Source organism: Sceloporus occidentalis, unplaced genomic scaffold, assembly GCF_023333645.1.
Source record: "Sceloporus occidentalis isolate IW3139 unplaced genomic scaffold, rSceOcc1.0.p SCAF_7, whole genome shotgun sequence".
In the NCBI taxonomy this organism is placed as follows: Eukaryota; Metazoa; Chordata; class Lepidosauria; order Squamata; family Phrynosomatidae; genus Sceloporus; species Sceloporus occidentalis.
In genome coordinates, this window is record NW_028316987.1 from 94015647 (window position 1) to 94087735 (window position 72089).

At 44.1% G+C, this 72089-nt stretch overlaps 1 protein-coding gene across 1 annotated transcript; it reads left to right on the top strand.

Annotated features, from left to right (window-relative positions):
* The first annotated feature begins 11309 nt into the window (after positions 1–11309).
* Positions 11310–58548, top strand: LOC149310133 (protein Wnt-9a). Its single transcript, XM_089531480.1, has 4 exons — positions 11310–11429; positions 47602–47861; positions 49159–49421; positions 56478–58548. Exons 1-4 carry the CDS (start codon positions 11335–11337, stop codon positions 56949–56951), a joined length of 1092 nt encoding a protein of 363 aa, XP_089387606.1. The 5' UTR covers positions 11310–11334; the 3' UTR covers positions 56952–58548.
* The last annotated feature ends 13541 nt before the right edge of the window (positions 58549–72089 follow it).

The window sequence follows — 72089 nt, forward strand, 5'->3', positions numbered from 1 at the left end:
CTACTGATTTCAAGGGATATACTCTAAGTGTGACAAGTCCTGGATCTGATCCATGGTCTCATGTGTTGAATATAATCCATGTTACTCAAGTCCCATTAACCAATGGATCTACCCTACGTATGGCAGTGCTTGAATCCGACCATTGTTGTATGGGCCAAACACATGTGTCCAGATTGATAAGAGTCAGTCATTCTAAAAGGAGTGGTTGACATGTCCTAGTGAGCCCTCTAATTTTTAAGAATATGTATTAAAAGGGGGGAGGCATGGTCTTCTTTCTTTGCTTAAAAAGGGAAACTCAGCGCATCAGCATTCCTGCTCTGCTAGGCCTGAGCCGTACTGATTTCCAGATGTTTTTGGTGTGCCAGCTGTAGGTCACCCGCAGGCTAAGTCAACTTCAACTCAGTAGTGACCTGCGATAAACTGGTAAAGTAAACAACCCAAGGTGGGAAGAACGTGTCCATTTATTGATTCAGTTGGGTTTTTTTGGTTAGACTGTCCCATTCCCCCAAGGCATATCAAGGGGTGCATATCAAGCCGCTGAGAGAAAATAAATATCAAATCCCCAATATTAAACCTTCCAAAGTCAAGATGTAATTGCAGCATGAGACTTTTCCCATCTAAGATCACCAAATTTCTTGAAAGAAAATACACACAAGCAAAGTAAGGATCAGTTGGCAGCAATGCTTATGCAATCACAGGAATGCAAAACTGGAAGGGATCCCTCAGGATCATCCAGTCTAGCCCACTGCTTCTTTTTAAAAGTTTGAAAAAGTTTATTTGATATTATAACTTCAGCCTTGATTCCCTCTCACCCCCTGAGACTGGTACACAAAATTACTTTTTCATTAAGTTACATAGTCGTAATACAGAAATAAAAGATATCAGCAGTGTGTCCTTACACATGTCATGGCTCCTTTCATAGAATCATAGAGTTGGAAGAGACCACAAGGGCCATCCAGTCCATTCTATGGAATCCAGGGATGTGTAGTTTGGTGGAGCACCACAGTTCTGACAGAGAAGACTAAATAGCTCACCCAAACTACATATCCCAAAATCCCACAGCATTGAGCCATGGCAGTTAAACTGGTATCAAACTGCATTAATTCTCCAAGGTAGATGCAGCCCTAAAAGGCAGATGCAGCCATAGTCAGCTAAAAGGATATGAACAACTTTGGAAGTCCAACATTATCTCTCCTCTCCCATATGTTCAATAAAACAATTCCAAATTACACAAAAAAGGTGTTTGCTTTCTTTCCTTTAGCTATTTGAAATTTGTAAATTATTTTTTCCGTCAAGGTAGTTGCCATACTGTACTATGTCAAGTCTTCACCATCAATTCCCTTTAAAACTTTCCAACACTGAGCAATGACCAATCTGGCAGTTACGAATAAATAACCAATTACGAGTCTGTGAAATGCTTTTGTGTTATCTCTATGTAAGAAAAGAAAAAAAGCACAGGAGAGCAAGTTCTGGAGTTTTTGGGAGCCTATCCCTCAACATTTCTACATTTCAACATTTCACAGATGAAAACCGGAACAGGTGTGGAGAAGTCACATCAGAGTGTAGCCAAGAAGGCCAAAGGTATTACGGAAGAAGAAAATTCAGGGTAGGAGAGGCTGCAGAGAGAAGAGAAAGATTTTGTCCTTCCTTCTTCCTTCCAGCTGAGATAATTTAGTGCAAATTACTTTTGTATCTTGAATTCAGTTTGCAGCTATTCCATGAAGCTGGGGATGAAAGGGGAAAGTGGGAGGAGAAGAAAGAAACTGGGACATTTTAAAAGCAGCTGAAAAAGTGGGACAGCACAGGTTTAATAGGGACAGTTTGTGGGCATGGGCCAGTGTAAATGACTGCCCCACTGCCATGTGGACTCTGGTGAGGAAGGGCAAGATATTGTAATCCTAGTTAGAAATTAGGGTTGCCATTGTTACAGCTGAGTTCTGCAGCTGTGCCTTTTAACCAGAAGTTTCTGCATGGCAGGGGGTTGGACTGGATGGCCCTTGTGCTCTCTTCCAACTTTATGATTCTATGATTCCAGGGACAGCCATTAAAAATGATTCAGTTTAGCTGCAGGATGCACCAAGTCTTTCTTGCATGTTTTCTGTATGTGAAGTTGCTCTTAAAAGCATAGGAGCAGGCTGGGCCAAGGAAATTCTAATCAGTTGGCAACCTCAGTGGCATCACTAGCCAGGGGTGTGTGTGTGTGTGTGTGTGTGTGTGTGTATGAGAGAGAGAGAGAGAGAGAGAGAGAGAGAGAGAGAGAGAGAGACAACTACACTGGGTGCATCATAAGAGGTGATACCCACATCCCCAGAGGAGAGAAAGGAGTTAGCACTGAGGAGAAGTGGGCACTCACCCTCACCTGCCTGTAAATAACATTAGTACAAAATCATTACTAAGGATTTGGTGTGGTGTGGAGGAGGTCAGTTGCGGGGTGACACCATGAATTTACCACACCGGGTGCCGTCAAACCTAGGAACGCCACTGGGCAACCTGAGGAGGATATGAATAAAATATTACAATGGGCCCTCCCCATTTGCTGGGGCTAAGGGTGCGGGGCCCTCATGAAAGTGGAACAAATGCAAATGAAAAACCCACTTTTTTAAACCAGAGAGAACACCTCTTTAGGAATTTCTAGATCCTCCCGAGCAACTCTGTGGTCAACATCCAGCAGAAGCTGGCTATAATATTGCGACAGAGAAGCCACAAATGCCTGGAGAAGAGTTTTTCTTAGGAATCTCTAGGTTTTCCAGTGTGACTCTATGGTCATCCTCTGGCGGAGTCATGCTGGAGGAAGTAGAGATTCCTAGAGAGCACATACAGTGGGCCCTTGGGATCTGCTGGAGTTTGTTCCAGGATCCACCCATGGATACCAAAATCCATGGATGTTCAAATCTCATTAAATATAATGGCATGGCGCCCCTTATATAAAATTGCAAAGTCAAGGTTTGCTTTTAGGAACTTATACTTTTCTTGGGAAATGAAGAAAATAAAAGGGGACAAGGAAATGGAATGGGGTTTCCTGGGAAAGGACATGGCCTGCTGGATGGAATTACGAACTCCATGCTGCAACAAATTTTGTAGCAGACATTGTTTATCAAATTATCTATGCACCTGTTTTGGTCTTTCAGATTATATCTACACTGTAGAATTAATGCAGTTTGGCACCTCTTTAACTGCCATGGTTCCATACTATGGAATTCTGGGGTTTGTAGTTTTGTGAACTATTTAGCCTCCTCTGACAGAGACCTCTAGTGCCACAACAAACTACAAATCCCAGGATTCCACAGAATGGGGCCATGACAGTTAAAAGCAGTGTCACACTGCCTTAATTTTGCAGTGCAGCAGCAGCCTCAGTCTTAATAACACAGGGTCAGTAAAATTGCAATTGTATACACATTTACCTGGAGGTAAGGTCCATTGGGAGAGAGCCAGCATGGCATAGTGGTTTGAGTGTAGGACTATGACTCTGGAGACTAGGGTCTGATTTCTCTCAGCCATGCAACCCATTGGGTGACCTTGGGCAGGTCACACTCTCTCAGCCTCAGGGTAAGGCAATGACAAACCTCTTCTGAAGAAGCTTGCCATGAAATCCCATGATAGGTTTGCTTTAGGGTCACCATGGGACAGAAATGACTTGAAGGCATGCAACAACAACAAAAGCGCCATTGGAAGCAATGGGTGTTTTTTTCTGAGTAGACCAAAACTAGACAACTTTCTCCCTTCTCTCTTCCAGGATCAGGAGTACTTTCACTGATGGAAAGAGCAAATTTACCTTGTCATCTCCCAACCTGTGTCTGGAAGAGGGTTAAACTCCCCTGAACCTTGTGGGTGAATGATTAACCATGAAAGCAATAGCTTGCTGACCCATTGACCAAAGAGGATGGCTTTTTGTTGCCAAAATCGACACGGTTTGGATAGAAAAGACGCCCTGCGTAGAAACCTGCTGGGAGGACAAGGCATGACTCCTGGGCAGCCAAAATATAACTATCACAAAGGATTGTTTTAAAAGTATGGAAGGTAAGGCATAACAATAATAATGTATTTCTGCTGGATGGCAATATTCCTGACAGCGGTTGGTCTGGGATGGCTTCAGAAACTTTCCAGACTTGGTAGTGGGAGGCAATGCTGGGAGGGAGGAGAGTTACCAAAGGAGTATAAAGCAAGTAAGATGCTAAGATCTCTTTTGCATTGCATAGCTATGGACTGGATGATTAAATGGCGCTATGCATTGCATGATTTTGCATGGTTAATGGCACTATGATGCCATTTTAACTGTCCTGGCTCCATCCTTTGTAACCTTGGGATTTATAGTTTTGCAAGGTTTGTAGAATTCTCTGACAGGGATTTCTAGGGCCTCCTCAAAATACATATCCTAGGATTCCATAGGATTAAGGTGACCCTATCATTTTAGTTGATTTTTTAGTACGAATCGTTTAAATGTAATTGTGATTTAATTGTTATTTGAAGGGGAGGGTAGAATTTGGGACTATCATATACTGTTATTTTATTATGTATTGGACTGTTTTACTGTAAGCTGCCTCGGTCTTAGTCAGAAGATGTGGGATATAAATAAAATATGATGATGGTGATGATGATGATGATGGAATTTTCCTGGCCAGATTTGTTCAGAGGAGGTTTGCCATTGGCATTCTCTGAGGCTGAGAGATGCCCAAAGTCACCCAGTGAGTTTCATGGCCGAGCCGGGAATTGAACCCTGGTCTTCAGTGTCATAGTCCAACACCCAAACTGCAACACTCCATTCAGCATTTTGGACATACTGAAGTTTCCAAACAGGTTGGTTTTTTTGTAATCGCCAAAGATGGGGGAAAGTGTGTGTAGGATTTTCCACGTCATCTGCTAAAATATTTCAGCTGGACTTGGGTGACTGCAGGGCACCATTTGCTGCCATTTGTCAGGCTGTAAAATCTCCTGGACTTCTTTCCCTGCAGATTAAAAATCAATTATGTTAAGGAAAAATTCAGGTAGGGCCCCCTTTCCCTGACATGTTAGATTTCTATAAGCAAGGGATTTGGGGAGAATTCTCCCATAAAAATAACACCTTCTCTCTTCTATTCATACCTGAAATGATATAAAATGATAACACAGCCAATGTAAACAGGCCCAAATTCTGGTTTGTGACGTATGCTCTAATAGAGGACACATAAGTCCTCTGATGGAGAACTTATGCTCTGATGGAGAACAGCAGGTCCAAATTCTGTGTGCTTTATGCTCTGACATTACAGTACTTCCTTTTCCCTAGTTGGCAAGAACAGAAAACAACAATCCCAGAGCAATCATTTTGGAGCTAAAAATAAAGTGATAACGTCTAATGTTTTATCATAGAATCATAGAGTTGGAAAAGACCACAAGGGCCATCCAATCCAACCCCCTGCCATGCAGGAAATCCAAATCAAAGCATCCCTGACAGATGGCCATCCAGCCTCTGTTTAAAGACCTCTAAGGAAGGAGACTCCACCACACTCTGAGGAAGGAGTGTGTTCCACTGTCGAACAGCCCTTACTCTCAGGAGGTTCCTCCTAATGTTGAGCTGGAATCTCTTTTCCTGCAGCTTGGATCCATTGTTCCTTGTCCTGATCTCTGGAGCAGCAGAAAACAAGCTTGCTCCTTCCTCAATATGACATCCCTTCAAATATTTAAATAGGCTATCATATCACCTCTTAACCTTCTCTTCTCCAGGCTAAACATCCCCAGCTCCCTAAGTCGTTCCTCATAGGACATGGTTTCCAGACCCTTCACCATTTTAGTTGCCCTCCTTTGGACACACTCCAGTTTCTCAATATCCTTTTTAAATTGTGGTGCCCAGAACTGGACACATTCCAAGTGGGGCTTGACCAAAGCAGAATATCCATCCATCCATCCATCCATCCATCCATCCATCCATCGCAGATCTTGGAAAATCCTTGACATTGTTTGATCGGTGGCCTGGACAATGGAGCTGCAAAAATACTTTTTGCTCTCTTTGATTTGAGCTACATGAGTCCTTTCTCTAACTCTTAGCCAGGAGGATTTAAGGGAAATATAGTCTTTCTGCGCCCTTGAGCCAAATTCCCTGGATCATGCGAGCGGATCCACCAGCAGGTGAGGAGGCCAAGAAATGGTCTCCATCGTTCTGTCTTACCTCTAGGCAAGTCAGAATGGAAATAGGCACAACTGGTAACATCCCTTGTAAAAAGAAGAGAGCGTGGTTGCAGTCCTGAAGGTCACAATCTCCTTGTGCTTAGAAAAGAAACCATGGTGAGCATCTGGTTGATGTCTTGCACCTGCATGAGGCTGCATCCACACTGTAGGTATAACCTGGTTTGACACCACTTTAACTGACACGGCTCAGTGCTGTGGAATTCTTGGTACTCTGTGAAAGGGGTGCTAGAGGTTTCCAAGAGGGACAATTCATCTTAAAAAAGCCCAGAAAAGGGCAGTTTGGGAGGAAGGAGTGTATCCACACTGCAGAAATAATGCAGTTTGACATCACTTTAACTGCCATGGATGAATGCTATGGAATTCTGGGATTTGCACTTTTGTGAGACATTTAGCTTTCTGTGTCAGAGAACGCCGGTACCCCAACGAACTACAAATCCCAAGATTCCACAGCATTGAACCATGGCAGTTAAAGCAGTGTTAAACTGCTTTATTTTTGCAGTGTGGCAGCAGCCTTAAGGGGGCAAATGTCCACACAAACAGCCTCAGGGGCCAGATATGCCCACCCCTACCTTGTACCCATGCTCTGAAAAGACTGTATGCCTCCCACACCCCAAAGCAGCATCAGTGGGATTCTTAACACATTCCACAAAAGCCCAACAGCTTGATGCACTTTTTTGCCTTCTCTTGAACGAATGAGATTCAGATCTGGAGTAGAAAATAATAATAGTAATATCTACTATGAACCACCACCGCCGAGTGGAGCAAAGGGATTCCTGAGATTCCAAAGGAACAATGAATAGTCGAAGCGTGCCACAAACCTCTCAGTGTGGCATGTGGAGGCCAGCGTCACACTTTCCTTTTGCCTAATTTGATGGTGGTTGGGACTGGATGTCCCTCGCTGGCATGGACTGGGCAAGTGTGTTGGGGGAGATATAGGTCCTGAATGCACCAGTGGAAGTTCAGTCTCTAGCTTTCATGTAAAACTGGCCTGTGCCAGTGCAATGCCCGATGAAGGTCAGTTCCACAAAAGTGAACCAGTCGGAGCAGGTCGGCAGATTCCATCTGAAGAGAAACTGGGCTGAAAGAAATACCTATGGCTGAACAATGAAGGTATTTGCATTGAAGCAGAATCATTGCTTGGAAGAATCGTTCAGCCAAACTGGTCACCTGCCCACTCAAAGGCTGTATTGGCTGCAGAATTAATGCAGGCTGACACCGCTTTAACTGCCATGGCTCAATGCTATGGGATTTGTAGTTTGGCGAGAGATTTAGCCTTCTCTGTCAGACAGGTCTCTGGGTGGCAAAAGGCAGGCATCCTAAAGGCACTAGATCCCATCTGATCTTGGAAGATAAGCAGGATCAGCCCTGGTTAGTCTTTGGATGGGAGACCTCCAATGAATCCCAGGTGCTGTAGGTTCTATTTCAGAAGAAGGAACTGGCAAAACCACCTCTGAATATTCATTACATAGGAAAACTCTATGAAATTCCTCAGGTCGCCATAAGTTGACAGGCTACTTGAAGGCACACATATATACATACATGCAGGAGGAGAGATTTATGGATACCATGGATTGCCAAAAAGGCCAAATGAAGCCTGAGCTCTCACTTCCATCTTAAATTAATTCCCAGTATTTTGGGAAAAATGCAGCTCTGTGATCCCCCATTATCCTATTTCCCCCTCTAAAGTGACTTTGAACATCCAGCCTGATGAAGACGCTTGTGAGTTTCAAAAGCTTGCATCAGCTGAGGCTATTGCACTTTGGGTACAGCATGAAATGACACAAATAATAGGAAAAGATAGTAATGTTTGGTTAAGTGGAAGGCACCAGGAAAAGAAGAAGTCTTCATTATATGCAGGTTGACTCAATCAAAGCAGCCATGGCTGGCCTGAATTTGCAAGACAGTGGAAGTCCTGGGCTCATGAGTTGCCATTCCTATGTTGAGTGATCACAAGGCTGAGGTCTCTTCAGGGGCTATCTAAAGGGACTTTTAAGGAATTATAGGACCCAAACAGACAGGCCAAAATAAAGCTGCTTTGGGTCACTTTGGAAGTATGCTGTTTAAATGACCCAGGCATCTTAAGAGTCCAGAAGCTGCACCAAAGCTGTGCTCCAGTCCTTAGCACTGGAGCATGGCTTTAGTGAGGCTTCTGGCCTCTTAGGACACATGCATCTTTTAAGCAGCATAAATCCAAAGTGACACAGAGCAGTTTTATTTTGGCCTGTCTGCATGGGCACATAGAATCCTAAAACTGGGAGAGACCACAAGGGCCATCCAGTCCACTCCACTGCCATGCAGGAACTCTCAATCAAAGGGTTTGAAGGAGCTATTTGCAAAAGCCTTTGAATGCCTACCCAGTGCATCTATTCCTCTTTGTCCTCTGTTCTGATTGACATTTTCTTAGCAGCATCAGCACTGGGTGGCTGGTTAAGGACGACTGGAGAAATACAAATGTCACTGTTGTGTTGCGGAAGCATGCCTGGACCAAACAGTACAATAAAATAGTTTTTTTGTGGGTTTTTGGGGCTATGTGGCCATGTCCTAGAAGAGTTTATTCCTGACGTTTCACCAGCATCTGTGGCTGGCATCTTCAGAAAATCTGTGGACGCGTATGAGTAAGGAACCGTACCAATAACCTGTATAAACACCAAGCATAGATAGCTTAGGAAGGATGGAATCAATGGTATTATAGGAAGGGAATTAAACAGATTTTTATTGTATTTTTTTGTTTAGTTTGTTTTATGTTTTCTTTTGTGTTTGGTTTATGTTTTGTTTTATGTTATAATAAAATAAAATTTAATTTTTTTTAAAGAAGATGATTCCAAATGGTGATTCTTGCAAGGCTTACCTGACTGTTTTCATTTCACATGTAGGTATTGTCAATTCTGAGCAAAAAGTTGGCTGGAACACATTCACCTGTGCTTGTGTGCTTGTGTGTCTGTGTGTGGTGGATGGGTAGGAGACTATCCTTCTTTTTGTTGTTGTGTGCCTTCAACTCATTTCTGACCTACAGCAGCCCTAAGGGAACCCTATCACAGAGTTTTCTGGGGCCGAGAAAGTGTGACTCACCCAAGGTTACCCAGTGGGTTTCCATGGCCAAGTGGAGAATCGAATCCTGATCTCCAGAGTCATTGTCCAACACACAAACCTGTCATCATTGTGTGCCGTTTGGCTTATGGTGACTGTAAGGGATCCCTATCATAGGGTTTTCTGGGGCCGAGAGAGTGTGACTCACCCGAGGTCACACAATGAATTTCTATGGCTGAGTGTCCTAGTCCAGAGTCCTAGTCCAATGCTCAAACCACTACACCATGCTTCTTCCTTTCCTGTTATTCCTGCCTCTGATCCCAATATTTCTGTTAAAGAAGTAGCACCCAGGATCACATCGACTTCATCCACGCTGCAGCATTAAAGCAGTTTGACACCACATTCACTGCCATGGCTCCAACTTTTGGAATCATGAAAGTTGTAGTTTTGGCGAGTTGTTCAGACTGGTCTGTCAGAGAGCTCTGGTGCTTCCCCAAACTACAAATCCCAGGATTCTGTAGGACAGAGTCACAGTAGTAAAAGTGGTGTACAGACTCTGGTTTATTTCTGCAGTCTGGATACACCTTGGATACATATTTGTGCATAACAATCACCTCTGTATCAAAACTCCCAAGTCTTGATTGTCTATGTATCCAAACTCTCTACTGAGTAACAATCCATGTAACTCAACTCCACATCTTAACAGTCCATGTAGCCAAACCATCTACAGAGTAACAATTCATGTATCTAAATTCTCCATCCTAATGATCCAGGCATGGATCCTGTTGAAAAAGTAACACTCCATGTGTCTAAACTCCATCTTTTAATGGTCCATGCAACCATCCTCTCTACAGAGTGATGGTCCATGTAACTAAAAACTCCACCTCTTAGCAATCCATGTATGAAAAGTTTCTATAAAGTAACGCTCCATGTAACTAAACTCCTCCACTTAACAGTCCACGCATACATACTCTTTACAGAGTAATGCTCCATGTAACTAAACTTCTCTCAATGGTCTATGCATGCATCCCCTGCTCCATGAATCTAAACCCCATGAATCCAAACACTCTACAGAATAACTTTCCATGTAACTAAATTCCACCTGTTAATGGTGCATGTCTCCAAACTCTCTGGAAGTCATGATCCATGCATCTCCACTCCACCTTTCAGTGGCCCATGCATGCATACTCTCTACCAAGGAACCATCCATGTATCTGAAGCCCACATCTTCATGGTCCAAGAATCCAAACACTTTACAGAGTAATGCTCCATGTAACTAAAATCACATGGCTCCTCTGTACAAAGTAAAACCCCATGCATCTAAACTCCACTCTTTAGTGGTCCATGCATGCATCCTCTCTACAGAGTAACGACCAATAGAACCCTAACTCTAACCCTAACTCCATGTCTTCACAGTCCATATATCCTTACACTGTACAAAGTAATAATCCCTGTAACTAAACCCACCTTTTAACGGTCCAGGTAAGCATCCTCTCTGCAGCGTAATGCTCCATTGTAACTAAAGCCCACCTCTTAATGGTCCATGTCTCCCAAGGCTCGACCAGGTAATGGTCCTCGTCACTAAGAATCCCCCTCTGAATGGTCCAGGCATCCATCCTCTCTACAAAGCAACACTCCATGTAACTAAACTCCACCTTTTAACAGTCCATGGAAGTACTTTCTCTACAGAGTAACACTCCATGTAACGAAGAACTCACCTTCGTCTTAATAACTCTCCATGTTTCCCAACTCTCTACCCAGTGAATGTAACTAAATACACGCCACCTCTTTCCAGAGTAATGCTCCATGTACCTCAGCTCCACCTGTGAATGGTCCATGTCTCCCAACTCTCTGCAAAGTAACGCTCCGTGCCTCTCAACTCCTTCCTTGGAGCCTTTGCAAAGCCTCCTCTCCAGCCCGAAATTCTTTCCTTTCCTCGGAGAGGGAGGGAGGGAAGGAGGGAGGGAGGGAGGGGGCGTGGCCTCTCCGCCTCGCCCCGCCCCGCCTCTGGAATCCCAGTCCCAGTCCCCGCCCCCTGCCCCGCCCCCTGGCCCCTGGTCTATAAAAGGCGGCGCCGGGGCGGCGGGGCGGCTGTTGGGGCTTCGGCGGGGGAAGGAGCGCGATGGTCAGCCCTGGCGCCGGAGCAAGATGCTGGATGGACACCGCCTGGGGCTGCGCCGCTGGCTCCCCGCCGCTCTCCTCCTCGGCCTCTTCCTCGCCGGACCCGCCGCTGCCTACTTCGGGTAAGAGGAGAAGGAGCAGGGCGGCCGCACGGGAAGAGTTGTCGCGGGTTGGAACCGCTTCAACTCTGGAGGGATGGGACGTCTCCCTTTTGTTTTGGGAGGGGATTAAACTTGGCACTGAAAAGGAGCAGCCTTGGCACTACAGATCCCGAACGGAGAAGGGAGTGCTAAGTCCCTCTTCGAGCTACAAATCCCTAGAGAGGATCTAAGGATCCTCAAAGCGGTCCTCTTCTCCCTCTCCCCGTCCTTAGTGTGTGCTACAGAGCCCCAGTGAACGGCTCTAAGTCCCCTCCCCAAGCTATAAATCCCGGGCTCCAATGGAGGGGCCAGGTCCGGAGGGCTCTTGGAGCGAGGTCCTCAAAGCGATCCTCCTCTCCCCCGTCCTTAGTGCACTACAGCTCCCTAACGGGGCTCTGCCCACCTGCTCCAAATCCCATGGACATTCCATCCCGTGGGTGTGCTTTCGGAGCCAGAGCCTTAACGCGGCCCTTCTCTTCTCCCCCTCCGTCCTTAGTGTGCGACTGTTAGAGGTTTCTAGGTCCATCCCCGAACTACAGATCTCGGGCTTGTATGGATAGGGGAGGGTCTGCAAACGACCCTCTGCCCTTCGGTGCGGCGCTATAGCTTAAGAGCTTTAAGTCTCTCGCCAAAACTACAAATCCCAGGTTGGGAGGGAGAGGATTGTTTGTAGACGCCTGCGAACGCTTTCGGAGCGAGATACTTAAAGCCATCCTCCTTTCCCTCGTCCTTAGTGCGCTCCAACTCCCTTAAGTTCCTCCCCAAACTGCAAATCCCATCTTCGGATGGAGAGACCAGCCCGAATGGGTGTCTACTTGGGCGCTTGGGGCGAGGTCCTGAAAGCCATCTTCCTCCTCTCACGGTCCTTTAGTGCACTACATCTCCCGAGCGGAGGAGTCTGAGTCCCTTCCCAAACTACAGATCCTAGTTTTGCGTGGAGAGTCCAATTCGTAGGCACCTTAAAGCCATTCTCTTCCCCACCCACCCCAGTCTCCCACCCCAAACTATAGATCCCAGGCTTGGAGAGCCCAGCTCGGGTGTCCCTCTGTGCGCTTTGGCAGCCAGATCCTTAAAGCCACCCCCCTTCCCCAAACCTATTAGTTGCCCTACAACAACTCCCTATCAGAGTATTCAAATTCCCCCTCCAAACTACAGATCCCTAGCTGGGATGGATCCTGAGGAATCCAGTCCCTGGGGGTGCCTAAATGGGTTTTCAGATAGAGAGCCTTAAAGCCATCCTCTCCCCTCCTCCGACCTTAGTGCACTACAGTTCCCTTGTGGAGGAGTATAAATCTCTATCCAAACTACAAATCCTAGGCTCAGAGGGAGCATGGAGAAGCCAGGCTGGTTGGGTCCCTTTCCTTTCCTTCTCATCCCTTTTGCCTGAGCTTGAGGAGCGGAAAGTTGCTGGGGTTTTGGACTGCAATGCCCAGAATCCCCCAGCCAGCGCATTTGCGCTGGCTGGGGGATTCTGGGCATTGCAGTCCAAAAACCCACCAACTTTCCGCCCCAGTGCTGTCTCTCCTTCCCTCCATCCTACTGTCTTCTTCCTTTATCCTGGCCAGGTCTTGTGCCTGAATTGGGAAAAACCGCCTAGCATCCCAATTGAGAGGAGGAGAAAAAAAGCCAGATATAAGTAATAATAATAATAATAATGGTAATAATAATGTGAAGGGGGTCTCTGGGTTTTCCTCCCCTCAAAGCTCAGATGGTTTGGGAAGGTGGAACCACACCAGATTTCATTTTGTTACTATGAAAGGGGAAAAAAGGGAAACAGACATGCATTATCGATAATAATAATAATAATAATAATAATAGAGGGTCTGCTTCGGCTTGTACAGGAATGCCTTCAGTGGCATCCTAAGGTTTCTCATTATGGGATAAATCTGGGATTATTCATCTATCTATCTATCTATTTGTGGTCTCTTCCAACTCTATGATTGTGTATATACTAATACTAATACTAATACTAATACTACTACTAATAATAATAATACCCATTGTATATAATAGGACTTTAACATCCACAGATTTTGTTATATACACATTCATATATGTGTGTGTATCTATGGATACCAAAATCCATGGATGCTCAAGTAATAATAATAATATTGTTCCATTGTATATAATGGGACTTGAGTGTCCATCGATTTGGGTATCCATACAGAATACACACACACACACACATATATGTATGTGTATATAACAAAATCTATGGATGTTCATGTCCCATTGTATACAATGGGGTATTACTACTACTTTGGGACCTTGGTATCCACTGGTGTTTGGTTCCAGTACCCCGTCTGGATACCAAAATCCATGGATGCTCAAAATACAATGGGGTAGTAAAATGGCAAAAATCAACATTTGCTATTTGAAATGGATATTGTTTTTGAAAATGTGGCTGGTTGAATCTGTGGATAAAAAATCCGTGGATACGGAGGGGAGACTATATGCAAAAAGCAGGTGCTACAGTTCCCTAGCGGAAGATAGAAAGTCCTTCCCCAAACTACAAATCCCTGGCTTCCAGGGTGGTTAAAGTGGGACTACATTGCTCTAATTCTGCAGTGTAGATGCACAGGCCTTGGTTGTCTTTCTATTCCTGTGTCCTCCATATATTGAAAAGAAGGGTTTCCTCGCTATCCTGAATCCCTTCTCCAAATGTTTTTTCTGTATCCCTTTTTTTATTTGCCCACCTGTTGTTGTTGTTCGCCTGCAAGTTGTTTTCAACTTATGACAACCCTAAAGAAGGACCTGTCATAGGTTTTTCTTGCCAAGTTTCTTTGGTGGTTTTTTTGCCATGGCCATCCTCGGAGGCTGAGAGAGCGTGACTTGACCAAGGTGGGTTTCCGTGACCAAAATTGGACTCAAACCCTGGTCTCGAGTCATAGTAGTCCAAAGTTCAAAGCACTACGCCACACTGGCTCTCACCCCCCTCCAAAATAACCCCCAAACCCTTTGCAAAATCTTCTCCCACTGTATTCAGGACCATTTACTACCAAGAGCAACATTTCCTTTTCCCCCTACTCTTGGTTATTTGGGATCAGGGCCATGTGTTGCGCACTGCCTCATTTCGCATCTCTTCCATTTCCTTTCTGTGCTGCTTTTCTGGCAGAAATCCTGCCGGAGTGTAAGAGCAAGGCTTGAGTAAGAATTGGATTATTTATTCATTATTTTATTGTGCGCATAAAAACAATGCCAGTTGTATATAAACATGCATACAAGCGCATCAACCATTCCCTTTGAGCACTGAGGTGTGGGAGGCTATAGGAAAGAGGTAAAACTTACAGAAAAGAATTGGAAGAGAAGAAGCGTCATGATGAAGAAGAAGGAAGGATAGGGATTGGAGAAGGTATAAGGAAAGTCGATGAATGGTTTTGGATGATATGGAGAGAAAATGTGAAGATTGATGATAGGAAGGCGATGGAGATTGAATTGGATTGCTTTTATAAGGACTGGGGGAAGGGGTATCGAAGGCACCAGAGCTGGGGAAATGTAACTTTTGGGACTACCAGAACACACGAGGAACTATGGCTATAGGTGGCAGGAACCTTACATGACTATTGTCATGTAAGAAAGCAGAGGAGGGGGAAAGGTTATCCCTCAAGACTGCAACTCCTAGAATCCCCAGCCAGTGTGATCATTGATGGTGGGAAGCATCAAGTGACTATTGCTGTGGGAAGATATATTTTGACCGGTTGATCTTGGGTGAGTCACACACTCTCAGCCTCAGGGGAAGAGCCATTGCAACCCTCCCCTGGACTAATCTTGCCAAGGTACCTATTGATAGGGTTGCCATAAGTTGGAAATGACATGAAGGCGCACAACACACACACAAGGCCCATCCAAAGCAAATTATATGGGAATTTCTACCTTTCCTTGTCGCAGTTGTCCGTTGCCTGATGCAGTTGCTGCCAATAAATAAATAAATTTTGTGCATCACTCCTTTGAGAAGGATTAGCAAAAAATCTTTCATGCTTGGTTCCTCTTCTCAGTTGCGATCCTTGAAGGAGTTGATTTAAAGAACTTCTATCTTTACATGAATGCTCTTAAGTGATTTCCAAACTTTGGTTCTCCAGAGGTTTTGGACTTCAGCTCCCAGAATTCCTGACTGTTGGTCAAGCTGGCTAAGGCTTTGGGGAGTTGAAGTCCAAAACACTTGCAGAACCAAAGTTTAGTAAGCACTGCTCTAGATCAGCGATTCCCAAACTGTGATCCTCCAGGTGTTTTGGACTTCAACTCCCAGAAGCCTCAGCCAGTCAGGAATTCTGGGATCTAGAAGTTCAAAACGTCTGGAAGATCAAAGATTGGGAGCTACTGCAGGTTTAGAGACATTGATTTCCACCTCCAGTTTTGGACTTCAACTCCCAGAAGCCCCAGCCAGCCATCAGGAGTTCTGGGACCTGAAGTCCAAAACATCTGAGGAGCAAAGGTTTGGGAAACACTGCTCTAGAAAGTGATGTGTGATGTTGATTCTGGGGATGCTGGGAATTGGAGTCCATCATTAGGGGTTTGGAGAGGGAAGAGCCTGACCTCTGGTAGGAAACTCTGTACTGTCAGAATAGTAAGGGACATTCTATGACATTCAGTCTTTCAGAGCTCAGGAAAGTTATTTTGTGTAACAGGTGACTCTGATGACTAATCATGCAAAAAAGTAACTTTTGCAAGCTCTACATCCTTTCCCTGGGTGTCAAACCAGGCTGGTCTCCATTTGGTTGGCCTTTTCTTCCAGATTAACAGAGTTTCAGGGCTGGTTCATCTTTTCCCTCTCTCTGCATGTTGGAAGTCTTTCTTGGCCTGCATTGCATTTCTTTGGTGGAAGCTTTGGCTAGAGATAGAAATTCTTCGATCGCCAATTTCTTTGGTAGAAGCTTTGGCTAGTGATAGAAATTCTTCAGTAGCCAATTTCTTTGGCAGAAGCTTTGGCTAGTGATAGAAATTCTTCAGTAGCCAATTTCTTTGGCAGAAGCTTTGGCTAGTGATAGAAATTCTTCAGTAGCCAATTTCTTTGGCAGAAGCTTTGGCTAGTGATAGAAATTCTTCAGTAGCCAATTTCTTTGGCAGAAGCTTTGGCTAGAGTGCGTCTTTGTTGTGCCCATCTTAATACTGTCCGTCTATTTTAATTCCTTTCCTATTTCTCTGAAACTCACCTCCCCAGATCCTGGGGTCAAGGCTTGTGGCTCCCTCTTCTTGGCTTTCAGTCTGCCCCATTTAATTTTTCTTTGGAAAGAAATGGGTGGCTAGTGCAATTGATTATTGGCTCACTAAAGAAATGGCAAGAGGTGGGTTGTTCCTATTTGTAGGATGGATAGTTGGGGTTTGAGCCAACAGCATACCAGTTTGTGGCTCTAGAGGACTGTGCTAGTCTGACAGTATGGCATGACTGTGAAACAAATTGAGTAGCCCAGTCTGGGATTTGAGAGCCAACTAGGTTTCTGAAGCTTTGGAGTGCTCCTGCTTTGCAGGTGAGTTGCCTGTCTTGTCTATTCTTGGGCCAGTGTTAGCGTTTCAAGAGCTTGGGAGGCAATGGTCTTTCTGGACTACAAGTCCAGCATAGCTGTTGGGTGGATTTTGGGACTTGTAGTCCAAAGCATCCACCCTTGCTAGTGGCCTGGACTTTTCCTTCATCATCGCCATCTATGTGACATCAATTGTGAAACCCCAGGTGAATGGTAAGCTCAGTTGAAGTTGAGGAAGGCTCTGTACCCCTGGTCCAGGGTTGCACTAGATATCCCTTGGGATCCCTTCCAACTTTGGGATGCTGTGATGGAGATGCTGAGTGCCTGTTCTTTAAAAAGCAGCTTAGGCTATTTCGGCTGGCAGCCTAGGCAGCTGAGAGCCAATTTTCCCTGAACCTGACACCTGCCGATCCAGCAAGTGAGCCTTTTTCAAAGATGATGGATGTTGTAGTCCCAATGCTGCATTGGAGGAGGATGCATTGGAGGAGGAGGACTGGTTAGATCTGGCACCTTCTTTTTTCCTGTGTGGACTTTTCTTTGGGAACTCCACTCCTTCCAAAGGTTTCTGGAGATGTCTTGCGAATGTTTTTGGTGCATTCCTGGATCGTGGGCCTTTGAAGCAATGGCTTCTGATGGAAGTCTCTGAGCATTGGCATTTGGTGGGCTGGAAATCAAAGCAAACGGTAAGATCAGGCTTCCCCCTTCCTCCTTTTTCTGCCTGTATTTCATAAGACTCTGCATGGCTCCTGCCTTTTTAAAAGAGGAAAAAGAAAAAGGATTAGAAACCTTTCTGGAAAAAAAAAAAAAGCTTTCCCCCTTTCCTGATCAGATAGGGCTGATGTGGGCTTGCTCTGGTTTTTGCCATTTCCTGTCTGGAAAGGCAGCCTGGGTGTGCCACTGTCTTGGGTCAAGAGGAATCTTGCCTTCCCTCTGGTTCAAAGAGGATAAAATCAACCACAGCTTGGGGGGGGGGGAGGGGAGGAACTCTTCTTGGATTGCAAGTCCCAGCATCCCCTGGCAAGTGTTCTTGGAGTCCAAAATGACTGGCTGGGGCGGCCTGGGAGTTGGTTGTCCAAAGCTGGCTGGGGATTCTGGGAGCTGGAGTCCAAGTGACTAGTTTGCAGCAGTCTGGGACTTGTGGTCCAAAGCTGGCTGGGGATTCTGAAGCTGAAGTCCAAAATGACTGGTCTGCAGTGGTCTGAGAGTTGTGGTCTTAAGCCGGTTGAGGATTCTGGGATCTGGAGTCCAGTGCATGGCTGAAGGTTATGGGAGTTGTAGTCCAAAACCCTAGTTGCCTGGAAGATTCTTGGACACCTTATCCAACACAAGTGGCTGACTTGGAAGCTGTGGGCCAAAGCTGGTTGGGGATTCTGAAACCTGCAGTCTAGAAACCAACCGTGGATGAGATGGTGGGAACTGTAGTCCAAAACTCCACTTTACAGGGAGCTTCTGGAAGCTGGAGTCCCCAAAAGGAACTGTCCTGCATTCTGGATTTGGTGCATGGATGTGTGTGGAGGTGAACTGGTTCAAACTGGTTTGTCTTCCGTTCTTGGGTTTTGAATTTTGCATGATGATTTTCTTCTGTTTTTGAATGCTACTTTATGACTGTTAGCTCCGGACTTACTGATCTCACCTCCCTGGAGTAAGGGGGAAAATGGGTTTCTGGCTGCTCTTCCCTTGTCAAAACTTCCTAGTTGGTTTTTGGAGGGGGAGGGGAGGAGATGCTGGGTGCCCTTCTTCTTCTCGCCAGCAGAGGGCTCCATCAACCTGCAAATTAAGAGTTAAAAAGCAGAAGGAAAGCGAGCCCAGCCCTGGGCTGTTAAGACTGGCTGCAGGTGTATCCTGTTCTATAAGAAAATAAAACAGTTTCATGGGAAAGTTTCTCTTGCGCTCTCCCTGCCACACTTCTGTTCGTTCCTATTTATTTTGTTTCTCTCTGGGAGGATCCATTCTCTGTAGGAGTTGGAATTGGAGGCAAGGTGCCAACCTCCACCCTAAAATACCATCACGAGATGGTGTTTCTTTCAAGGGAGACCATCGTAATAAATAGGGGGAAGGAGCCGTCTTCTGCTTCTCTCTCATCAGCTTCTTGAGGTCATCTGCTTGAATCGTTTCCCTGGCTTCAGCCTTGTTTTGAAACCCCATTTTTATAGCATTTGAAAAGCCAACAACATCCCTGCACAGAATGCACACTGCTCTTGGAGAATCTTACATTCCTAGAATCGTAAAATTTGGAAGGATCTGCAAGAATCATCTGTTCCTATGCACAGTTTCACTGAAAAATGACCATCCAACCTCTAAAGACTTCCAAAGATTGAGACTCCTCCATTCCCTGTGGAAGTCTATTCTACCATTGAATATTTCTTGCAGTCCATAAGTTCTTCCTACTGTTCAGGTGGAACCCCTTCTCTTGTAATGTGAATTCATTGGTTTGTATTCTAGTCTCTGGGGCAGCAGAGGAACAATCCAGCTCCATCTTCTACATGACATCCCTTCAGATACTGAAAGATAACTATCACATCCCTTTTCCTTCTTCTCTTCTGCAGGCCAAACATACCCAACTACTTATATTGTACCTTCTAAAGCTTGGTTTCCAGATATTGATCCTCTTGGTCACCCTTCTCTGGACATGCTCCAGCTTTTCAGTATCCTTCCTGAGAGATGGCAGTGGAAGGCAGTGCAGTGCAGTGGTGCACAGATCATTTGTACCATGTGCAAGGAAACATCTGTATGCAAGATGCAGCAGATGAAGGAGTAAGTTGTCTCATGTAGGTGATCTGAATAGGGCAGTTCCATGAGGTATGTGGCCCTCCAGAGGTTGTTTGATGACAACTCTCAGAAGTGATGGATGCTGAGAGTGGCATTCCACCAACATCTGGAGGGCCAGACGTTGCCTAACCTGATGTAGTGACTGTCATCCATGAAATCATCTCATGCCTACAGTTGTTGGGAGGCTCTTAACTTGGTGAAATGCATCCAACGCTATTGCACTGTTTGCTATTTGGGCCAAATGCCTCTTGCACAAGTAACATGCACATGGGGGCAAATCCAGTGTAGTGCAGTGGAGATCTTAGGTGTGGCCTTGCAACCTTATGGTGAAGGCTTTTGTTACTGTACATTAGCCAAAGAGCTGTGATGGTTGCCAGTGAGGGCCATTTTGTAGAATTATAAGGTTGGAAAATGATACTACCTTGACCCCACTTGAACTTCCATGACTGCATCCTATGGAATCCTTTGAGCCGTAGTCTTGGAAGGCATCTTGAAGTCTCTGTCAGAGAACTCCAGTGCCTTCCCAAACTACAAATCCCAGGATTCCATAGGCTGTAGTTGGAACAATTAACATGGAATCAAAGTGCTGTCATGGGTTAGTGCAAATGGGCCCCAAGCATCATCTGCTTCAGCCCCTTGTCCCAGTGCAGGCATCCTACAACTAAAGCAACCTTGCAGAGGAGGCAACCTCCAGAGTCTTAAGTTCTGCAGTGAAGAAGATTCCATTAACCTTTGAGGCAGTCTGTTCCACTGTCAAACTACTCTTACTATCAGCAAATTCTTCATACTGTTTAGTCAAAATCTCTTTTCTAGAATTCATTAGCTTGAGTCTTAGCTTTGGGAGCAGAAGAGAACAAATATGCTTTGTCTTAGTGGTGTCAGACCTTCAGAGACTGGAAGATGGCTGTCTTGTCACTTCTTAGCCTTTTCTTCTCTAGGCTGGCCATACCCAGCTGTCTCAAGTTTTCCTCACAGGGCTTGGCTTTCAGACACTCCAAATAACTCTATGCTGTTCTACTTTTTCAGCAAATGACATGGCAATGATGGAGGCCTGTTATTTATTTCTTGTCTTTATGATGATGGCTATGGAGTTAAGACCAGATTTTGAAAAAGAAATAACCTTTTTGGACTAAAACTCCAGAAGCAGCCACTGATCATAATGGCCAGAGGTCATGGGAACTGTAATGCTAAAAAAAGGTATCTTTTCCAAGTTCTGGTTAGGTCAAGATGAGGGAATGAGGCCAGCCCTAGCTGGCACAATCCCTAGACCAGTGGTTCCCAGCTTTTGGTCTTCGTTATTTTTGGACATCGGATCCCAGAAGTCCCAGCCAGCTTGGCCAACAGTCAGGAGTTATGGGTGTTAAAGTCCAAAACATCTGAAGGACCAAAGGTTGGGAACCACTGCCCTAGATTAAGCCATAAGATCCATGGGTGGAAAGTGGGGATGGTAGAAGGAGCTGGAAGAGATGGTTGAAGGAAAGGCATAGGAAAGCAGTCTGACAAGAGTGTTGACAAGGGCAGGACATCTTTGGTGGCGAGAGGGAAGTAAGTTTGTGAATCAAGGCCTGTATAAAACCCCTCTAGCAGAACAGCTTTTGATTGCAGTTCAAGTTTGGGGCAGATGGCCTGCTGTGTGATGGGGATGTGCCCAAATGTTGGAGGAAAGCTTGGCATCTGTGCCTGTGTAGGGTCAGCAAAGTACCTTTCAGCAGCGATGCTGTCTCTTGGAAGATATTTTGCTCAGAAATTGGGGAAATCTGAACTGAGAAGCTCCTCTCTTCTTCTCCCAATCCATTCTGGCTGCAGCTGCTTTCTCTTCTTTGGAAAATCCTCAGTGAAGATGTCCCTTGAAACCTGATGGCCACAAAGTGTGTGGAAGGATGGTGCAGCCAAACATCTGCAGCTGTCACCACTAATGTTAGAGTTCCCAGGGCTAACACCTGGGGAAAGCTCTCCAATGTGAATTCACTTCAAAGCCTTTGATCGCATCACAAAGTGAGCCAAGGAATAATTTCCAAGTGTCAAGCTGATTGCTAGTTCGTAGAAGACATGTTTCCATCTCAGCATTGGTAGCAGTTTTGGTGTTGTCCCATAGTCCAATAAACAAAGGTCTCATTCATGTGGCCCTCCAAATGTGATTGACCAACATTTCCCCACTAGTTCAATGTTTATATGAAGCTGCTGGTCATGAGGACCTTGGGGCTTGGATGTCTTTTGGGTGGCCAGAGTGAAAACTGGAGAGGGCTCCTGTACTTTTAATTGTTGTGTAGAAGGTGGAATTTTGGCAAGGGTTGCTTGTCCGACAACTAGGTCACAAGCAACAACTGCTGGAATTGCCTCTTCTACGCAGACTTTAAAGATTCAGGGGTCCAATTCAGCTTTCAGTCTGGCAGTCTTAAAAGAATTTCACTGGCTTCCAGTATGCTTTTTCTTTAAGATCCATGTGGTGTAGATGATACTGAAAACCCTGGACAGCTTGGGGACTCTACTTGAAGGAGCATCTCTCCCTCTGTACCTTTTTTCTGAGGATTCAGGTTTGCTGGAGTGATCTTCCTCTCATCCCAACAAAAGGAATTGGACTACAACTTCAGAAGCATCCACTCAGTCTGGCCAGTGATCATAACAGTGGGGCGTTCTGGTTACTGTAGTACTAAAGTATCCTTTCCAAATTCTGGTTGGTTCAGGATGAGGAAATGAGGAACCCTTTGCCGGTTTGCAACTCCTGCCAACCTTGGCTGGCATACTTTCAAGATCAGTGATTCCCAAAATTTGGTCCTCCTAGTATTTTGGACTAGAGCTTCCTTGCAGAGAATTGTAAGACCCTCCCCAACCTACAAATCCCAGGTTTCAGTAGGATAGGATCAAACTACTGTAAAGGTGAAGTGCAGATACTGTCTATGGGCTCAGAGGATTGGGAGTACAGCAACTGCAGGATTTGCTAGCACCACCTGCTACGCTTTCCCTCTTGGCTTGCAATAGCCGCAGCTGTTGCAGTCTTCTTAACCCAAGTCTCAGCAGTACACATGTTTCTGCTAAGCTTCTGTTGGCTTCCATAGGCTTTATGTTCCCTTTTAGGCTGGGTTGAGGAGCTAAATGCCCTCTCTGTCTAGTTCTGAGCTCTAAAGAATGTGCTGTAGACTGGCCTGATTTCTCTCCTGTAGATGCTACTACATCTGTCTTAAAACAAGAGTTTGGTGCCCCTCTGTTGTTGGTGAAGCTGTATCTGGATTATATTGGAGTGGTTGAACGTTCTTCAATACCAACAAGCTTTTTCAAGAAATTCCTTAATACCCATAACTAAAAGCCATTTCTCAATGCCAAAAATATGCCTTTACAATCTGTATGATGGGGAGAAAGGAGGAAGTTCTCTGATTTGTTGGAAGTGCTTAGATGATGTCCTCCTATAAGGGCAGAATTGGGTTGGACTAGATGACCCTTGGGATCTCTTCCAGCTCTATGATTCTCTGAAGCTTTGACTTTCCAGAGGTTGTGACCATCAAGTCCCAGAAGCTATAGAGAGCAAGACAGATGGCAAGGGCTATGAAGAGTGCCATCCCTAAGATTTGTTAGGCAGAGAATGGATTCACAGCTATCCTGATGGGCAGATAACAACCACTCCTTGTTCTAACCTTGGTTTCCTCCTGAGCTGCTAGCATTTTGTTTGGCAGGAGGTCATGTGCTGAAGAGCATTGCCATGCAAGCTCCCATCTGTAGCATGAAGTGGTTTAGCTCATAGAGGAGACACTGCGGAGAAGCCAAGGCAGCATGTGAAGGTGAAGGGACATAGTGATGGTTGGAGACACCCATGTTAGTGTGGTAAGGAATCTAGTCTAAAATGCTAAGGAGCTGTCCATATGGCTAAGCACACTTTCGGGCTAAATTTCATCAACTTGGGTATCTCTCTCACAGTTCAGGCTAAGACATGGGATGGACTTGCCAGGCGCCAGTAAACACAGGATGGAAGTGAAACACTTCAAAGCCTCATGGGGTTCTGCAGCAAGACTAATAGCTATGGGTACAGAAGTGGTTGGCACTTAGTGAAGGTCTAATTCATGGGGTGTAGTGGTTTGAGCATTGGACTATGATTCTAAAGGTTGTGGTTCAAATCCCCACTTGGCCATGGAATAGCTACAGCAATTCAATATTGTCCGGTGTGACCAGTTGTAGCTGTCCAGGTTTGGGGTGGGAATTTATTCCTCCAAATGTTAGGTACCTAGTTTGCATAACTGGATGAGCCTAGCTGAACCAAAACTCCTTGGTGCTGAGATGTTGGTCCTTAGCAAAGTGCAAGTCTCAATCTGTTCTGCTGGGTAACTTGTTATAGCAAAACCTCAGTTCCTACAGACCCATGGGCAGCCAGAAAGCTTTTGCTACCTGTTGGTCTTGCTTTGTTTCTCTCAACCCCAAGAACACCAATGGCTCATGAAATAAATACAGTTTCCTTTTGAACCTTGTGTTTATATGTACGTAAGTTACCTGGCAACTTATGGCAACCCCATGAATTTTATAAGGTTGAACCTTACTGTTGAGCAAAGGGAATTGTTCCTTGGAGACTGTTAATCTCTATAGTGTCCTTCTTGAGGATGACCACACTGTGCTGTTACATTAGTTTTTGACAACTTTTGCTGTCATGGTTGCATCCTATGGAATCCTGGAATTGCAATTTATTTAAGTCTCCATTAGAGTTGCTAGATCTTAGCTGAATTTCTAGTTTGCATGGGTCATCTCTCAGAAGGAGACAAGGGTGCAAATTTTCCAGTTTTGAGTGGCTTGGCTCCAGGCAAGTGGAAAAGGCTATGCCCAGATCTCCAGTTTTAGCTATTAAAGCACCAGTTTGTGAAAGTTAATAGATTTCTTGCTGCAACTTGCAGACTCTCTAAAGCACTGTTTCCCAAATTTTGGTCCTCCAGATGTTTTGGACTTCAGGTCCCATAATTCCTGATTGTTGGTCCAACAGGCTAGGGTTTCTGGGATCTGAAGTCTGAAACACTGGCAGGACCAAAGTTTAGGAAATACTGTTCTAGAGGGTTTCTGTATTGACTATTTTAGCTTGCTCCTTCCTTCCCAATTGATGTGATGCCATGGCATAGCCTCCACTTTGCACCCACTTTCTAGCTGGAAGCAAGTAGGCTACATTAAATGTTCCTTACTCATCTCCCTAAGTAAGTGCAAAGGAATGATCCCTTCATTTCACCTTCATCTGGGAACAGCACCTTTAGGCAAGATTTCTGATTTAATTTCCAAACTGCTGTAACTGTGTAGATCCACTCCTGGGAGATGATAGGGACAGGGCATGACACCATTCTGTTGACTGAATATGCTGCTGCTATTTTCATTATTATTTTATTTATTTATATCCTGCCTTCTTCCTGGTACAGGGACTCAAAGCGGCTAGCAAATTGGCATTTGTGTCATAATGGGTGTCTGCTGCAAGCCAAGCCTCCTGGCAGTTCCGCTGAATTCCAATAAATGGGATTTCCTTGCTTTGCATCATCGAACAGCGGCCCTTAACCTGTGTGTTCTGGGCATCTGTGAGTGATCGCACTTGACAGAAGTCACTCGGTAGAAGTTTGCCTTGAGCCTCTCTTGCTGCATTCAGTGGGCGGCTGGAAGAATGGAGACAGCTGGGCTTAATCTCTCTTCTCTCCTCAATCCAGCCCAAAGGTTTGCTTTTATTTCAAGTGAGGAATTCCTGGACTTTCCAAATGTGTGGCCTGTCTAGGATCTGGAGTGCAGGGCTTGAAATCTTTCATGGTTGCCTGTTAATGAGATGGTGTCAGTCGGAAGCTATGTTGCTTGTCTGGTTCCTTGGTTAGGTTGTCTGGAGTGGGCTGGTTGAGTAAGCTGGGTCAGGGGCTCAGAGTAATTATTATTATTATTATTATTATTATTAGCCATGATATTTACACCCTACTTCTCCACCCAAAGTGTGATGCAAGGCAGCTTTCAAATTAAAACAGATACAACATACAGTCAGCCCTCCTTATCCACGGATTCACTCATCCATGGCTTGAAAATATTCCAAAAAAGTATACATTCCAAATAGCAAGCCTTGTTTTTTTTTTATATATATAACAGACACCATTTTACTATGCCATTGTATTTAATGGGACTTGAGCATCCACAGATTTTGTTATCCATGGGGGTCCTGGAACCAAACCCAAGCGGATAACAAGGACCCACTGTAGTTAAAACATGCAAAAATATCCTTTCTAGCACTTCACAGTTGAAAAGTCGGACCATAGCCCTCCCGTTTTCTCAGCTTGGCAGATTAATCCTCTGTCCTGTTTTTTCAGCTTCTTTTTAAACATCTTAAAACATTTCAATATTTCTCTCTTCCTCCCACTTCCCTCATTTGTCTTCAGCTTGCTTCGTTGTTGCAGACTCAGAGTGCAAAAGTAGCTTGCACTCTGTTATTTTACCCAGGAGAAAGTGGAGAGGAAGGGCAGACTTTTCTCCTTCCCAGGGAAGTTCAAGACAGCAACAAACAATTGCAGACTCTCCAAGTTTATGCGTACTTCCTCAGTACCATTTGCCATTTTGATAGCGCTGTGGTCACAAGGGTCCTGGTTTTCATCTGTGAAATGTTGATATGTATGTGGGACCTGTGTGGCCAAGGAACATCAACACTGTGGTCCAGATGATCAGTGAGGAAGAGCTTAAAATTCCCCACACTGAAAATTCCCCCTTGGCTATGCTAGTAGGGAGATTATGGGACTTTTAATCTCATCCCCAGGTTTCCAACGAGAGATGTTCAATGGTTTCTTCATTAAAACCCAAGCCAGCCATATTACTATGGCAAGTTAGTCATGCTGTTAGCTGGCCAACTCTTGGCAAAGTCCTTTGAACCGCAGTTATGTTGTACGCAGTAATTTGCCCAGTTATTATGCTTGGCTTCTTTTGTGCTTCCTGGCTTTTGTGGAGCAAGGACCCACTATATTTGTGGAGCTGCCTCGACTCTTCCAGGCTTGTTCCAAATCGGTGTGTTTCGGATTTGGAGAAGAGCATAGTTTTGGCAGATACGATGATGGACTCAGGAGAGGTTTTTAGCTAGTTCAGGTGATGATTCTGTCTTTGCAAAACGCATGGGATTGACTTGCTCTGTACCTTGTAGTAGCTGTATGCCTTCAAGTCATATCAAACCTTGAGGGTATTCTGACTGCAAATCACAACTTAAGATATTCTGCCTGCAAAGCACATCTTGAGAGCATTATGCCTACAAAGCACAGCTCAGTTTTGCATAAAGTTTACATGCCATCTTATCTTAGGCAAGAGCCTGGTATTGCTGCTCCCTGGGCACCTGATAACCTTAGGCATTTGCCACATTCTGCCTAAAAGTGAGAGTAGCCTTGGACCTAAGAAACTGGGAGAGCTACAATCTTGGGGCAAATGAACCATTTGCATTTGCCAAGCCATCTCTTGCTTATGATTGATTTAGCCATGGTGTTCTGCTTTCGAACAACAAGCTGGATCTAGGACAGTCGATGTTCAGAAAAAATCACTCTGGGAAAATCCCTTCTGATCAAGAGCCCAAGCTTCCTGGTTGACTTGTTGACAGAATTTGGTGCAAGATAAAAGTACCTTGGAGTTGGCAGGTGCCACCTGTCTGCTGGCCTATTGGACTCTCTGGCATCAGAGTGGATGGGGCATCTTGGCAGAGGGTTGCCAGGTAGAGTTGTCCAGGTATGGTCGTTTAGAGGGTGGGAACATGAGAAACATGTTGTCAATGCACTGGAATCACCATCCATACGGCTCATACAAGGAGATGGAAGAAGGTGAATGATTAACTTCTTCCGGACACTGCTGATAGCAGGGAATTGGAAAAGGGGGGCAACACCACCTCTCTCTTTGGGTTTCCTCCCTTGTCTTTTGGGAAGCCATTTCTGTTTAATAATGGAAAGGCTTGTGCTCTATCTCTCTGTGCTGAAGGCTTCCTCTTAGCCTCCCTTGTTGCAGGTAATTGAATTGGCCAGAGGCGGCGGCGGCGGATAGCGGAGGGTCTGGAATTCAGAGCTGTGGGGCATTGGGTGGGGTGTTTGCAAGATAAACTAGGTCTCTTTCTTGCTAGGCAACAATATCCCTTTGATCCCTCCTGAACGGTCCTGGCTCTGTCCCATGACATTCTGGGATTTGTAGTTTGATGAGAGACATAGGTGCAGTGTGACACCACTTAAACTGCCATCACTGTATCCTACAGAATTCTGGGATCTGCAGTTTGGTGAGGCACCAGTGGTGGAGTGGACTGAGCATTAAACTAGGACTGGAATTTGTTGTCGCTGTGTGCCTTCAAGTTGTTTCCAACCCTAAGATGTACATATTATGGGGTTTTCTTGGCACAATTTTTTTCAGAGAAGGTTTGCCATTGTCTTCCCTTGAGGCTGAGAAAGTATGGTCAAGGTAGGAACTGAACTCTGGCCTCCAGAGCTGCAATCCAACACTCAGACCACTACGCCACACTGGACTCTGGAGGCCAGAGTTCAAATTCCTGGTCGACTATGGAATCCTACTGGGTGGCTTTGAGCAAGTTACACTTTTTCAGCCTCAGAGGATCGCAATGGCAAACTCCATCTGAAGAAATTTGCCAAGATAACCCTGTGATATGTTTGCTTAGGGTCACCATATGTCGGAAATGACTTACTATCAACAAGAGGCACCAGAGCTCTCTGACAGATCAGGCTGAATACCTCACCAAACTATGAATCCCAGGATTCTACAGGATGGAGCCATGATAGTTAAAGTGGTGTCAAACTGGTTTATTTCTACAGTGTGGAAGACCAGCTAATAATCTCTGCCTGAGAACTCTAGTGAACTCCCCAAACTACAATCTCATAATATGCAGTGGTATCAAAGTGCTACAGTTTTGTAATGCGAGGGTACCTCCGGACTGGGCACAGGACTTGGCCCAACATGTTGCTGCACTGAACAGGTTGTTTTGAAGGGCCTGGTGATGCTTTTTCTGCCCCAATACATTGCTGTTGAGTACAACCACATCTTTTGCAACCAGGCAAGAGGAAGTTCTTTTGAACTGCTTCTCCCCTGAAATGTTGAGGCTGCCAAGAGAAAATTCCCCCGTCTTGGCTTCCTTGTCTCAGTTCCTCTTGTACTCCTGGGTGGTTCCCATTCATGACAAATGGATGGGCTGTGTCTTTTCCCACCTTCCTTCAGTGCGCATCTGGGGAGAGGAGGAAACCTCACCCGTACCATGCATCCATCAAAACAAAAAAATCAAGTCCGCTTCAAGTATACTGGTTGTTGCAACTGTGAATTTGCAGAAATGGACAAACTTACATTTTTTAAAATGCATGATACACCTATGGATGAATTTTTAAAAGAATAGAAGTTATTAATAGATTATATGGAAAATAAGCGGGACTCTGTGATTTTAGTTTTTTATGAAATGTATTTGTTGTGGTTGTGTGCCTTCAGGTTGTTTCTGGCTTATGGCAACCCTATCATATCTTTTTTTCCTTGGTGATGGCATCAAGGCCTTTGGGAGTGTCAAAGTGGGATCTCATGGACCTGTGCCTGGTTTGCAGCAACTTTGCTTCGCTTCCAAGATATGCATATCTATGTATCTTCTATACTCAGATATTGGAAAACCAATTTTGTCCCATTATTGAGGACTAGCTTCTAATGATGTAATTTTAGTTGCTTTAAAATGTAGTTGATTGTGGCATAGTGGTTTAAGCATTGGCTATGACCAGGGTTCAATTCCCTCTTGGCCATAAAACCCACTGGGTGATCTTATGCAGAGGACAGGATCAAAATTCAAAATGACCTGAATAGACTAGAAAGCTGGGCAAAAGCTAATGAACTTCAATAAGGAGAAATGTAAAGTACTGCACTTAAGGCAGAAAAATGAAATGCACAGATATAGGATGGGGGACACCTGGCTGAATGAAACTACATGTGAAAGGGATCTGAGAGTCCAAGTAGACCACAAGTTGAACATGAGTCAACAATGTGATGCAGCAGCTAAAAAGGCCAATGCAATTTTAGGCTGCATCAATAAAAGTATAGTGTCTAGATCAAGAGAAGTAATAGTGCCACTGTATTCTGCTCTGGTCAGGCCCCACCTGGAATATTGTGTCCAGTTCTGGGCACCACAATTCAAAAAGGACATTGAAAAACTGGAGCGTGTCCAAAGGAGGGCAACTAAAATGGTGAAAGGTCTGGAAACCATGCCCTATGAGGAATGACTTAGGGAGCTGGGGATGTTTAGCCTGGAAAAAAGAAGGTTAAGAGGTGATATGATAGCACTGTTTAAATATTTGAAAGGATGTCATATTGAGGAGGGAGCAAGCTTGCTTTCTGTTGCTTCAGAGAACAGGACCCGGAGTAATGGATGCAAGCTACAGGAAAAGAGATTCCACCTCAACATTAGGAAGAACTTCCTGACAGTAAGGGCTGTTTGACAGTGGAACATACTCCTTCCTTGGAGTGTAGTGGAATCTCCTTCCTTAGAGGTCTTCAAACAGAGGTTGGATGGCCATCTGTTGGGGATGCTTTGATTGTGATTTCCTGCATGGCAGGGGGTTGGACTGGATGGCCCTTGTGGTCTCTTCAAACTCTACGATTCTATGATTCTAAGTTACAAACCTCCATGATAGTTTTGCCTTAGGGTCGCCATAAGTTGGAAATGACTTTAAGGCACACAACGTACACAGAGACTTGATCCATCCTGGCACTCAGTTTTCCCTCCAGTTAACAAGACTAGATCTCAACCTGTCTGGAACCATGTGTTCCTCACATGATCATAAGACTTGGCCAGGCTCATAGGTGGAGATAGGGACTTTGAAATAGTCTGGGCGTAAGTCAAATAGGGTTAAGCCACTTTGAATTGTGGCACGAAATGGACCAGTAGCCATTGAAGCTGTTTCAGCAAGCAGGTTTATATGCTCCCTAAAACTAGCTCCAGTCAGCAGTCCAACTGCAGCATTTTGAACCTGCTGAAGTTTCAGAATTTTTAAAATTTTTAGCATTATGAAAAATGAAATGCTGACAATAATTTATACTGAGGACACTTACATTTGCTGTTGAGGTTGTGCTTTCCTTAACAGGAATTCCGAAATCCAAAATATTCCAAAAGCCAAAACCTTTTATATGGGTGGTTCAGATAGTGACATCTTTGCTTTCTGATGATTCAGTGGAAACAAAATTTTGTTTTATGCATATTCTGTGTATAATATGCATATAAAATGAACATGAATTTCATGTTTGGAGTTGGGGCCCATCTCCAAGATATCTCATTATGGATATGCAAATATTCCAAAATCCAAAACACTTTCGATAAGGGAGACTCAACCTGTATATGCATTCCCATGGTAGCTTTGCCTATCCCTTTACTTTGGATGCCTAAACTGAATTCCTAAATGCTCAATTGGAGTTTTTGAGTTATTGCAAGACTAGTAATTTGGGGAATAAAGGAAAATTTAGGCATAATACTTGTGGGGGGGGGGGAGGCAGTACCCTCATATTTTGCCCCCCTCCCCCCATTCCTGAGGGAGATATATGTACCAGCTGTAAATTTTTTGGATGGTGGAACAGAAATAAATTTGACCTTGGTTTTTAAATTTTGTCTATAATTCAGCGAGTCTCCTTTTTTCCTCTTTTGCCAGAGTGAAGCAGTAAATAATGGGAAGAAATCACTGAACAGACTAAGACATTCTGTAGTTTCTGGTTCTTCTTTTTTCCCTCCAGATGGAAAAAGCAGAGTCAGTCTCCTTAGTGCTCTTGTTCTGAGAGAATCAAAAAAACTTCATGTCCAGAATGTTGCGTGTGGCTCCCGGCTTCTGTTTCCAATATTAAATCACTCGTTTCCAGCAAAAGTTGAGGGTGGGGTAATTCTATGGTTTGGCTTTTTTTTTAATGGAACGTGGGGAGGGGGGAAAGCATTTAAAAACTCGGTTACTCCCTCTGGCTTCAAGTTTGGCAACCGTCTGTAACACGCAGTATGCAAGAGGCACTCCACTGCGGCAGTTCATGAACTTTCAACAGAGAGTTGAAGCGGACTGGAATACTTACCGTATGAATAACGCCAGGGTTGGAATTTACTGATCTTAAAAATAAGGAGCAAAGATGGGTGCAGAGATCTGCTTTGGGTTTGATCCTTAAAATGGAAGGAACCCACCCTTAGAATCATTGGATTAAATCAGCGGCTCTGTCCCAACGAAAGGTCTCAGTGGTTGAGCATTGCCTTTCATGTTGAACAAGAATGGGAACATGCCCTCAAATAAACTTGACAACATGGCAAGGGAGAGGGAAGTGATGTCCTTCCCAGTAGGATCAGGCAAAAGCAAACTGCTGCAGCCTCTCCTAGCTTGTGTTATCCCCTCTCATCAGTAACTGTTGCCTTCATGACTGCACTGCTTGGTCACCCATGTTCCTTTTGTCATCTGTGAAATGTCGGAGGATATGCAATCTTGGAAAAAATCACTGCCATTTGGGGTGACTCATATAAATCTTGCCCTTTCCTCAAGGTGCAGGCAAAAGCAAACTGCAGTTTCTCCTAGCTTTTGTGGTCCTTCCTCATTTATTACTTTGGTTTGACCAAACTCTGTTGGATGTACATCTCCTACTTTTGTTGTTGTGTACCTCCAAGTCATTTTTGGCATGGCAACCCTAAGGTGAACCTATCATAGGGTATTCTTGGCAAGTTTATGGGGGGGGGGGGGATTTGCCATCGCCATATTCTGAGGCTGAGAGAAACCCATGCCCAGGTTCACACTGGGTTTTTATGCTTGAGAAGGAACTGAACCCTGATCTCTAGAATCGTAGTTCAGCACTCAGCCCATTACACCATGCTGTTCCCCTGGAATCCTTGGATTAAATCAGGGAATCTGTCCTAACCAAAGGGCTCAGTGGTGGTGCATGGCTTTCCATGTCAAACAGGGATAGGAGCATGCTTTCCAACATGGCTTCAATGAACTCCGCAAGCGGATAGGGGCATCTTGCCCTTCCCATTAGGCTCAGGCAAAAGCAAACTACTTTCGCCTCTCCTGGCTTGTGTCTTTTTCCTCGTCAGTAACATTGGCTCTCATGACTGTGCTCTGATGTTGCTTGGTTGCACATGTCCCACTTGTCATCTATGAAATATTGGAGGATATGCAAGCATGGAGAAAGCTGCTGTTATTTGGGCTTCATGAGTAGACTTTTGATAACTTTGGGCTGTCCTGCAGGTGAATAGATTGCCGCTACCATCTTTCAGTGACTCTGGATGCATCTACACTGCAGAAATAATCCAGTTTGACATAACTTTTAACTCCTCAACTGCCATGGCTCAATGCTATGAAATCTTGGGATATGTACTTGTGTGAGACATTTAGCCTTCACTGTCAGAGACCTTTGGTGCCACAGTAAACTACCAATCCCAGGGTTCCATAGCATTCAGCCATGGCAGTTAAAATGATATCAAACTGGATTATTTCTGCAGTGTGGATGCAGCCATGCACTTGTTGTCACTGAGAAGCCAGGGCTAAGTTGGATGCGGAAGGGACTTGATGGAAACTAGATGGATGCTGCTGAAACCTTCCTTTGCTTGGACCTTCTCTACCTTGGTTCCAGGCCACTCGGATTGTCTTTTCCCTTGGACAAGACAAACCATGAATGGAAATAGCTGTGGAGACACATGTTTTTATTGTCCATAGCTTTGAGTTTCTGCACTCTTGCTGATCTCTGATATCAAACCAGGATAAGAACTGAGCAGGAGTTTTCCTATGGAGAGCTACCAATACTCTTCATAGCTACTCTCAGGCCCTTTCACACTATATAGTTATAGCACTATGATTTCACATTAACTGCTATGGAAGCATATGGCTTTTAGGGGGAGACATTAGTATATTCTGTCTAAAAATTCAACATTGTCATGTGTCTTCAAGTAATTGCTGCTCCTAAGGTGACCCTACAATGGAATTTTCTTGGAAAGATTTGTTTGGAAGGGGTTTACTTTGCATTCCTCTTAGGCTGAGAGAGTGTGGCTTGGCTAAGGTCAACCAAGGAGTTCCATGGCTGGGCTAGAATTCAAACCCTGATCTCCTGGTGCTGTAGTCCAATGCTCAAATCACTACACTAATTTGGCTGTCTAAGAATTCAGACTTTGTTGTGGTATGCCTCAAAATCATTTTTTGATTTATGGCAATCTTATCATAGAATTTGCTTGGCAAGTTTCTCCAGAAGTGGTTTGCCTCTGAGGCAGAGAGAGTATGACTTTCCCAAGGACCCCCAGTGGGTTTTTATGCTCAAGAGGGGAATCAAATCTTGATCTCCAGAGTTGTAGTCCAACACTCAAACCACTACACCATGCTGAATTCAGATTGCCTCTCCTTAAACTTCAAATCCCAGGATGCCATACACTCTTGCCATGATAGTTAAAACAGCATTATAGTGCTATAGTTGTGTAGTGTGAAAGGGCACCAGGTCTGGATCTACAATGCTTGGGGCTGTTTTACCTTTGGAATAAAAAGAAAAGGCAAGTAAGGGGAGAATTGGATGGCAAGTGGAAATAGGGTTGCTGAAGTGAAATCCAGAGAGGGCTCCTGGGCCTTTAATGCTTTTGGAGAAGAGAGGGTTTTAGCAGGTGCTGCTGAGAACTTCAAATATTGGGCAGGATATAAATATTTAAATGCATAAGTCAATTACCTGGTTGTGTGAACAAGCAAACCCTGCTGAAGTTCCCTCTTGTAGAGCTGTAATATAAAGCATATGGGAAATGATTGAAAAACCTATTTCTTGAGTGTCTTGACACCTTGACAAGATGAATCCTGTACTGATGAAAACATGCATTTTGGGACTTAATTCTATTATGCACAAATTGTGCAGATGTTTATTTTGTGCAGAAAACAGCATTTCCTGCTCAGAAAACCATTATATTCCATGCAGAAATGCCACATACAAATTTTGTGCAGAATAAGTCTTGCACTGCGAATAGTCTTCAAAACTGCACCATTTGTATAAGACTCTTCTCCAGAGGAGAAGAAGATTGCTAGAATTATCCACTGCTTTCTTTGAGAAGACATTTATTGAAGAATTAACACCCCTAATTGAGATTCCAGAAGCCAAATTTTCCTTGGAGCTTGGATCCTTCCACCGAGTCATTCTGGTCAGTGTGTGTCATGGAGTCTATTTGCCTGAGTCAAAATGTTGCACCATATTTAGGGGGAGAAAAAACCCTGGTTTTGGGAGCTAAAACATTGTTCTCCCAGTAAGTCCGGGCCCCTCTGAGCTTCCATCAGCTTCTCCAAAATGTCATGTTTGTTGATGTAGCCCTTTTCTTGTAAAAAGGCAATCTGTCGATTGCAATGGAAACGTCCAATTCTGTGCGGGAGGACTGTACTTTTCAGGCCGCGGCTTGGGAGAGGAGCCCTGCTGTATGTAGCTTTGTGTGTGCAAATGGTGTGTGTGTGTGTCTCCTCTCCAGGAAGTTCAGCCAGAGAAAATATCAACAGTTCCATTAAAAAGTCTGCCGGTTTTGCTAGAGTAGTGAAATAAACATACCTGTAGGCAGAGCAGATTGAACCGCACAGGAAACATTAACTAGAGAGAACACACACAGAGAGCCCTGCTCCCTCTCCCCTGTATAATCTCTCCGATAAAAAACATTGTACACGCATATGGCAAGGAATAAATCAAAACAGCAACTGTGGGGATTGTGCAGGAGGTGGGGAAGGGGGTGGCCGGGAGAAGAGAGACCCAGCTTGGATCAAATGCAAATGGAGCCGCCGCTCAGCCAACAAAAAGACTTGTGCCACTGAGCTTGAAGTGCAAAGCATGAAACTGGAGCTGTGGATGTAGCCAGAGCCAAATTGGGCCACTTTGTCTCTTTCCCTGCAAAAGAAGGGAAGGCAAGCAGCTCATGTGCTTTGCAAACAGCAGTCATAGGTCAGACCTCTAAGGTTGACCTTTCAAAGGATCTTGGCTGCACCAGAGAAGATCATGTCCGTTAGATCTAAATGGACTGTTAGTGGTTGAAGTTGACCCGATCTGGTTCATGGTGGGTACTCCAGATTTTGTTGCACTGCATTTCCTGTAATTCTCCACCAATCTCTATGTTGGGTATGGCTGTTGGAAACACTAGGCCAAAAAATCTGGAAGGACACGTGTATCCCAGTCTTGCAATGCTTTGTCATTGCTGTGTGCCTTCAAGTTGTTTCTGACTTACGGCGACTCTAGTGTGAACCATCATGGGATTTTTGTGACAAGATTTGTTCAGAGGAGGCTTGCCATTGCTGTCCCCTGAGGCTGAGATTGTAACTTGCCCAGAGTCATCCAGTGGGTTTCATGGCCGAGCAGGGAATTGAAACTTGGTCTCCATAGTCACAGTTCAACACTCAAAGCACTACGCCACACTGGCTCTCTCGAAGTCCATAAATTGTGGTGAACAAATGCAGCTCATGAAATTTCCTTGCATGACTCTGAACACTTAATAGGGAATGCTAGTTGCCAGAAAGCCTATGAGTTCTGATATAACCTGCTAAAACAAGTACAGGTTGTGTCTCCCATATCCAGAATTTCAAAAACCTAAATATTCCAAAAACCAAAACTATTTTCATGGTGGCTGAGATAGTGACACCTTTGCTTTCTCATGGTTCAGCGTACACAAACATTGTTTTATGCACAAAATTAAGAGTATTGTATAAAATTGCCTTTAGGCTATATGTATAAGGTGTATGTGAAACATAAGTATACAAAACATAATGATTTTGTATTTAGACTTGGGTCCCATCTCCAAGATATCTCATTATGTACATGTATGCAAATACAGTTATTCCAAAATCCAAAGTACTTCCGGTTCCAAGCATTTTGGATAAGGGAAATTCAACCTGTAGTAGTAGATCATCTCTCGTTTTTTAAAAGGATCACCTCCAGAAGCATGTGGTGGCCACTTACATGTCCTGCATCTTGTTCTAGCATTGCTCTGCGTGCCTTTTGTTCAATGACACTCGTTCTGGAAAAAACCCATCTGTTGATTCCTCTCCAACGTTTTGGGTGTAGCAGTCTCTTTGCCTCATAACTTAGTTTTTCCCTGTCCTGGCAATGTTGTAATCTGGCAAGAGCGAATTCCATTGGAACATGCTGTGTGAAACCTGGGCAGTCTCTGTCGCCTGCCTTTCCAGTTCCATTTTTTAAAAACAAAAAACTGGGCCCTTCTTGGCGGAAGGATTTACCATCCTTCTCTCCTCCTTTCAGTTGCTCCCCACAGTAAGTTTTTCTCAGGGATGGATGGAGATGAGTGAAAACTTGACAGTTAATACAGGAGTGTTTGGCAAGCAGGCCTCTTATGGTGACTCCTGTCTATCAGCTTGAAGGTGGATGTTTTAAGGTTTCAAGTTTGGATACCTTAGCATGCTATTGCAAATAGGAGCAGGTCTTTCTGGAACAAAACCTCTTCCTGTTGGTAGGGTAACCAAATAGCATCTTTGCATCTTTGGTTGCATCCGCACTGCAGAAACAATCCAGGTTCATGGCACTTTAACTGCCTTGGTTCAGTGGTATGGAATTCTGGAACTTGTAGTTTGTTGTGGAACTAGAGATCTCTGACAGCGAAGGCTAAATGCATTTAGCCTTTTTTAGATATAAGTTTTAGATATAAATACCTAAATAAATAAATAAATGTCTCTTAAATCTACATTTCTCAGAATTCCATTATTGTGCCCTGGCAGTTAAAGTGGTGTCACACTAGATTATTTCTGCAGCACAGCCACAGCCTTCTGCTGTGATGGAATGCTTCACTGCTTGAGGGAGTTCTTCAGGGGTTGAGCCCATAAGACTGACCACTCAAACTCTCTCTGGGAACTGGGCGATAGAAAGAGAGCGCTGGCTTTCAGATCTTAGTTTTGAGTTGTTTGCCGTATGTAGAAAGCTTCAAGGAAGTTTGGCCATATCTGTGGACCAAGGGTGCTTAGCCAGCTTTAGAGTCTTTTGCAAGTTTTGGAATCTCTGTCTAATCTCATTTTCCCATAAATCTTTTTTTGCAGCTTGTATTTGGGTCAGTCTAATTCAGGATAGTGATTTCCCTTAAACCCATCAACTTGTGTCTATTTTTAGGGACCTGGGGATCCCTTTATATAACTAGATTGTGCCTCATGGTTTCAATCTTGAACTGGTCCTGATCGGATTGAAATACTTTGCTATGTTTTTAATGCTGTTGTTTGTCCTATTTTGGGCTTTTTCCCACTACCCAGTTATAGCACTGTGGTTCCACTTTACCGCCCTGACTATGTTCTATGGAATTCTGGGATGTATAGTTTAGGAAGGCATTAGAGCGCTCTGGCACTCTTGTTATGGGCTTTCAAGTCAATGCCAACATAGGCTGACCCTCCTCTGGGATTTTCTTGGCAAGATTATTTAGAGGAATAGTGAATGACAGCGGAAGAGCTCCACACTGGTAAAACTTCATCATGGTTTCAAATGGATGCTGGACTCACATGGTCAAAAACCAAGAACCTTTTGAATGAAAGACTTCCAAGAGATCCATGCTATTAGGTTTCTTCACTGTCCAGCTTTCACATTCATCCATAGACATTCTGATTTCATCTTTAATGGGATAGCTTTACACTGGAGGATCTTAAGTACCGGTAGTTTCATTTCCAAATCTGGCTGCATCTGCACTGCGGAAAGAGTGCAGTTTGACATCGCTTTAACTGCCACAGCTCAGTGCTATGGAATTCTAGGATTTGGAGTTTTCTGAGATATTTACCCATCTGTATCAGAGAGTGCTGGTGCCACAGCAAACTATGGATCCCAGGATGCCATTGCATGGAGCCACAGCAGTTAAAGCAGTGTCAAGCTGCATTATTTCTGTAATGCAGATGCAGTCTCAGTCCTCTTTTGATTCATGATTGCAGTCTCCTTTTTGATTTATGAATGAGCCAAGGTATCGAAAAACCTCAATGACAGTTGTCCTGCCTTTATGATGTCCTTTTATGTTTAAGTACTGAAGCTTTGACATTAGTTGCACGAAATGGCTATTGCCAGTATCCTTGTCTGATCTTGGAAGCTAAGCTCAGCTTTGCTTTGAACTTGGATGGGAGACCGCTAACAAATAACAGGTGCTCTAGACCCTATTTCAGAGGAAGAATCTGGCAAAACCACCTCTGAGTATCCCCTGTGCAAGAAAACCCTATGAAATTCATGGGCTTGCCATAAATTGACAGGAGATTTGAAGGCACATACATTAGTTTTGAATTAGGAACTGTTAGTGCTCCTGGAGTCTTTCTAGGAAAGAAGAAGATGCCCAGAATGGGTTCGCTGATGCAGGTCAACATAACTGTGTGTATTTTTGGACTTGTCTTTCAGGGATTGGCTTCAAGGGCCTTTCAGAAGGACTTATCTGGTCATAAGGCTGGAATCCACTTGGTTTTTTAAGTTAGTGGTAGCCAAGAGTTATGCCACTGTTTCTTCTGGTGTGGTGTAAAGAAGTTTCCAATACCTCCTTATTCAACAATTTTGCCAGGGTTTTGCAACAGTAGCCAGGCTGGCAGTGCCAGGACACAGCTCTGCCCTCTCTGCCACCTCTTTGGCTAGGCATCTTTGCTTTTGCTGACCTTTAACTCCTGGAAGTTGATATTTTAAGTGCTACATACCAAGTCAGGGTTAGCCATGTTAACCAGATGCCAAATTCTAAATCTACGTTGTGGTAGTAATACAGTGGATCCTTGTTATACGCTGGGGTTTGGTTCCAAGATCCCCCGTGTATAACAAAATCTGTGTATGCTCAAGTCCCATTAAATATAATGACATAGCAAAATGGTGTCCCTAATAAAAAATGGAACATCAAGGTAAATTTATACTTTTTTGGAACATTTTCAAACCGTGTATGCTTGAATCTGTGTATAAAAAATCCGTGTATAAGAAGGGCCGACTGTACCACAAAATTCTCTGTGTGCCAAAATAAACTGCAATTCCAGGGCAGTTAAAGCGATCTCAAGCTGGATTATTTCTGCAGTGTGTTTTGGACCTATGTGTCTGTTCCTTCTGCTATTGCAAAGTATATGTGTGAGATACGGGAAATGTCAATAAAAATGCCAAAAAATCTCCAAACCCACAAAGAGTGTATGTGTGTGTGTGTCTTTGTGTCACTTATTTTCTGGCAAATTTCTCAGTCTAGTAACGTAGTTCAATCCCAAGTGCGTAAACTATCAACCAAGCTATGCTTGTGCTCTCTTTGGGGAACGGTGAATGTAACAGCACTTACTGGAAGCAGGCAGAGGGTTGATCCCAGCCTGAGACCAGTCTGTAATGGAGGTCTTTTAATTTAAGAGGTGTGACCTAACAAAAGCTGTTGCAGGGTGCGAAGGAGACAAATGGGCGACTGAGTATAAAAGTCAGCTGTGTGCATTCTCTGGCGCTGGCAGGAGCGGGCCAAGACTGACATGTGCACATGGTCTGTAGCTGATGGAGAGCTGTGGATGAAGGTCCTGGAGGCAGGACAGCTTGATCCCTCTGTAGAAACTGTTCTGGCCAAACCTCAGGGAGGTTTTTAGCTCACAGAGAAACAACCCTCCCTATTTCTGGATCTGAGCCTTATGCCTGCATCCCTGTGACAAGGTCAACTCTGCATGCGGCAAGAATGGTTAAAGCAAATGCTGCTCCAAAAATCATATAGCATCTCCATGTCACAGAGAAGAGCTTGAGAATTCTCCTTTAAAAAAAATGGTAACTCCCAGAATCAATCCCCAGCTATTTCTGGGGGATGCTGGGAGTTGTTGTCTTCTTCCATATAAGGATTCCCAAACTCTAAACTGTAGTTTACAGCTGTGGCTTGGGGATGATAGGAGCCAGGCTGGCTTAGTGCATGGTTGTGTTCAATGAAGGGAAGGAAGTCTTCGAATATCAGAAAAACCTATTGAGACAATGGCCAGCTACTGTGCAGTTTTTATCTTTTGCACCTCAGAGGGTTTTGCAGAGAACATGTTTGGAACAAAATAAAGCAACTAATGTTTTGCACCAGAACCTTAAATACACCATTATCTTTATAAAGATTATATTAAATTACTTTTGTTTATTTGTATCCTGCCTTTCTCCTGATCTATGGATTTCTTCTTGCTGGTACAATACAAAAAAAAAGTTATGAAATGTGAAAAACTGTAAAAAAAATTTTCTCATAATCTCATCCAGTGGGGAGAAAACTTTGCAAATTATGTATTCAGGCATGCAAGAAGTGTAGGTTAATATCCCTGGTTTCTGTGCCTTGTTCATGGCAATCCCAGTGGCTTTAGGGCTGAGCTGCCTTTCTGAACTTGGGTCAGCCTCTTTTTCAACTGAAGATCACAATACTTTGGCCTTAAACCCATTACAGGTTGCTCCACATATCCTCTCAATGAGGATGGAGCTGATATGGGACTGGATGTATGTACACTCCAATATTTCAAAGATGAAAAGTAGGAGTGTACATTCATACAAGATGATAACAGTTATTAATGAGGGATAACATGCAGATTTGGAGACACTGCAGCAGTTTGCTTTTGCCTGAGCTTACTGGGAAGGGCAAGACTCCACTTCTTCCTCTCCTTTCCCACTTAACAGAGACCAAACCACTTTGCATTTTGAATTCAGTTTTGCAGCAATTGAAGTAAGCTAAGGTCAAAGGAGAAACGTGGGAGACAAAGAAAAGACCCTGGACGTTTTAAAAGACACGGAAAAGGTGGCATGACAAGGATTAGTCGGGGCACTCCCTGTCAGATTGGGACACTTGAAGGGTATGGATGTATGTTGTGTTCTGTTATTCTTCCTATGCCACAGTATGGTTGCAAAGGATAGCAAATACTAAGTCATTGATAAGAGGGATGTTGAGAAACTCGAGTGTGTCCTGAGGAGGGTGACCAAAATGATGAAAGGTCTGGAAACCACCAAATGAGGAATGGCTTGGGGAGCTGGATATGTTAAGCATGGGGAAGAGAAGGTTAAGACGGGACATGATAGCCATGTTTAAATATTGGAAGGGATATCATGTGGAAGAAGGAGCAAGCTTGTTTTTTGTTGCTCCAGAGACCAGGAGATGGAGCAATGGATTCAAGCTATATGAAAAGAGGTTCCACTGAAACATTAGGAAAATGTTCCTGATGGTAAGAGCTGTACATCGATCTGCAGGGAGAAGCGGGAAGTATAAATAAATCATATTATTCAACTGTGGAAGACGCTCCTTTGGTGGGTGGTGGAATCTCCTCCTTTGGAGGTTTTCAAACAAAGGCTGGATGGCTATCTTTCACAGGGAGGGCTTGGATGGTGTCTTCTGGCATGGCAGAATGGGGTTGGATTGGATGCCCTCTGGGTCTCTTCTAACTCTATGATTCTTTTATTCTAAATGGGCCTATAATTGGTGAATATCCACTGTATCTGTCAAATTGGGACAGTTGGCAGGTGTGTGATGCATATGTACATCAGCTGTGCATTTGGTTGCTCAATATCGCCATTATACATAAAGTGTCTAGCATAATGGGTGCATATCCCTGGCATGCAACCACTATGAAGGATCTTTATTGGTGTAGAGTTGTTGGGAATGGATCTACCAGGGAGGTCTAGGGCAAATTCCTCCCCTCTCCCAAATTCTGGAACCTGAGCCTCATATGTCCAAGGGTCCTTTAGCACTATAGAAATATAGCACTATGATTCCATATTAACTGCTGTGAGTCCATCCCATGGAAGCCGGGTACTTGTTGTCTAGGGTGAAGCAATAAGAGTTCTCAGCTCAGAGCCCTACCAAAGGGGCAGGGAATCCCACCATTCTTAAGAATGAAACGATAGCAGGTAAAGAAGAATTGTAGTGATGTAACTTTGAATGAGCTCTAGGAAGAAAAACCGTTTTAGGTCCTAGAGAATCATCCAAGTTGCCAGCTACTCCCTTTGGTAGTGGAAGCCCCACATGGTACTTCGGGTTGGGGGCTGAAGATACAAGATGCACCCACTCATCCACCTCCTGCAAAGATCAAAAGTCTCTTCGCTCAGCCCACAGACATTTTTGAGATACCAAGCATCATCCTGCAATATTAATGGGCAAACAGCCCAGTCTAGTCAAGTGGGGCAGTGACAGGCATAAGGAAATATTGCATTCTTGTCCTGGGTCTTCCTCACTCTGGAGGAGTTTTCCTGAAGATTAAAATAAAAAAGCAAACTGGAGGGCAAGGGGAGGACAAAACACAAATTGGTTCCAAGAAGATCCCTAAGTCAGTCTTCATACTAAGTTTGGTTTGGTTTCCCTTTTCCTACCCTCAGTCATCGTATCCACAAATCTTGCCCAAACTGCTGATACCAACAAGAAGAATTTCCCAGTATTGGGGAGGGAAATGATGTGCCCAGTTCTAGGGGAAGGTGGCTATATTTGGCAATTGTCATTCTATTTTCATGAGTTTCAAACGATTAAGTCAAACCTTCCAGGATGACCTAACCAATGTCATACCATCCAATATTTTACAGATGAAAACTGGGATGTGTGTGGCCAAGAAACATCAGAGTGTGGGCAAGATGGTAAAAGTTATTCACGAGGAAGAACACCACAAACTAGGGAAAGGCTGCAGCAGTTTGCTTTTGCCTGAGCCTATTGGGAAGGGCAAAGTTCTGCCCCCTTCTCTTTTCTTTCCACAGCTGAGTCAATGAAGTTCAAACTGGGAAACACTGCTTTCCCCCCTTTATCCTAACTCTAGAGGAGTGGTTTCCAAACCTCCAGGTGTTTTGGACTTCAGCTCCCAGAGGCCCCAGCCAACTTGGCCAATAGTCAAGAATTCTGGGAGCTGAAGTCCAAAAGGTCCAAACTGCTCTAGAGTTTCACTTAGAGAGAAAAACGTAATTTAAAAATGATGATAAAACCGCAACAGCATGAGTAGTGACTCTCCTCATCTGAGATAGTACAGGCAATAATGCTAGGGCAGACAAAGGAGCAGTTAGGTTGTTTGGTCCCAGTTTTCCTCTATCAGATGTTACAGGGCATGAGAATGCAGAGATGAGATGGTGTCTTGATCTTGCAATATAGCTGCCTTTGTCCTCCGTAATCTCTGAACCTGACTTACCACTTCAAGATGGAAACAAAGCAGGTACTGGCAGGGAGAGCAGGGGATGCTGTTGGCACTTGGCTGCCCAGTGGGAGTATCTGGGGAACCTGTGCCAAAGCTGGCAAAAATAGCTGCCTTGCTGCAAGAAGGCTCAGTGAGTCTCTGGCACAGTGACCTCGGATGACCCCCCTCTTTCTATCCCTGCTTTGCATGGCATAAAAGGGCTTTAAGGGATTATATGGGTGCCATGCAGAGGCTGCTCCCAACTGATGTCCTAAGCTGTGGGCCTGGAGTTGGCCTTAATGGCTGTCCTTGTTAGCTCTTTCTATAAAAAGAGAAACTACCTTGGCCATGGAATATCAACATTCTGGAGCAAAAGCTCTGTGGCTTATCTGTTACATGCACAAACCCCCTTCACCCACAACAATGGGCTGAAGCCAAGTTTTTATGTGTGGAGAGGGACTTTCCTTTGGCAGGCCAGGGGTCAATTGGGGAAAAGATGGCTCTTGTAACTTCTGTGTTAATGTTCAGTACTCAGTCTTTATAACAAGAGAGAGGAATCTCCGGGCAAAAGTGCTAACTTCGAAGATCCGTGAACATGAGTCCTCCCCTCTCCTTTTGCTTTGTGTAATATCGATTTCCCATTATCACAAAAGCTGAAAATTGTATATAGCTGACAAAGAATGTTGTATATTTTGGTAAACAATAAAAAAAGGTTAAAAAAGAATATATATTTCTTTTCTGCATTTGTTAGACTTGGTCTTTTTTCAAAAAACTAATTTGAATGGCATATTCTGTACAGCTGTGGTTGATGCTTAAGGCATCATGCTTACAGACTCATGGCTTGTGACATCACAAGGGATCATCCCTAAGTCTCAGGTTTTGGCCCTAAACTCTTAGGGCCTGGGATAGTCCTTATGTGGCATTCTTAGTACTGGCCCATTTCAGTAGAACAGATTTCTTTCCCTTCTGGCTGCAAAACTGGCATAGATGGGCATCAGCTTCCCCCAATATCATAAAGGAAGAAAATCTATTTGTTGCTATGTGCCTCCAAAGCATTTCTAAGTTATGACAAACCTAAGGTGAATCTGTCACAGGGTTTTCTTTGCAAAGATTTCTTCAGAGGAGGTTTGCTGTAGCCTTGGTCTGAGGCTGAGAGAGTGTGACTTGCCCAAGGTCTCCCAGTGGGATTCTGTGGCCAAATGAAGATTGAGTCTGACTTTTAAGTTGAAACCTGGTAATTTATAGTGTATTGGAAGTGTACTTGGTGGAGTGAGGTAAGTGTTGAAGTAGGACACTGGGTGAGCAGGAACCAATCTCTGCTCAGCCATAGAAATCCACTGGGTGAATTTTGGCAAGTCTCACTCTCTCAGCCTCAGATGAAGGCAAAGATCAACCCCCTCTGAACAAAACTTGCTATGAAAACCCAGTGGTAAGGTTGGCTTGGGGTTGGCATAAGTCAGAAATAACTTGAAGGCACACAGCAACAACCACAAGAGAGAAGGTATTTGGCACCCTCCACCATGCTAGCTATAGACACCTATTTGGTGATCTTGGACAAGTTACTCTTGCTCTGCTTTAGATGAATCCAGTGAGAACCTTCCTTTGAATAAATCTTGCCAAGAAATCCCTAGGACAAGATCACCACAAATCAGAGTTGACTTGCAGGCGCATAACAAGAACAACAAGCTAAACCTCAAAAAAGAGACTAGGGAGGTCAGTGAATCGCAGCTAAATGGATAGTTCTCCAAGGACCAGAATGCCTTTAGAGCAGGTGTAGCAACAGTAGGACTCTCACATAATGTACTGAAATTCCTAGCTGGTTGAATTTCTTAATTCTGGTGCTGGAAATCGTATTTTACTACTGCTACTTTTGTGCTGGGAAAGATGCACAAGCGTATGGGTTCTACTGTTGCCTTGTTTTGTCCTCTGCACCTAGATGGGAGAAAGCCCTGAACTAAGATAGAGTTTGGAGCAGTTGGCAATCTGGCCAGCTGAACTGGTCACAGTTCCAACAGATGTTCTTGCAGCCTTTGTTGACTCCCCTGGAGTTGATGCCAGGCTGGTGTCCATCCAGCAAGTTGTCACATACAGCGCTGGGAACAGAACTCTGGCGTCCCTTCCTTGCACGTTCATGTGTGAGAGTGAAACAGAAGAGTAGGCCTCTCCTTACTGTGAGGAAAACCTCTGGGAGGGAATGGGAAGGATCATCTTCTCCCTGGGTTGGTGTGTGTGTGTTTGGAAGGCTGTCTTGCCAAGAACTTGGGGCCTGGAACACTGCTTGTAGCTTGGATCTGGATGTGTTGAAGGTAGGGCCATAATGAAGTTTTGCCATTGGTGACATTCTAGTTGTGACTGGTCGTCTTGGCACAATAAGATGCTCAATGAAAGATTCTTGAGCTTCCTCAAATATGCCTTGGTGGGAGACTGAGATGCCAGATGGGTTTCTTTCTGTGCATTTGCCTCCATTTATTCAAAATAATACTTGAACAGAAATTTTATCTGCATGAAACACACAACTTTTCCTTACAAAGTGGCACGCACACATTGCACACCATTGCATTTTAGAGATGGAATCTGGGACACAAGATATTAGAGTACAATCCCCAGTGAGCATCTCAGATTGGAAAGGTGATAGCCAGGAGGGCAGCATCACTGGATCAGACTTCTCTCACACACTTTCTCTCTGTGCATCAGGATCAAACTATATAATACAGTTTTGTTTTCTTCTTTGCAGAAGTGGTCCCCTTGCAAAAAAACAGGTGAAAGAAGTCTCTCTGTGCTTTTCTTCACTTACTTTCCTTGCTTGTTTTCCATCTTTATTTTGTAATTGGTCTGTGGAAGGTAACCATGGACTTAATTTGCAAATCTGACTGTAGAAATGCACATCCCCTTTAACATCTAGTTTGACATCCAGATTGTGGGTTTGCTTTGAGAGCTTTGACTAGTGGGGACATATGCTCCTGGGAAGAGAATATCACCTACTAAGGTAATATTATTCACAAGACTGTTGTTCTGCCTGATTTGTTTTTAGTTTTTAATATGCAATGGGATCCCTTTACATACATGATATTCCAGATGAACATGTCTTTGCCTTTGAATTCCATCCCCATGATTTTTACAACTAAGGGAGAAGTGGATAAGTGTGGGGGATTCAGGGGCCCTATCCCTGGGACTCTCTGGGGGCTGCTTGGCCTCCCCAACATGTTAAAAATTAAATTGAAGTCCACTGATAAGTATGTTTGGATGTTAAACGGAGCAGAAGGCTGTTTCTGCAGGCTGTCAGGAAAGGCAGATTTCCATTTTGAAGGGTCAGGCAGTAAAAAGGGCAATCCAAGGTTTCTGGAGGAGCTGAGGGCCACAAAAGGAGCAAATTGGGGGCCACAAATGTGGTCCTTGGACCACACTTTGTCCACCTTGATTTATAGTTGTGTGCCAGGTATTAAAGAGCATGAATTGATATGACATCCTTGACATCTGCTGACTTGGGGTATATCTACATTGTAAAAATTATGCAGTTTGACACTACTTGTCTCCTTCATTGGAGGTCTTTAAACAGAGACTAGGTCGGGGGTGCTTTGATTGAGAGTTCCTGCATGGCAGGGGGTTGGACTGGATGGCCCTTGTGGTCACTTCCAATTCTACGATTCTATGATTCTATGATTCTACTTGGACTGCCATGGCTCCATCCTACAGAATGCTAGGATTTGCAGTTTTGTGAGGCACCAGCACTCTTTGGCAGAGAAGGCTAAAGACCTTGTAAAACTACAAATCCTAGGATTCCACAGGATGGAGCTACATAACTTCAAGTGGTGTCAAACTGCATTAACTCTACAGTGCAGATGCACCCTCAGATCATGGAAATGCATGCTACATCAGGTAGCTAGTCCTGTCTCAGCTGGTGAAGTTCTCTGAATGACTCACGGCACCCTCTTCCCTCCTCAGGTTGACTGGGAATGAACCCCTGACCATCCTCCCTCTGACTTCAGAAATGGAGGAAGCTGCTGTCAAAGCCCATTACAAAGTGTGTGACCGCCTGAAGTTGGAGAAGAAGCAGAGGAGAATGTGCCGGCGAGACCCTGGCGTGGCCGAGACCCTCATGGAGGCCATTAGCATGAGTGCCTTGGAATGCCAGTATCAGTTCCGCTTTGAGCGCTGGAACTGCACCCTTGAAGGCCGATATAGGGCCAGCCTGCTGAAGAGAGGTGAGGAAGGGGCACTGCAAAAGTGGGGGACAGTTGGAGTTGGGGGCAGCATTGGTCAAGCGGAGGCTGGATGGCTCAGGAAGACTTGGATGGTGTCTTTCCAGCATGGCAGAAGGGAATTGGACTGGATGGCCCTTGGGGTCTCTTCCAACTCTAGGATTCCTGCTGCTGTCCCATTCTGACATTAGAAAAAGGGACTATCTGAGACTTTGGATGGGTGCAGGGGGGCTTCTTTCTTGGGTTGCAAGGTGGTAGGGCTTGCTTATGGAGGGTGCAACCTGGAACCTCCATGTGCTAGCAGTTCGTCTGTGTGATGAGCAGTTGATGCTAGACCTGAGTTTAAAGAAGGTAGCAGTTGAGAGGGCCAGGTTTGCTCATGAGGATGTTGAGAAGGATCAGTTGCCCAGGTACTATCTAGTCCAGCATTCTGCTCTCACCGTAGCCAAAGAGATGCCTGTGTGAAGTCCACAGCCAGGATATGAGTGCGGGAGCCTCCTTCGTATCATCTAGGTCTGGGACTCAGAGAATGAAGCACAACCCAATTTCCACCAAAGACAAACCCAATATACAGTGCAGGACAAGAGAGCTGAAGGGGGATTTTGCAAAAAGTAAATTGAGCACATAGTTGGCATCAGCACTTTGAGTGTGTGGCATTTATTTACAGTGAAAATTGAACATTACCATAGTGACCCGTAAATAAGTCGACCTGGGGTCAATTTTTGGGCATAAAGTTTTAGACTTCTAGATGAGTATATACAGTGATTTCCCTTCTTTTATTAGTTAGTAGTAGTCCCACCAACTACTAGAAAGCTTAGTTGTCAGCACCCCCAGGCTTATGAGATTTCAGTGGACCTTCTGATGCTTTCAAGTGCAGTCTTCCACCCATGAGGACTAGAACCTTTTCCGTATCTTAAAACAAAACTGAGGATCAAAATAAAGATTGTGGGGAATCTGTATTTCCTACAGTTAATTTTGTTTTTCTCCTACAACAGGATTTCCTTAGCCATCAGACTTGTAAATTAAGCCTGTGTTTCATTTCCAGTGTCCACTCCCAAAACTCAAGATGCGTACAAGATGAAAAGCACGTACTATGACAAAGAGATGTCTTTCACCTGTTAGGAAAGCATCTCTGCAAAAAATAAATGATGAATGTTGACCCTGAGATTCTTCAGCTGAATCATAAGCCAGATAACATGAGTGCACATCTCTTGGAAAAGCAGTATATATCGACAAGTCTGCAGTCGTAACCACCACTGTTTTAAGGAAACAATGTCACTCTTGTTATCCTTTCTTGCAGGTTTTAAGGAGACAGCCTTCCTTTATGCCATCTCTTCAGCAGGGCTCACCCATGCCATGGCCAAGGCTTGCAGTGCTGGGCGCATGGAGCGCTGCACTTGTGACGAAGCCCCTGACCTAGAGAACCGCGAGGCCTGGCAGTGGGGCGGCTGTGGTGACAATCTCAAGTACAGCAACAAATTTGTCAAGGAGTTCCTTGGGAAGAAGTCTAACAAGGACCTACGTGCCAGAGTGGACTTTCACAACAACTTGGTGGGCATGAAGGTGAGAATGTGCTGGGGTTGTGTGACCCTTGGAGGTAGATCATAGAGTATTTGTGTGTGTGTTTTGGCCAGTGTGGAATGGTAGAGTTGAAGCCAAAGAGGTGTTGCATCTTCTCTCTTGCATTTCTTGGGCAGGAACCAACATTGTGACACCTGGCTGGACAACAGTACATGTGAAATGGATTTTAGTGTCTTAGTAAAGCATAAGCTGAACATGAGTCAACAGTGCTATGCAGCAGCTAGAAAAAACAATGCAATTCTAGGCTGCATCTATAGGAGTGCAATATCTAGATCGAGGGAAGTAATAGTATCACTCTACTCTGTTTTGGTCAGATTTCATCTGGAATACTGTGTCTTAAAGCAGCTTTACATACCAGCCATAATAATAAAAGAGGTGTATATCCTTAGGTTTACAGTTTAAGAAGACATGATAAAAAAGGAAATGGAGATGAAGAGGAAAAGGGAAAAAGAATGAAACTAAGCAAAAGTTTTGGTGGACATGAGGAGGTTTTCAGGAAGGACTGCTGGATCAGGGGTGTACATCTTTGTGTAATTTTCTCTTGCATGCAAGAATGAAAATGTTCAAAAGTTTCTTACCCACTAGGTTGAACCACAAGCATTCTTGCCCATTTTTGTTGACTTTTTACATTGTGGAGGGCTTTTAAAAAAAAAACATAATGCAAAAGTACTTTGCAAAAAAGAATATTATCTTTTGCATAACAAACAATGAAAATAGAAAAGGCCCTACTCTTTCCTCTTGTACCGAACGAAAGATTTCACAGACATTGATTTTGGGGGGAAATTGTGGTATCTCTTTTTACGTTCCTGTGATGGATGAGATTTGAAGGAAGAACACAACTCTCACCAGTGAACTTGCTGTCCTCTTCTGATGGCCTGTCTGGGGATGATGGGAGTTGTAGTTTGACACCCCAGATTTCTTGTGGGAAATGGCCAGAGTGCAGTGTCTCTGTTGCACCATAGGCTTTTGCAACTGGTGTCGCCCGATTGTAGATGGTTCAGAGCTGGCTGAAGTAGCCGAGATTAGGTTTCAGGGAAAACAAAGAAGTCCTGCATTGGAGAAAGAAGTGTTTGATGGTGGGGGGACTGCTTGAGGTAAGCTGATGCTAATAAGATTTAGTTTGGACCAGCGTGTTAATCAGACCCGAAGCTTCGTGGGAGTGTTGCTATGGGGGGTGGCACTGGGTTGTGAGAGCCTGAGTGTCTGTTTGGATCTCCTGAGTGTTATAAAAAACACCTTGTTCAGGCATCTAGAGTTATAGTTGCACCACATAATTTTAGCATGGTTTCCAGAAGAATAATAAAATAACAATAACAACAACAATGATTAAATACATTTAATATTTATTATTTATTTCTTACCCACCTCTCCCCATGGATTAAGGCAGGAACAACAATAGATTGACATTAGTTAAAAACGTGTCAGTTTAAAAGAACAATTAAGACACCTACATATTAAAACAATCCACATTTAAAATTCATCGTTTAAAATTCACAATTTAAAAATCATCTAGATTGGCCCGCTAGAAGGGACTGGTCTTTAATGCTGTTTTAATTTCAGACAGTTTATTCAGTGGTGGGATCTCTTCCAGCAGGTCATCCCACAATCTAGGGGTGGCTGAGGAAAAAGTCCTCTGGGTGACAGTTGCCAGCCTGGTTCTGGCTGACTGGAGTAAATGTCCCCAGAGGACCTGAGTGTATGAGGCAGACTATACAGGAGGAAGCAATCCCGTAGGTAGCCTGGATCCAAATAATGTAGAGCTGTAAAGGTAATAACTAACACCTTGTACCTTGCCCAGAAACTAATTGGCAGCTGGTGGAGTGATTTTAATATTGGTATTATGGGATCATTCCTGGATGTCCCAGTAACCAATCTGGTTGCTGTGTTTTGAACTAGCTTAAATTTCCAAACTTGGTAAAAAGTTAGCCCAATGTACTGCGCATGGCAAAAGTCCAGCCTTGAGTTTACCAGAGGGAAATGCCTTTCCTTACACTGCTAATCCCATGATTCCATCAGTTGGAACCATGGCAGTGGAAGTGGAATAATATGTTGTAATTCTGTGGTGTGAATGGACCCCTAGTCACCCACCAACTGTATGGTTGTCATCCTGTTTAGGCAGGATGTTGTAAACTGGACGTCCGACATTGTAACTGCTTTTTATTCACATTGGCGATGGTGGCACCATTGTCACAACCACAAATAGCCCAGAAACCCACCCGAAAAGCCAGTTAGATATCTGCATGATGGACTTCTGTGACACTAGTGAGGAGGGCACTGCAGCCTCCTCCTGTCAGCAAGTGATAGTGTAGGGGACAGAAGCAGGGACCTGTTGCAACTCTTCATTTCACCATTCCTCACTGGTGGGAGAAGATTATGTCTGTCCACGATGCCCCTCTTGCTGGTATCACAGAACGCTTTTGCTTGGTACATCTGCTTGGCTTTTAAGGTGGAAACTTAAGAGGTGGAGCATAGCTATAACTATGACTCTGATGCAGGATCTAGGATCTCATCTCTTGGAGACACTGTCTCAAGAATCCTAAGAATGGTGAGCTGACACTACTGAAAACTCCTTATCTCCACTCCTATCATTCCTGGAGAGATGGATGAGTTATTAAACTCCATAAAGATGGGTGACCATGGCCTTTCTACACATCCTTCGCCTGCAGCTTCTATCAGACCTAGTTAGCATAGCCAACGATGAGGGATCACGGGACTTCCTGTCTATAATGATCTGGTGGATCATGTTTGGTGAAGAGTTGTTGGCTTCCATGTCAATTAGGGCAGTAGATCTGCTCTGGATTTTAGCTGAGACTTTAAAGGAGGCATCTGAGGCTGCTTAATTCCCATCCCTAGACCTGGGTCAGCATCTTGAACATCTCCTTTAAACTGGAGACTAAAAGGATTCACCTTTAGCATGGGAAAGGCATGAGGCAGCACTGGCCCAGGTAGCCCATCTCTGCCATAAATAAAGGCAGTGCCCTCGCTGTGCCCTGACCAGGTGCCTGTAGGAATTTCTGAAGATGTCTTCTCCAGAACCCCAGCTTGGTGGTCTCTCGGCAGTGGTGTGGAATGTTGTTTTTCCATTACCCATATAAACATGCCTGATGGTAACGGGTCTCCAGAGGCTTGGTAGACGGGTTAATACCCCCGGTCCTTTGAGCAAGCAACCGGTGAAATTGCTCACTATTTCTGGCTTAGGAGAACATTCTCCCTGTCTGCCCCGAAACTAGAAAATGGTTCCCAAGTGATGCAACTCTTCCACTGCCAAGTTAATAAAAAACAACTCTCTCACTCCCCCCCCCCCCCCGCCACTGCCCAGTTTTTCAAAATTGAGAGAAGCTCCCTGATGGATTTCCCCCCTTCACACCCTCCGGGGCTCAGTGGTGTGAGTGTGCCACAAGCGGTGAAATAATCAGCCGCCCTGGCTTCGTTGTGCACTTTTCATGCCTTGCTAAGTCCTTGCCGTATGACCTCAACGCCAGTGACAAGGCGAGTTTGTCTGGCACAAGAGATGAGGTCATTAGCCGGGAGGATGTCTCCAAGCTCCTTCTCTCCCTGTTGAGGGTTGAAAGCTTCAGAATATGGAGATGATTGTTTATTAATTAAAAAGAGGTAATTTTTCCCTTCCTGCCATATTCATCTGACTACATTCAAGCATTCTGGGACCCGTAGTTGGCTTCAGGGTGGGGAACTGCGGAATGAGAACTTGGGAGGCTTCCTCTCTGGTGGCATGTGGTGATACTGGATGTTCTCCACCAGACCTTTGAAAAGTTATCTTCTCGATAACTGCTCCCAGAATCCCCCTGCTGGCTTTAATTCTCAGAATTAGATTAGATTCTGGGGGTTGTCATCCTAAAAGTAACTTTCCATGCTTGGTGTTTCATTTACTCAGTTCTCACGCACAGGAATTAAAAGCACAGTCAGCCCTTCATATCCACGGATTCTGCTTCCACTGATTCAGCCATCCACAACTTGAAAATACAGTATTGCCAATAAGCAAACCCTGATTTTTCATTTTATATAAGGGACATCATTTTACTATGCCATTGTGTATAATAGGACTTGAGCATTCTTTCTATGGTGATGGTCCTGGAATCAAACCTCTGCAGATACCAAGGGCCCACTGTTATCTTGAGCTTTCTCCTTACTGGACAAGATCATGAGAGTTTTGGCAAATAATAATAACAATAATAATAATTGCATTTCAGAACTCTTGCATGAAATTTTCACAGAGTTTTTATGCCAAAATCCAAATGAATTTTTGCACAGAAGCCAATATGTTTGTGGTGGTTCGTTTGTTTTTAAAACTGACCAACCTTTGTGAAATTTTCATTAAAAACTGCCCAAATGTGAAAAACAAACAACCTCCCCCAAAAAACCAAAAACAAAACAAAATGGAAAAAAAACCCCTCTCAATGCAATTGATGGAGGGCCTTTATGCATTTGGGCACACTTTCCCACCATGATTGACAATATTTGTGAGCATTCCTTAATAATCCCCTTTCTCCATATATATTAAATTGAGGGGCTGTACTCTATTTAGGACTATGACTGCCCCTTGTCTCCTTTCCATAGAGCTCTGCAAATTCTCTCCATGGTAGTAGCTCTCCCTTGGTATCCCCTTAATGAAAAGTCAGGAGCATTAGCCCACTTGATTTGTTCCGCCAGGTCCGAGTTAACTGATGCTTTAATTAAATCTCTCCCTCCCCTCGCTTGCCTGGTTTTCTCAAAGTATCATTAAGCATGACTTTCTGGCTACATCTCTCTGGAGCGTTGCTAAGTTCCTTAATCCCCAGAAGGGCTGACCCCTTCTCTCACACTCACGCCCCCCCATTCCCCCCCTGGAGGTATGTCTGGTCAAGCCTGTCTTACAAGTCTGAAGGGTGGTATGAAAGGGGAGGCTGTTACCCAGGGTAGAATAATGTTCACTGCCTGGCATCTCCCATCTAAGCGCCTGTGTTTCACTTCTGGAAAACAAGAGCTTGGAGGCTGGATGTGAACCAATTGCTTGCTAGGCTTGGTGAGCCAGGAGAATTGGACTCCCCGAGTCGCTGACACGGATTCTGGGTTCACTGCAGGTGGCTCAGTGGTTGAGCATCTGCGCTGCAGACCAAAGGTCCCGTTCCCACCATCTCCAGATAAGAGCTGAAACAAATCTTTTTTTGGAAACTTTGGGAAGCCTTTTTTTGTAGAGATGTGTTTCCCAAACCTGGGTCTCCAGATTTTTGGATTACGTTTCCAAAAATCCCTAATCGTAATTCCCTAATCTGGGAATTCAAATTGGAAACCATTGGTGTAAATCAGTGGTTCTCAAATGTTGGTCCTCCAGATGTTTTTGACTTCAGCTCCCAGAACTACTGAATGTTGGTCAGACTAGGGTTTCTGAGAGCGGAAGTCCAAGACACCTAGAGCAGTGATTCCTAAACTCTTCTCCTCCTGATGTTTTGGACCCCAAGCTCCCAGAAGCCTCAACCATCTTGGCCAATGGTCTGGGATTCTGGGAGCCAAAGTCTAAAACACCTGGAAGGCCAGAATTTGGGAATCACAGACCTAGAGGGCCAAACTTTGGGAAGCACTGGTGTAGAAAATGCTGGGGTAAACAGACCTCTCTGTAAAGGGAATTTCCTTTGTACTTGGATGTGTTGTATAAACGACCCTTCCCATTTTAGAATTTGAGACAGCTAGCTTCTCAGAAGTAGGGAGGTGAAGACTACCCCCCAAATTTCTTGTCTGTAGCAAAAGGGGATTTCTTGACTGATCAAGATGCCTTGCTCTGAAAAAGGTCAACCACTTTTCGTATTGTGGGATTACTTCATGAAAAATTTATTAATTCAGGTTTAGCATAGAAAAACATGTATTTTTCTGTGTCATAATTCTGTGTTTAGCACAGAGAGACACGTATTTTCTGTGCAAGAATGCCTTTATGTAAAAGCAGTGCTATTTTATTTGCAGAAAAACAATTTTTGCAGAGTTTTTTTTGAGGGGGGGGGGCAATGTGAGAAGTCATTGAAAAATGTACCCTCCCCCATAACCTCACACATTGGAGAGGAAACTTACAAATATTCATTTTTGCATGCAAAAAAGCAACAACATCTCTTGTTCTCAGGTCACTGTGTGTTTCTCTTTGCAAAGCATTAATGAGAGTTAGCTTCTATCAGAAGATGTTACAGTGATGTGAGGGTTGGACTACAGCTCTGGAGACCAGCGTTCGATTCTCTGCCCAGCCATGGAAACCCACTAAGTGACCTTGGGTGAGTCACACACTCTCAGCTGCTGGAAACCCCATGATAGGTTCGCCTTAGGGTTGCCATATGTCGGAAACAATTTGAAGACACACAACAACAGTGACAACAGCAACAAGCACCTGTCAGGTGCAGATCATCAACTCTACCCAGAAAACTGCTTAGCCATGTTGCTCTACACTTTCCCTAGCTTTATGCCTGTTAGATTGAGCGTTCAGATCCTAGCCATGGTTCCTATGGAGCATCGATGCGCTGTTAGGAGACTTCTGTAGGGGACAATAGTTTTTTGATACGACTAGAGAGGTCAAAGTCTGTCTATTGTGCGTTTTTCTGCCTTTCTTAGATCTGTTTCTTAGATCTACACAATTACAGCAGATTCATGCTACTTTAATTTCTGTACAGAATCATCAGAACTAAGAATTCCCCAGAATTTTTTCTTTAAAAAAACATCATTTCTGAATTAAGGAGATCCTAAGACGAACATATCACAGGGTTTCCTTGATAAAATTTTGTTCAGAGGGGTTTTATCATTGCTTTCTTCTGAGGCTGAGAGAAGAGTATGACTAGTCCAAGGTCACCCAGTGGGTTTTCATGGCAAGCAGGGATGTGATCCCTACTCTCCTAGAGCCCATAAGTCAGAATTTACTTGAAGGCACACAACAACAACAACAACAAAGATCAGAGCAAACTCATCACCCGCATTGACATTGGAGGCACCGTTCTCCACTCTCCCTGTACTATTGCTTTATATTGGAATTCCCAGGCTGTAATTCTAACTTTGGCTCCTTCTCCACAGGTCATCAAAGCTGGAGTTGAGACCACCTGTAAATGCCATGGAGTTTCAGGGTCCTGTACTGTCCGGACGTGCTGGCGACAGCTCTCTCCGTTCCACGAGATTGGCAAGCAGCTGAAGCAGAAATACGAGACAGCACTCAAAGTGGGCAGCACCACCAACGAAGCAACGGGCGAGGGCGACATCTCCCCGCCCAAGAAATCCATCGCAGGCCAGGGTGACCAAATCCCAAGGACTACAGACCTTGTCTATATTGATGACTCCCCAAGCTTTTGCCTGATGAGCAGGTATTCCCCCGGCACATGGGGCAGGAAGTGTTACAAAGACAAGAACTGTGAGAGCATCTGCTGTGGCCGTGGCCACAACACCCAGAGCCGCGTGGTGACAAGGCCTTGCCAGTGTCAGGTCCGCTGGTGCTGTTATGTGGAGTGCAAGCAATGCACCCAAAGAGAGGAAGTTTATACATGCAAAGACTGATGAGCCTGTGGTATCATCCAGTGGATATCCCTCAACGATAGGCGATGCCATTCAATGACAAGCATCCATGGAGGCGAAACAGGGTTTTGACAGATTTCTTGGTGGTGGTGGGACGACCGAAGGCTACTCCAGGATGATGTAAGCACTTTTTTAGGGTACCGGTGACCCAGGTGTATGGTTTTCTTTGACTCTTTCTCCCTTTTATGCCATCCCAACTGATTTTGGAAGTTCAAGGGGATGGATCTAAGTGCCTCCTGTGTAGAGCGGGACACTTATTTTGGAGGTTGTTGCCAAAAGCCTCACCAAAATGGCTTACCTTGACTGGATGGAACTGGCCTTGCTTTTAATTGCTATCTCACCTCTGTCACTTGCAAACCCTTGGAGCTAAATTAAAGAGTCTGCTCAGGAGTTAAAGCTGGTAGCTTTGATTGAATTTTGGTCCTCTGGCCTGGTTACCATGAGTACCTCCATAAGGAACTAAAAGGGAGTGAGAAGACACACTAAGAAATTTTGAAGGAAAGGTGTAGGGAATGGGGATGATGGGTGTTCTTGATGACACAAGAACTGAAATTGGGAAGGAACATCCTGTTTCTTGGATCTCCTGGAGTAGAAATCGTGCCTACTTGAAAGCAGGGAGAGACATTGGGGTTCCTCAGAGAGGAGTGGCGGCTACAGCCACCTGCACTTTGTAGTGGACATTGTGGGAATTTCTTCTCTCATTACACACTCCATCACAATCCACTTCTTTTTCACTCACCACCCTCATCATCTACTCTGCTGATGATACAAACCACTAGAGGCCTTTCAAAACTTCCTATATACTTCCGCCACCTGCCTCTTCTACATCTCCTGGATTTTGTACCTTGTATTACTCCTGGGTCACCCTGTGATGGCTGCTTTAGATCCCCTGTATGGACTGTAATTCCCAGTTTTCTGAAATGCGATCTGACAAGTCACCTTCTGGGGAAACCTATTGCCTTACAGACAGTTTTGTTGCCTGGACATTTGGGGCAAGATGTTTTCTCCTGAGCTGTCTCCATCAGTCAGGATGCTGTTGACCCTTGGTAGTGGCAGGAGTATTAACTGGCATGGAGCTCTGTGTGTGCCTTTAACTTTCTCGAAAACCACTAGGGGCATACACATTAGAGTCTGGAGGAGAACAAAGGGCAATGCAAATATTTTGGAAGCTGTGTGTGACCGGCTGATGAAGATCAAGGAGGAGAGAGGGAATTTCTAATAATAAACTGAAATGACCAAAACAAATGATCACTGATGGTTGTGGGCTACTCGACATTCCTTTGCCGGTTTCAATGGGGATGTTACAATTTGCGACTGGGAGGTGGTGACTTTTCTTCAACAATACTACTTGGATCGGAAGCAGCTGGCAAACCTCCTGGCAAAGAGTCTGCGTCAGAAGTAGTATTGGCAGCGGGCACTTTCTGATTCTCCAGTAGTAGCAATTTCTTTAGTTTAACCTATTGACCTGCTTTCCCCCTGGGAAATGGACAAGACGTTTTTGGCGTGGTTTTCACTTGCTTGTTTGGGAGGGTGATCCAATCTTCCAAGGATGCTCTCTCTTTTCTTGGAGCTTTTTTCAAATAATAATAATAATAATAATAATAATAATAATAATAATAATAAAGTAGCCACTTGTATCTAAGCTATATTATTGTGCCTGTAAGGGGAGGGCATGGATTTGGCTGGTCTGTGTTATCTTGGGAACCACCAACCTCATTATTGTTGAGGACGGCAGAAAAGTAGTAAGAGAATGGCATGTTTCCATTGGTCAGTCCAGGATCCTGCAAACATGGAAGATGTAGCTTTTGGGAACCTTTTAGAGACCATCAGCGACTGGTGTTGAAACGCAAGACCCTCTGACATCTGTTCCCTCTCTGTCCTGGCAGCTTGGCATCGTTTTGCATGGCTGAAATGCATCACCCAAACTGTCACTTTCCACCCAAAGGACAGTCCTGAAGCAATGTGCAAATGATATTTTTAAAAGCAAAATTTAAGACTTAATACAAACCTATTATTCAGTGTGAATAAGTTTATATATATATATATATGTATATATATATATGCCTAAATATAAATATTGAACAGTTATTTATTAAGTCTTTCAGAAGGACCTTCTTATGGTTTCAATGTGGTATTATGTTCTCCTGGGTGTCTGCTTTCTCTCTCCCTCCCCCCCAATTTTGCTTGCACATGGATTTTTGTTCCCCAAAGTGTTTAATTTTTGCTGCCAACCTGGGATAGGTCATGTTCTTTACAGTTTTGGGATGTGGATGGCACAGGGCAATCCCAGTTGGTCCTCATTAGGAAGATATCTGGCTGCAGGAGTATGGAACCCTTGCCAGATGTGTCAAGGCTTGCGTGTTGTCTCACTTTCTTCTTCTCTGCCAAAGAGTGCTGGTCGCCTCACAAAACTACAAATCCCAGGATTCTGTAGGATTGAGCCATGGCAGTTAAAGTGGTGTCAAACTGCATTAGTTCTAGTGTGTAGATGCACGTTTAGTCATGCTCATACCCAGAGTTTCATGGTCATACCTAGCATGAAAAAGACTGGCAACATTAGGGATATAATTTTTTGCTCATTTTCTCTTTTGAGGGAAGCAATAAGTAATTTTAGCAATTTTCTGTGAGAAAAGTTTAAAAACTGTGCAGCTTTCAGACTATTCTCAGTTTGAGTGCTATTCTGTGTAAAATTTGCATGTAGCATTTTTTGTGCAGAAAGCATTTTTCTGCACATGGAATCATATTATATTACTATATTAATATTGCTAGAATATTATTTTGTGGACAGATAATACTGTTTTCTGTGCAAAAAGCCCCAAAAGCAAACGATAATTTGCAAATTTTGTAGAGAGTAAGTCTCAGACTATAAAGAGTCTCATCATTGCTTCGGATTGCTTGACAAGAACCTCCCCCCCCCCCAAATATTTTCCAATATTCTCTTCACCCCATTAACATTTTGAAGTCCAGACATTTTTTAACAGATGAACAATAGCAATTTGAGTCCTAAGTCCTTTTTTGAGTGTCACTTTTTGTAGACCTACTGATACAATGGAACAGTTTTTGAATCAACACTTAATGTGAGTTCCAGGTATTCAAGGGAGTTGGCTGTAGTTGGAGACTAGCAACTCCGTTAAGGGTGCATCTATGCTGCAGAATTAATGCAGTTTGCAATTATTTAACTGCCATGTCTCCATGCTATGGAATTGTGGGATGTTGTAGTGTTGTGAGGTTATTTAGCTTCTCTGGCAGAAAGCTCTGGCACCACAACAAGCTACAAATTACAGGATTCCATACCAATAGAGCCATGGTAGTTAAAGTGGTGTCAAAGCTGCATTGTCAGCCACCTTGCATCCCTTGCTGGGAGAAAGCTGGCATGCAAATGAAATTAATTAATTAATTAATTCTTCAGTGTGGCAGCAGCCTTAGGCCTGGGTGTTCAAAGTTTTGACACTTCTGGCAGTGTTGGGGCCAAGTTGTGTACGCCTCGTGTGCTCACTTGTTTTGTTTAAGCCTTGTGTGCAACTCTGTGGGGAGAGAAGAAAATGAGCATGTGAAGAGGATGTTTTACAGACTTGTCCGGTGCATGGTTCCCCTGAAGCTGGAGCCCATTCACACTACACAATTACAGCATTATTATTACACTTTTAATGACCATGGTTTCATGCTGTGCAACCCTGGAGTTTGTAACTTGCTGAGCAGTCTGGCTGAGAATTGTAAACATCCCTCCCTTGACTGCAAATCCCAGGATTCTATAGGGCAGAACCATGGCAGTTAAAGTGGAATCGTGACACTACAATTGTGTGGTGTGTATGGGCCCCTGGTCTCACTGAATTCGGAAGGACCTGCTCCTCTGGAGTAAGCATGCTTAGACTCGTAGCTTTTAAAAGGAGAGGCAAAGGAGCAAATGAACTACTGAGTGGGGAAAACCCCCTCTTCCTTGTGTAATTAATTCACGCACTGAAACCGGGGGGGGGGGGTTTCTGTGAGTATTTAAAACTCTATTTATGTTAATGCAAATATTAATTGCTCTCTCTTGTTATATATTGTAAATAGTAAGGTTTATCCTCCTGTGGAAAAAAAGGAAAAAAGAACGTTATAAATAGTATCGAGGCACATGCATTAAATGTATAGGCAGGTGTTAATATTCATATTATTAAGTTCGTCCCATTTGGAAACTGGGAGAACTGTGTAACTTTTGTCAATGTAAGATTATAACAGAAGTTATTGTGGTGGGGAGGGTGGGTGGGTGGAAGAACGAGGACAGATCATGGGTACTGGTCATGCTGGCTGGGGGATTCTGGGAGGTGGAGTCCAAAAAGTTACTTCGCCATGTTCTGGGCAAGTTTCCAAAGAGGGACTGGTTATAGGAGCATATCTGCTTTAGCATCTAGCATCTTTTAAGGCAAGATTAAAATTATGCAGTCTTTGATGTCTTGTTGGACTTAACTCTTAGCTGGGAACTGCGGTCCAAAAGCATATGGGGGCCTACATATTTCCTATCCCTGACTTTGGGATACAAACACATGAGGCCTGAAATAGGTTGTCACAGTTGTTTATGTTTGGTAGAAGTTGACTTATCTGACTCCTTAAGTAGAGGAATGTTGGACCTTCCAGATGTTGAACAGCAGCTCCCAATATCAGTATCACGTTCCAAAGCTACATAGGGCTGATGTGATTTGTAGTCCAGGTGCAGTTAAAAGGGCACATGTATCCCAATCCATGTTTTAAAGCATTGGGTATCACTTAAGGGAGAATTGATCTGTCAGTATGATCCTAAATTGTTCTTCAAAAGAAGTAGCAGTCTTTAAAATAGCTGGTTCTACTGCATCACCTTTGAGGAGCAATAAGTAGGGGTGGATTTCTAATAAAACCTGGACTGTGCTATTAAAATAAAACCCAAAGTATGCTTGTACCTTTAGTCTAGGGTTACACTAGATGATTCATTTAGCCCATTTTTTTTAAAAAAAAGAGGTGTTTCCTCATCAGGTGAAAGAAGTCTGTTTGGCATGGCATGTGCTTCTCACTTCTGCATCTTGCATTTAGGGCCGTTTGTTCTGTGTTTGGTCTTGGAGGTGAAATTATGGCTTTAATTTGCAGGTCTGATTGTTGAGGCATGTATCTCTGAGGGAATCCCTGCAAGTAGGAAAATGGATTATATGGATGGAGCACGCATTTTCCCTTAAGGCCCAGTTTGAGCCCAGTCTGAAAAGAAACATGTCTAGCACTTTCTAAATTGGACTTTATTGGTGACCTAACTAAAGAGGGACAGACAATGGAATATGGCACATCCTGGCTGTGCTGAGCCCAGAATAAATTGGTCTGAAAGTAGGGTGATGGCTTGTGAATTCTAAGGTACCTTGCCAATTTTTTTCCAGAGCTCTCTTTAGGGTTTATTAAGGGGTGTAAACAGGCCTCACAAATGAGCAACTGCTTTTTCACATCCTGCGGATATATAGCTAGTATAGTCTGTGGCAAAGCTCTTTGGGCACCAGCCAATTGTGGCTACCAGTTGCCAGTCATTCTGTTGATACATGTGCTAGGCGTAATGGCATTCCTCTCCATTGGCTAGGCTGGCTAGGGCAACATTTAGAGGGCCGCATGAACCCTATCCATGTTGTACAGAGTTAAAGCACTTTGATCCCACTTTGACTGTCATGGCTCCCTCTTGTGGAATCCTGGGATTTGTAGTTTGGTGAGGTGGTTGGAATTCTCAGAGACCTAGTCTGCTCCAATGAACTACAATACTACTCCTTTACATTGTTCTTTATTCCAAGTCAGTGGTTCTCAACCTTCTAAGGCCAAGGCCTTTTAATACATTTCCTTATGTTTTGCTGACCCCCAAACATAAACCCCAGAACCTCGGTTCCTAAGGCCATCAGAAATATATATTTTCTTATGGTCTTAGGTGACCCTTGTGAAAGGGTCGTTCAACCCCTAAAGGGGTCGCGACGCACAGGTTGAGAACCGCTGTTCTAAGCCATTCACCAAACTACAAATTCCAAGCTCCTGTAGGCTGGAATGACACTGCAAGTGTTATGTAGATACACTCTTGAGATTAAAAAGAAAAACAATGCAAAAGTGGTTTAACACTGAGATTAAATCAAAGGAGGCACCTTTTAGCAACACCAGATGTTGCTGTACTGCAGAATCCATTAACCTGAGCCAGCAAAGCCAATGGGGAGTAATGCACTTCCTTCACTGCTAAATCAAAGTTTGGCCTCAGTCAATGAATGAAGCTGCTGGATGCTTGCTAGGTGTCTTGGACTACAACTCTCCCAAATCCTGGTTGTAATTTGAAAGGGTTGTACTCAAATGGGGTAGTCCATAAACCAGAACTGGTCCATAAGACATCAGAATTTCTAGGAAAGAAAGAAACATTGTGCCAATGGAACTGGTCCCTAGCACACTTAAACAGCGCACATCTCAAAACATCTGGAGAGCACCAGGTTGCTGATCTTTGAATGAAAATAGTCATTGATATGTCAGTGAAGCATCTTAAAACTTGTTGCTCCCCCATGAAGAGTCTTTTGGACAAAATCCAGTGTCTCTTGAATTAGCTCAGCGTTCAAGTGAGTTGTTGTGGATCATTCTGGTGTTCATTCTGTTTCCTCTTTCTGTCTCTGTCTTGCATAGCTTTTCTTGCCCTAATCTGTTGTTCTTGCCTAATCCGCTAGCAGCTGGTATCTTGCATGTCAGTAAGGTGGTACATTTGCTCTGGGTTTTTAAGTTCCAAATTTTAAAGGAACTATGCTGATCCTTACACTTCTGACATAGGTTCAGCATTTTAAAGTTTGGACTAAATCCCAAAGTGGATTCACTGCCCCATTGCCATGGAAGAACCCAACAGCCAGTGCCCAAATCTTGCCAACAGTCTCCCTATTGGAGGTGCACCATTTATATATATATTATATAGATGTGCATATTTTTGTATTAGAACCCACAAAAGGTTGCACCAGTTCATTCATGCATGTCTGTTCCTAAAATAAAACAACAACAACAACAACAACAACAATAAGCATGTGTTGTGGCTGTCTAGTGTGTAGGCATCAATGGGACAGGCCATAAGTCCTGAGCATGCTTGGGATCAGGTAGTTCTCCATCTGAACTGGTCTTTCTCAGTCTTTGGTTCTCCAGATGTTTCAGACTTCTGCTCCCAGAATCTGTCATTGTTGTTCATTCTGATGGAGGTTGCAGGGGAGTTGAAGTGAAAGCAACTGGAGGATCAATGGTTGAACATGTGGGTTTGTGCCTGTGCCTTCAAGTTGCCTGTTGACTTATGGTGACCCTATGAATTTTTAAGGGTTTTCTTAGGCAAGGAACACTCATAGGAGGTTTTGCCAGTTCCTTCTTCTGAAATCTATCCTGCAACACCTAGTATTCCTTGGTGATCTCCCATCCAAGTAATAACCTGCTTAGCTTCCAAAATCTGATGGGAATCTGATGCCTTAAGGTATTCAGGTCCTCACATACTCCTGATATAAACCCAGTCCAGCTAGACTTGGGCAGAGGAGGACAGTTCATGATAGATGGTTGTTGGGCTGGCATTGTGTCCTCAATGAATAGTAGAGTGACTAGATGGAGAAGAGAGAGGCCTTGCACAGAAAATTGTTTCAGAGTGGAGTGGTCCTTCAGCCATTACTGAATTAGAGCTTTCAACATTCCTCCTCACTGGCTATGCTGGAAGGAGCTGCTGGAAGTTGCAGTCTAACCACATCTGCAGGGCCAGACAATTCTCACAGCTTTATTGCAATGCCTCTGTATTACAGAGTTGTTGCAGTTTGATACCACACTAACAGCCGTGGTTTCTTTCCATGAAATCCTCTATGAATTCCTGGGAAGTACACTGTGTGGAATGTGGGGGTGCTAAATAAAATACCACCCCTATAGTTTTGTCCCTGCCAGTCCAAACATTTAATATTTCATGCCCTTCTGTGTTGGGATGTGGGGTGGAGGTGGGAACCCAACCATGTGAAGTCAGAACACCCCATTCTAAAGGAAGGCACCCTCCTTCTCCAACATTTTGGCCTACAACTCTCATGAACTTCAGCCAATATAGCCAACTTTCAGGGCTGGTGGGATGGGTAGACCAAAGCATCCCCCAATTGTGGATGGCCTTGAGATGTTTCCATATGAAAGATGGGTGATTCCAACTTGAGATGTTCTTTTCTGGAACATCTTTCATTGGACTTCAATCCCCTCACATCTCTTTCTCTCTCTCTCTCTTGTCCCCCAAACCAGTTTGCGGTCGTGTCAGTTCTCCATTTCAGAAATGGCACTCTGACCTGGACCAGCACCTTTCCTTGTGGTCAGATATATTCATTCTCTTTTATCCAAAATTATATTTGGGTTTTGGTGTTGTTTTGCTTTGCTTGTGTATGCTCTCTGGATACCATATTCCCTCTTAGGAAGCTGGAATGTGGACTTAGAAGACTTCTTCTGTGCATCTCTCAATGGCGTTCCTTCTGCAAGGGTTGTGCGGAACAAATGCTAATATATGAAGGATATGTAGTATTTTTTAACGTCCGTGGGTCAGGCTTTGGGGGATGGGGTGGTTTACGTCTTATGGGAGCCTAAATTATTATGTTTCTCTACCTCATGTGTACAGCTTTGTAGGTATATAAATCTGATTCTTGAGTGACTGTGGAGAATGTATTTAAGTTATTTAACATCTTTGTATAACAAATGAGAACAAATGAGACAATAAAATGTATTTTAAATTATACATCGAGCCTGTTCTGATGCTTTACTTGAGATGGGGTTGCGATGACAGATTTCCTCCATCTTCTCTCTGTGGCTGGCTTATCTTTGTGTCATTGCCACCAGGCCTTCCAGAAGTTTCCAGAAGTGCAATGCCATCATGCAGTATTTAATTAAAGTCCGTATTAAAATGCTACAAGCAAACAAAGCCTATTTCTATAAACGTCTCAGCAAATCGGATGCACTCAGATCCTGACAATGTCTTCAGGTCAACTCTACCTCATGGTGGCCCTAACTTAGGGTTTCTTTGGCAAGATTTAGTCAAAGGAAGGCCGCCATTGCCTTCCTATTATTATTATTATCATCATCATCATCATCATCATCTTATATCCTACCTTTCTCCCAATATAGGGACTCAAGGTGGTCTTCCTTTAAGACAGAGAGTGAGACTTGGCTAAGGTCTCATCTTCTTCAGAGGCCCAATGTGAGCAGTAGTCAGTATAGTTTGGCATTTTCTAGACCCCAAAACTGAGCAGTGATAGCAAGCACCTGCCTCACCACACTTGTCATCCTTATTGGTTGGATATGTTTGTTTATTGTTTATTATGTGCCTTCAAGTTGACTTGGAATGGACCGTAGTTTTACAAGATCTCTAGATCTTTGGAGAAGCAGGAAATACAAATAAAAATTATTATTATTATTATTATTATTATTATTATTATTATTATTAGCCTTCTCGGGTCATTCATATGTGACATCTATGCGAATCATCTCACTCATTCTGGGTTTGCTATCACACTATGAAACCCCATTGATGTGCATCTCTGCAAATTCAGTTGCTCACATGTGCAAGCTTTCGAATAAAGATGTAGTCAACGATGTGAATGCATTTGGAACATGTTCAACACATGCAGAGTTTTATCCCAGGTCTATTCACTTTGGTTATTCACACTACCAACGATGCATATCTTTTTTAAAAACTCGGGATAAAACCTGATATTGATTATTTCAGATTAAGTGATTTTTTTGACATCCCCCCCCCCCAAACTTAATTGGGTGCATTAAGAAAGCATGGCGATGGGAAACCTCTAAATAAGCCTTGCCATGAAAACCCTGTAATAGGATTACAGTGCACCTGTGGCATTTGCGGGCACGCTTTATGCGGTTTTTAGCATACACCACCACCGCACCACTGCGCCGCTGCATGCACGAGCCCTATTCATTTAAATGGGGCTTGAGCATGCGTGGAATTTGCTTTACGCGGGGGAGTCTGGAATGGATCTCCCTGTAAAGGAAGGGCACACTGTATTGTCAAATCTACAGATCCCAGGACTCCATAGCATTGATCCATGGCAGTTACAGGGATGTCAAACTGGATTATTTGGTATGAAATAACTACCCAGATTGCAAAACTGCACCTTTAAATTTGAGGCCAAAACCAGGAGTGAATTCACTGTCCCGCACACTTTGGAGACACCAGCCAACCCTGATGGGGTCTTTTAAAATATGCCACCTCCATCTGATGCCCAAGGAGCATCAGATCCAAAAAAACCTCCAGGACATTTGATCCAAGAAAATCTTTACTATCTTTATTATGGAGAATAACAGATACTGTCTTTTCCCTGAGCAGTGATTTCCAAACTTTGGTCCTCCAGGTGTTTTGAACGTCAGCTCCCAGAAGCCCCAACCAGGTTGGCCAGCAGTCAGGCATTCTGGGAGTTTATTTATTTTATTTATTTCATTTTTATGCGCTGAAGTCCAAAACACCTGGAGGACCAAGGTTTGGGAACCCCTGTTCCAGGGAATGGAAGCCACTGGCTGCTACATTGGAAACTGCTGCTAATAGCAAAAGCCAATTTGCCATCTTGTTCACATGAATTGGGAACCACTGTTACCGTGTGGTTTTAGCATAGACATAAATCTGCTTTTGCCTGTGGCTCTCTTGCCTTCCCTTTATTCAGAACCATATGCCTCTGTTGATTTTGGACCATCTGATCTGACAATGGACACAATGCCTTTTTCTATCTTAGTATGGGTTTGGCTACATGGCCCACAGGCTGCAGTGATGTTAACATACCTGGTTTTATTCCACAAGCCACACAAGATAGATTTTTAAAAATGTTTAGCTTGCTTTGTTTTAAACAACTTCTTGCAAGGCAGGCTAGGAACAAGATCAATCAAACCGTAATGAATATTAGTTCGGCATGACAGCTGGTCTTCAGAAGCCTGCTGGTTTCAAAGGCTGCGTAGAAGAGATCTTGGCGATTTCTGCTTGAATATTAACAGAAAAGAAACAACTCCATATTTTGCATGCACAGCAACTGGATTTCCATGTCTATGACTTACCTTGGGCATCCCATCTGTGGGTGGCTCTTAGGCTGCTGTCATACTGCAGGATTAATGGACTTTGTCACTGCATTAACTATCGTAACTCCGTCCTGTGCTAGCTTGGGATGTGTAGTTTGTTGTGGGACCAGAGATCTCTGAAAGGGAAAGCTAAATAGCTTCCACATCTGCAGACCCCAGTATTCCATAGCATGGAGTCAATGGCAGTTAAAGTGGTGTCAAAGTGCATTAATTCTGCAATGTAGATGCACCACAGAGTGGACAGACACATAAATGGGGCTGTGCAGAAGTGGAGAGTTTGGGAAAATTACCCTTTGGCCTATAACTCTTGCTGGGAGTTGTAGTCCAAAACCTGTGCCGAGGAAGAGGGGAGTTAAATTCTTGGTCCATTCTTCAAAAACATGCTGAAATTAACCAATCTGTGCTGGTTGGTTTCCACAGGGATGTATAACCTGAACATGAAAAGAACTATGTTGTCCCTGCTTGCCTTGTCACTGTTAAGCTTGAGGAGCATCTCGGGGTGGCAACTCTTAATTCAGCACTAATATACACAGGAATAGAAACCCCAACTTTTCAAAGTTAAGTATCCAAAGCAGAGGCTTAATTCAACAAACAGCCCTCCTCCATCCAATTAAATTTTAAAAAAAGTTAATTGAATTTTTCAACATAAATATGTGCACATTTTAATCATTCTTGTGAAAAAAATACTGCCTGGAGTGATGTTTTAGCCAATCCTCCCCTCTCTTCTACCAGAGAGGAGATCTTGCCTGGGGATACCTTCCAACTCTCCAGATTTGGCAGGGACAGTCCCAGTTATTTCTCTACTTTTTCAGTTGCATTTAAAATGTCCCGGTTTCCTACTTTCTCCTCTCACTTTCCCCCTTTGTCCTCAGCTTACTTAAATTGCTGCAAATTGACTTCAAAGTGCGAAAGCAGTTTGCTTTCAATTAAACCATCAGGGGGAGAGGACAGGAAAGGGGGAAATCTTTCCCTTCCCAGTTGGCTCAGACAAAAGCAAATAGCTGCAGCCTCTCTCAGCTTTTGTTTTCATCCTCATTCATAACTTTTGCCATCTTGATCACATTCTGATGTTGCTAGGACACACATGTCCCAGTTTATGTCTTTGACATGTTGGAGGGTATGAAGAAGGCAGAAAAGTTCCTTCTTTGGTCCAGAACTACCAGATTTTCCAAACCAGGATAGCCAGAGGCTGAAGATTATGGGAGTTGTAGTTGAAGAATAACCTTTCCAAGCATCTGCAGGATACGTGGAGTTTTCCTCTTCCATGTTTGATGGGGTGTCCTGGTGTGAGGATCATACTTCCTGCATTGAACCTTCTCTCTCCCCTCCCTTTAAGAACCGCACACATTCACATGTACATCTTCAAGTGCTGAAACACTCTGCTGAAAGGCACTTTGTATAAGGTTGGGTGCGGTGACATGAAAGCTCTCGCAGTAGTGGTGTTTACCGTGGAATCTCTTACTCACCAGTTTGGACCATTCCAGGAGTCATAAATCGTTGTTGTCATGCACCGAGTGTAGTGAAGAGTTCCTTCTCTCTCAGGACAGCCACTTTCCATGCTGGAGGACATCTCTACCCTTTTTATCTGTAGTTATTCTTTTGTCAGGGGTGCAGCCGTCAAGACCTCATGGGACTGCAACTCAAAGCAGGGCCCATTGGGAAGAATGCTTGGAGTTTCAGTCCTGCAGTATCTGGAAAGCTGCATGATTCTCACCTTGCAGAGCAACAGTGCAAATCCAGAACCTGGACAGCCCTGCATGCTACTGGAACATGATCTTGTATAACCTACACACCAGTTTCATGTACAAGAAAGACAATAATATGAGGCAGGGTCCAGCATACTCTCCAGCTGGACCAAATTGGGAGGGGCAGTCCTGATTAATCCTGTGTCATTCCACTCTTTCAGCTCTTTTTAAAAGGTCCCAGTTTCCCTCTCCCCTCCCACTTCCTCCTTTGTCCTAAGCTTGCTTCAATTACTGCAAAATGAGTTCAAAGTGCCAGACTAGTTTGCAGTCCATTAACTCAATTGGGTAGAGGAGAGGGTTGTGGTGGAGCCTTGCCCTTCCCAGTTGTCTCAGGCAAAAGCCAACTGTTGCATCCTCTCCTAGCTTGTGTGCACTTCTTCACTCATAACCTTTGCCATCTTGACCACACTGTGATGTTGCTTGGCCTCATGTGTTCCATTTTCATTTGTGAAATATTGGGAGTCTGTGGAGGCATAGTTCCACCTCTTAGAAATTTACACTACTTTCTTGATTCAAGATCTTGGCCTACCTTTTCTGCTGGTGATCAAACCTGGGGATAGCATTTCGTCTTACCCTTTAGACAAATTTAGGGATAGGCAACTGTGGGGGGCAAATGCCAATTCTCCCCATCCTCATAGCAAGCCCAAGTAACTCCATTTTCCTTAGCAGCACCTCTCAAAATGGCAACAGCAAGTGACACTGTTTTACCTCCTGCAACCATTTTGAGAGGGACTGCATAGGAAGATGAGATATGGGGAGATAGTGCAGGGTTCTGGGACTCTTGTGGGGATGGATGGTGACCCTTCAGAATCTCTGGCTGTATTCCCACTATGATTTAAAGTGCATTGCTGATTGGGTTATATGACCATCATTCCCATTTGAAACCAGTTCCAATCCTACTTTTATTGGTTTCAATTGTGATGAAGCAAGGCAAACAGAACCCCCCCCCCCACTCTTTCCTGACACTTGTTCTTTGGCGGTTCTTTTGAAAAAAATAGATCCCGAAGCATGTTCAACAAGTGGGAATGACGGATTTGAATCACATCATTCTGGAGGGGAAGGACTAATGGCAGAGGGGTCTTTATCATCCCTCCTCAGTTTTTGGCAGATCCACCATTCCCCCTCCCTCTTAGTGCTGCCTTTGTGCTTGTGTGACCTATGGTGTAACTTATGGGTGCATGATTAAAAAAAACTGATAGATGATTCAGTTAATTGATTTTGCAACTACTTGCAATTACTTGGGTGGCAAGCCAGGCAATTGGCAGCTCAGTGAAGCAAATAATCGCAAAACCAGTGAATCAAATCTTCTACCAGTTTTTAAAAAAAGTTTCCAAGCTCGCTTACGTCACTAAGGATGCGCAGATGAACGACATGCATTTTGAAGTGGCGCAAACTAGTGGGGACAACAGTCATGCCAAAAAAGATGTGATTGCAAGAGGATAATGAAAAGATCCACTTTCATAGTGGAAACGATGGACCGTTTGGAATTGATTCACCGACACGGAGAGAAAGTGAATAGCAAACTGGTTAAAATGTAAGTGGGAATAGGGCTTTTGACAGCAATAAACCAAGCCTTGCAAGCTGCTGGTCTCCAGGATGTGATGGAAATTTGTACAGTGCCCTTTTGTCTGGAGCTGAGCCCCTCAAAACTGGAGAATGTGCACCCTCATCTCCTGCCTGGAGATGACCCATGACAACTGAAGACTCAGGGTGCGCTCCTGAGATCTGGCAGACCTAACTGGAGCCCCATCTCTGCAAAGAGTTTCCTGACCCAAACAAGGAGGCATTGACCAGCTTGCTATGTTTCCACCGGCTTTTTGACCACCTCCTTGAAAGCAACTCCAAGTTGGGTATCCTTGTCATACGTCAGTCTCAGCTTCGCCCAAGGCCTAGCTGGCATCGAACGAAGGAAGATGGCATTTCTTTCCTTTCAGTCCCACCTTTCCCATTTCCCTCCTTGGTGTGGTTGTTTACCCATCGGCCCAGCGGGTGTGTCGACGGGTTTCGGCTACCCCTTCCCTGGCTCTCACAGATGCCACCCAGCTTCATGCGATCTTTTTCTTCTTTTAATTTTCTTTTCCAGACTGTCCTTTCAAGAAGGCTCAAGGGGCGCACGCTGAGAGGTAACGCAGGTAATAAAAAGGAAAAAATCCGTCGCCTCACTGGTAGGCAAACAAGTTATGTCACTCTGTTTAGTAAACCTGTTTCCTTTCTCTCGAGCCGTGGAAAGAACCTGTCCATTTGCAAACTCCTGGAAAGTATAACGTCTGCTCTTCCCCTCACCCTCTCCCAGATTTCAATGGCTTAGGTT

Coding starts and splice junctions, on each gene's coding strand:
- LOC149310133 (XM_089531480.1), top strand. CDS start 11,335: ATGCTGGATGGACACCGCCTGGGGCTGCGCCGCTGGCTCCCCGCCGCT. Junction 11,430..47,601: donor CCCGCCGCTGCCTACTTCGG/GTAAGAGGAGAA, acceptor TTCCCTCCTCAG/GTTGACTGGGAATGAACCCC. Junction 49,422..56,477: donor ACAACTTGGTGGGCATGAAG/GTGAGAATGTGC, acceptor CCTTCTCCACAG/GTCATCAAAGCTGGAGTTGA.